At 39.0% G+C, this 72,089-nt stretch overlaps 3 protein-coding genes and 2 long non-coding RNA genes across 5 annotated transcripts in view; 3 read left to right on the forward strand and 2 right to left on the reverse strand.

Moving 5' to 3' along the window:
* The window catches only part of LOC113463573 (DNA-directed RNA polymerase I subunit RPA12-like), a 17,443-nt gene extending 404 nt beyond the window's left edge, over positions 1–17,039 (reverse strand). The window contains exons 1-4 of the mRNA XM_039134035.1: positions 16,764–17,039; positions 13,738–13,778; positions 105–185; positions 1–11 (exon numbers count right to left, since the gene is read on the reverse strand). The exon at positions 1–11 is cut by the window's left edge and continues 46 nt beyond it. Coding sequence (XP_038989963.1) covers positions 1–11; positions 105–185; positions 13,738–13,778; positions 16,764–16,881 — 251 coding nt within the window. The 5' untranslated portion in view covers positions 16,882–17,039. The remainder of the gene's footprint in view (positions 12–104; positions 186–13,737; positions 13,779–16,763) is intronic.
* An 8,767-nt stretch (positions 17,040–25,806) lies between these two features.
* LOC120113234 (ubiquitin-NEDD8-like protein RUB2) lies at positions 25,807–33,732 on the forward strand. The gene is made up of 3 exons (XM_039134036.1): positions 25,807–26,061; positions 30,227–30,486; positions 33,405–33,732. The coding sequence occupies exons 1-3, from the start codon at positions 25,969–25,971 to the stop codon at positions 33,511–33,513; spliced, it is 462 nt and encodes a 153-aa protein (XP_038989964.1). The 5' UTR covers positions 25,807–25,968; the 3' UTR covers positions 33,514–33,732.
* A 1,203-nt stretch (positions 33,733–34,935) lies between these two features.
* Positions 34,936–36,245, reverse strand: LOC103719799 (flavonol sulfotransferase-like). Its single transcript, XM_008809198.3, has one exon. It carries the CDS (start codon positions 36,087–36,089, stop codon positions 35,019–35,021), a length of 1,071 nt encoding a protein of 356 aa, XP_008807420.2. The 5' UTR covers positions 36,090–36,245; the 3' UTR covers positions 34,936–35,018.
* Positions 36,246–51,214: 14,969 nt separating this feature from the next.
* LOC120113350 lies at positions 51,215–51,559 on the forward strand. Its single transcript, XR_005515262.1, has 2 exons — positions 51,215–51,289; positions 51,392–51,559. It is a non-coding gene; the product is annotated as an uncharacterized LOC120113350 (long non-coding RNA).
* An 80-nt stretch (positions 51,560–51,639) lies between these two features.
* On the forward strand, positions 51,640–52,514 carry LOC120113351. Its single transcript, XR_005515263.1, has 2 exons — positions 51,640–51,935; positions 52,045–52,514. It is a non-coding gene; the product is annotated as an uncharacterized LOC120113351 (long non-coding RNA).
* Positions 52,515–72,089: the final 19,575 nt, after the last annotated feature.

A 72,089-nucleotide genomic window follows, 5' to 3' on the forward strand; every position in this document is an offset into this window, starting at 1 on the left:
GATTCATTTACCTGTAATAATATAAAACAAATCAGGAGCTATGTTCAATAAATTTTTAATTGCAAATAGTATCAGTTTTTAGATATAATTTAACATCTACTTACCACTGCTCTTTGTGCCACTTCATCGATGGGAGTGGTTTCAAGAACTACAAAAGGTTCAATCTTTAGCTCCCTTCTGATATCCTGAAAAAGAAATGACAGAAAAAAACATTGGTCATCACAATTAATCTAGGAAAAAGAATTCATCACTTCAAGCAAAAGTGAGAAACAGAATCTACATTAGATTTATTGATCATATATGATTTTCACAGAATATCCCCAATTATCCAAGCATAATCTATGAACATGGCAAACATTATAATGGAGACAATTGCAGAAAAGAAGATTTAATGGTGTCAGGACTCTCAAATACTTGTTTCCTGATTGATTAACAGCCACATGGATTCACAAATCTCATATTGTGTTTCCTGCTAATTGATTTTGCAAGTGAAAGACTTCAGAACATAGAAATGCCCATGAAAAGCCAAGTTACTAAAAGCAGAAGTCTTTACAAAACATTACAATAATATGCTACAGGATGATGACTATATGAAAGGTGTTTGAATACCAATGTCTGATTTTGGGGACAATGCCGTGGTCACAGTAAAGTAAAATTGTTGGCTGCTGACTGTGCACATGCATGAGATAAGAATTGGGTGGTGTCAAATGGCAATGTTTATAAAGGAGAATATTTCAACTATTGGTACCTTTCCTTATAATCAAGTTTGTAACGGCTTAAGATGTCCCAGAAAACAAAACATGGTAACAACAAAACCAAAATGAACCTTGAATATATCATCATAAGCACAATAAACTCAGGAATTTACAAAATATCAGTCATAATCTATCTAAAGATTGAATAGCTAAAATGCAACCCAACATCCCCAAATCCCATAACCCAACATGTCCATTACTCTTTATAATCCTTTTTTTTTTTGAACTAGGGAACCAAACCACATTGTTAACCAGAAAGACAACCCAAGAGGGGGGGTGAATTGGGTTTTAAAATAATTTTGCAATTAAAACGTTTGTGGATGACTAATTAATACTTTTGCAAGATGAATAATTAGTTGCTATGTGCTGTGAGTGAAATGAGAGTGAGAGAGAGACACAAGCAATCACAAACACAATGTTTATAGTGGTTCGGAGCTATCCCTTGCTCCTACGTCCACTCCCCAAGTCTCACTTGGGAATTCACTATAACCCCTTGGATTACAGCCGGTTGTTTTACAAGCTCACAACCCAACTTGTTGTTTTACGAGCTCACAACGAACTCGGTCGGTTTTCCCAGGCTCACCGACTAGAACCACCCCGATTGTTTTTTCCGGGATCACAATCGAACCCTTACACGTTGGTTTTACCCTCGGCTCACCAACCAACCTCTACACTCTTGATTCAATTCCCTGATTGAATCAAGCAAAGACAAGATGGAAAGAACAAAGACAAATAGAAAAACAGAGCTTCTAAAAAGCAGATATACAGCAATATAAACTAGAGAGAAGTTAAGAGCCCTCGAACACGTTTGAGTTGGAGTAGAGTAGGGCTTCTTGAACTGTGAGTCTCCTCTTGAATGTCTGGTCGACTTGAAGGCAGGAGGAGACTTCTTTAAATGCTGGGAAGAGATAGCTGGATGGAGTTAATGGCGCTCTTCCTTCTTTTCTGTTGAAAACCAGTTGGCCGAGATAGGATGCTTGATTTCTTTGAGTGGAATGGTGCTTCTCTGCCTTGCTACAGTCCTCTGTGGCTATTTAAGCCATCCCCCACGGAAACTAGCCGTTAGACACCTTTTTCTGCCCGTTCTGCACACTCTGCACATCCTGACAATATGTCCGTTGGGGTCGGAGTCGACTCGCGCGATCTGGAGTCGACTCGGCTGTAGCGGAAGTCGACTCATGCTTTTCTGGAGTCGGCTCGGCAACTGTTCCGGATTTAAATTAAAGTGACCTCCGCGACTGGGAGTCGACTCGACTTAACCCGGAGTCGACTCGCCAACTTCTGGAGCTGACTTGCCATTTTCGGAGTCGGCTCATCCCATGAAGTCCATGGAGCTAATTTTTCAACTTGGCCCACTCGAGTCGACTCGACAATCCTGAGAGTCGACTCGGTGCTCAGAGCCCGAACTCCCGATCTTCTGTCTTTTGGCTCGTCCAGTCTTGGAGTCGACTCGGACTGTTCCGGAGTCGACTCGGCTCTCAGTTTCCGAAACACAGCCTTCTGCCTTTTTGATGTAGCGCTGCCTTGGAGTCGACTCGAGCTGTCTGGGAGTCGACTCGGCTCTCAGAGACAATAATTCGGTCTTCTGTCTTTTTGGGGTCGCGCTGTCTCGGAGTCGACTCGCGCATTGCGGGAGTCGACTCGGATCTCAGAGTCCGAAAACTGCTCTCTGACTTTTGCCTTGTGTACCACTGAGAGTCGACTCTACGCTTTCTTTGGAGTCGACCTGCCAACCATCGGAGTCGACTTGCGTTCTACAGGAGTCGACTCGAATCTCAGGGTCAAAAATCGCTCTCTGACTTTTCTGTCTGTAACTCCTGGGAGTCGACTCATACTACTCCAGAGTCAACTCTGTAAGCATCGGAGTCGACTCGCGCACTTCAGGAGTCGACTCGCTGACAGGTTTTGAGTTGAATCTTTCTGTTCGTCTGTCTGTTCTCAGTCGGAGTCGACTCGTAATGATCCGGAGTCGACTCGAGCCCGTGCCAGGGATTCTGATACGCTTGGAGTCGACTCGTACTATTCTGGAGTCGACTCGAGTCTCAGACTTTGGCTCAAACTGACTTCTTAACTTATCAAAATATCTTGAACCAAATCTAAAAATACTTAGACAAGATTTTCACTGAAACACTCAATTGAATTCATTAGTAAACAAAAGATATACTCAAATGCTTTGAGCTCATCAAAATCAAATAGGATTTTAATCAATCACTCCACAATCTCCCCCTTTTTGATGATGACAAAACATTGAGTATATGTAAAGTGAATTGCTCAATAAACAAGGAAATACGATCTATAAATGAATTCAAGTGTCTGGTTATTTAATTTATCCAAGCTTGAAAGGTGTGAAACAATAAATTTTGGAGTTAAAGCTCCCCCTTTCATTTGGAATTATATAAACCTTCATATCATGCAATCAATTGTTTAGCTTATATATATTTAATGATTTAGCTTTAAAAATTCAGATTCTCCCCCTCAACATATGCATTCTACTTTGTTTTGATTCTTTGAATTTCCTTTTAATGCATTGAAGTTTTTGAACTTAAGTATTTGGTTTTTAGAGGGAAAATCTGTCAATTTGTTCTTGAGTAGGATTCAACTAATCTCCGAATATCCCTTGAATAGATTCTGAAGATTACTCCATTAGGAGCCCCAACAGAGAGATAATGAGCCTCGAGGTATCAAATCCACTAAGAACAAATTATTGTGTGTTTTAAAAATTTTTTTTTATTGATTTTCATTTATTCCTTTTACATATCTATTACATATTTCTCCCCCTTTTTGTCATCGTATCAAAAAGAAAGTGAATAGAACACACAAGCAAGCAGAGATCAATTGGCACAGTATTGAAATGAATATGTCTACTCATTGTATTGATGTATATATAAATACATTTGTGAATACAATAAGTAAAGCAAAAGATACATGTCAAAATAAAACAAAAGCAGCTAGGGTCTCCTCGAGGATGTGGCTCCTCCTCTTGAGGATGTGGCTCCTCCTCTCAATCTGTTCTGTTCCATGAGGAGAGTGACCCCGTCTGTGACATTCCCAAGCTGGGAGATAATGGCCGAAGTGGCCCTGCTGTGTGTGGTGGAGAGCTCGGTCAGGGTCTCCTGCAGTATGTCCAACTTGGCGATCAGTACATTCGCCAAGCGCTCTGCCCCCTGGGTAGTGGTGCCCATATCCTGTCGGACGTTATCGCGCATCTTCCGAGTAGTGCTCGTGACTTCGCTCATGCTGTGGAACTGGGCTTGGATCAGGAACCTTACATTGTCGATCTCTTCCCGCACATGGGCCGTCATCTTAGCCACGGCGGACAGGGAAGGGACCAACGCTGAAGAAGGTGCAGGAGAAGGAGCAGGCACTGAACCCCGGAGCTCCCTAAGTAGGTCGTCCCGGAGATCTCTAACTATCTCCTGCCGCAACTCCCGGAGCTGCTCAGGAGCGATCCGGACCTCCATGGGCTGAGTAGGTGGAGCTGAGGAGGAGGGTCCGGCTGAGGTGGTGGGAGCAGAAGTGGAGGGAAAGGTAGGATAGTCTGAGTCTGGGTCAGGACTGGGGGAATGTCTGCTGGTATGTGTGGAGGTGGATGATTTCCTAACCCAGGTTCCCTCGACCTTCCGAAACCCCATCCTGTGTAGGGTTCCCGGACGCATGCGATCTGTCCATCGCAATGCGCGAGAGGGTTCCCCCTCAGGAATGGGAATCTCGGCCTCCCTAAACAGAATAGTGAACATCATGCCATAGGGGAGGGTGAGCCTAGGTCTATCTAGTGGCTCACATAGATATCTATACATCATCTTGGGAAAGTTGATTGGGGTGTCCTGGAGGATGTAGAACATAAGAGCTAGGTCTCTCTCAGATACAAAATCGAAGCGGCCAGTCTTCGGGAAGAGGGACCTAGAGATGATACTCAAGAGGAGCCGCATCTCAACTGAAAGTGAGCTGGCGGACACCTCATCTAAGGGGGACTGAGGTGGATGTCCTAGAATGGCCGTAAGGGCCTCAGTCCTATCCTCGGGGTGTGTGGGAGCCACCCCTACTTGTGGAAGATGGAGGACCTGAGCAATGATATCCTTCGAAATGAACAATGGGACACCGGCTACCATGCCCTCGATACCCCCATCGCCCCTATGTACAGTACCGTAGAACTCCCTAACTAGGCCAAGGTATGTGGGGAGATCTAGGGAACAAAAATACTCTAAGCCCTGGGCCCGCAGTCTCTCTCCTATAGTAAAGCCCTCCCGGGAGAGATAGTCGAAATCGACGTATCTCCCGGTGGAGACCGCCTTCCCGGCGCACGGCCTCGAGGGAACCTCCCTCGGCGGGGAACGAGCCAGAGGTTGTGGCCTCGCGGGATCGTTCCGAGCCTTGGAACGCCGCTCGGCACCGGTCGCGGGTTGGGGTCTCTTCCGGACAACGGCTTTACGAGGCATTTTGACCTAGGGAAGAGGAAGGAACCTAAAGAAGCGAGGAAGATGGACGGAAAAAACCTTAAGGTCGGCCGGAGACGCTCTAGGAGTCGGCTCTAGGGCTTGTGAACAGTGGCGGCGGTGAATAGAAGAGTTGAGTAAACGATGAAGTTAGGGTTAAAAAATCGGATCCCGACTGCGAGTCGACTCCACTGAGTTGCGAGTCGACTCAACCTCGAGTCGACTCCAAAATATGCGCGAGTCGACTCTCCTTATGCGCCTATTGACCTCGAGTCGACTCCCGACTGTATGCGAGTCGACTCCCCCTCTGCTGCCATCGATCTCGAGTCGACTCCCGTAAATGTGCGAGTCGACTCCCCCTTACGAGCCGACTCTGAAACTTACTCGAGTCGTCTCGAACTCTGGCACGCACCTAAAATCATGCTATGTTCGTGCCGAATGAGGGAAAATCACTAAGTTATGATCTGATTTGATGATTATTGAAAAGAAGCTCTATATTAACCACAATCTTATCATCAAAATCAATGAACTAGTAGAAAATACCACTAGGATGGATCAATCACTCCTAATCCCCTCCTAAGCACACTAAATCTCTCTTCACTTAAGGGTTTTGTAAAAATGTCAGCTAATTGATCATCAGTGCAAACAAATTGAAGTGTCACATCACCATTCAGTACATGATCTCTTATGAAGTGATGTCTTATCTCAATATGTTTAGTTCTTGAATGCTGAATTGGATTTTTAGTTAGGTTAATGGCACTTGTATTATTACAATTAATGGAAATTTTATCTTGTTTAATGCCATAATCTTCCAATTGTTGTTTGATCCACAAGATTTGAGCACAACAACTCCCGGCTGCAACATATTCAGCTTCAGCAGTAGATAATGCAACCGAGTTTTGTTTCTTGCTAAACCATGAAATTAAGTTTTCTCCTAGGAATTGACATGACCCGCTGGTGCTTTTTCTATCAAGTTTACATCCAGCAAAGTCTGAATCTGTGTATCTTAATTAAGTTCAGGCTAGATTCTTTAGAATACCATAACCCTATATTCTTTGTTCCTATTAGGTATTTAAAGATTCTCTTGACTGCAATTAGATGAAATTCCTTAGGATTAGACTGATATCTAGCACACATGCAAACACTAAACATGATATCAGGTCTACTTGCAGTAAGATACAATAAAGATCCTATCATACCTCTATATAATTTCTGATCTACAGATTTATCTGATTCATCTTGGTCTAATTTGCATAATGAGCTCATGGGGGTGATTGACTTGTTCCCCTCCATATCAAACTTCTTAAGCATCTCCTTGATGTACTTAGCTTGATTGATGAAGATGCCTTCTTCAGATTGTTTGATTTGAAGCCCGAGAAAATAATTCAGCTCTCCCATCATGCTCATTTCAAATTCACTCTGCATCAAGTCAGCAAATTCTTCGCAGAGGCGATTGTTAGTAGCACCGAAAATAATATCATCAACATAAATCTGTACTAACAACATATCTTTGTTTTTCTTCTTTAGAAACAATATTGTATCTACATTACCCCTAGAGAATTCATGATCTAGTAGAAATTTGCTAAGTCTTTCATACCACGCTCTAGGTGCTTGTTTCAAACCATAAAGTGCTTTGCTCAATTTATATACATGATTAGGGTATTGATGATTTTCAAAACCAGGAGGTTGTTCTACATATACCTCCTCATTAATATACCCATTTAAGAATGCACTTTTTACATCCATTTGAAATAATTTGAAGTCCTTAGAGCATGCAAATGCTAGTAAAAGTCTAATTGCCTCAAGTCTAGCTACAGGAGCAAAGGTTTCATCAAAATCTATACCTTCTTCTTGATTATAACCCTTTGCTACTAGTCTAGCCTTATTCCTTATTACAATTCCATTTTCATCATGTTTATTTTTATAAATCCATTTGGTACCTATAATTGAATATTCAGTAGGTCTTTCAACTAGATTCCATACTTTGTTTCTAGTAAATTGGTTTAATTCTTCTTGCATTGCATTTATCCAATTTACATCTTTTTCAGCTTCTTCTATGTGTTTGGGCTCAAAATGTGAAACGAAAGCTAGATGATTGTTTAAGTTCCTAAGAGATGCTCTAGTCCTAACAGGTTGAGATGGATCATCTAGAATTAATTCCTTAGGATGCCCGTGAGCAAACCTCCAAGCCTTAGTCAGCCCATGATCCATAATAGCCTCTTGGCTTGATGATGCATTTCCAATTAATTTTTGATTATCATCTTGTAATGTCATCTCATCTATCTTCTCTTCAAGAATTTCACTATCATCATCAAAATTAACTCTCTTGCTAGAAGAGATATCACTAAAATCATCAAAAACAACATGTATGGATTCTTCTATAACTAGGATTCTTTTATTAAAGATTCTATAGGCTTTACTAGTTGTGGAGTACCCCAAGAATATACCCTCATCAGATTTAGAGTCAAATTTTCCTAGATTATCTTTCCCATTATTATGAACAAAACACCTACATCCAAAAATATGAAAATAGTTCACTTTTGGTTTTCTGTTTTTCCAAAGTTCATAAGGTGTTTTCTTTATGATGGGTCTTAATAAAACTCTATTTAATATATGACAAGAAGTATTGACAGCTTCTCCCCAAAAGTACTTAGGGAGGTTACTTTCACACAACATAGTTCTAGCCATTTCCTCTAGAGTTCTATTTTTCCTCTCCACAACTCCATTTTGTTGTGGTGTCCTAGGTGCAGAAAAATTGTGTGTTATTCCCTTTTTACTACAAAACTCATCAAATAAATGATTTTCAAATTCGGTACCATGGTCACTTCTAATAGCTATTACAGAAGTATCTCTAGCATTTGTTACTTCTTTATGAAATTTCTTGAAAATTGAAAATGCTTGATCCTTATGGCCTAAGAACATGACCCAAGTATATCTAGAATAATCATCTACGATAACTAGACCATATTTATTTCCACCTAGACTTGTGGTTCTAGTTGGTCCGAATAGGTCCATGTGTAGCAGTTCTAGAGGTCTAGAGGTAGAGACACAATTTATAGATTTAAGGGAGTTCCTTGATTGTTTGCCAAATTGACATGCTTCACATATTTTATTCTTTTCAAACTTTAATTTTGGCAAACCTATCACAGAATCTCTTTTAACTAGTTTAGATATGGTGTCCATGCTTGCATGACCTAGCTTACGGTGCCATAACCAACTAGCATCATTATCCTTAGTTTCATTAACAACTAAACATGGGTTGTGTTTGGCTAGATCCTCAAGGTCTACAACATACACATTTTCACGTCTTATTCCTTTAAAAACTAAACTATTGTCATTTGGGTTTGTTATGATGCATAGTGATGGTTTAAACATAACATTATAACCTCTATCACATAATTGACTAATGCTTAATAAATTATGCTTAAGACCATCAACATATCGAACATTATCAATAAAAGTTGAAGGGGTAATTCGTACTTTACCTATACCAATGATGTAACCTTGGTTATTGTCTCCAAAAGTCACAACACCTCCCTTCTTAGCTTCAAAGGTGAAGAATTGATCCTTGTCACCCGTCATGTGTCTTGAGCAGCCACTATCCAAGTACCAACAATTTTTGTTGGCTGCAAGACACTCCTACACAAGCAAATCATATAGTTTTAGGTACCCAAGTTTTCTTGGATCCTTCATGGTTAGTAGGGTTGGTTCCTTTTGGAACCCAAATTCTTTTAATTTTTCTTTTAGTTTTTCCTTTCCTATAATTACACACATTTGCTTTATGTCCTAAAGTTCCACAACAAAAGCAGGTTATTTTCTCAGTTTTACTTTCCCCTGCTTTAACAAAGAAGTTACTAAGAAGTTTTTGCTTATGTTTAGGTTTATACCCTAAACCCGCTCTATTGAATACCGCTCGTTGACTATTAAGTATCATATTCAATTTTTCAGAACTATATGAAAATTTTTCAACCAAGGGTTTGTATTTTTCAAGTTCTTTAGTTAGTGTTTGTTTTTCTGCTTTTAGATCATTTAGTTCTTTTGTGAGACTCTCATTTATATGTTTATTGTTTTTGGGTTCTAATGTTTCTTTGTTCAGCCTTTCATTTTCTTTAGTTAAGGTATTATTCTTTTGTATCAAGATTTGGTTGCTTGTTTTAAGTTCTGCATTTTCTTTGATAAGAACATCTTTATCCTTAACTAATGAATCATACTTACGGAGATGAGTTTGGTTAGTTACTTTTAGTTCTTTGTTTTTAACGTTTATTGTTTTGTATTCATCCATTAATTCATTAAAAGCATCATATAATTCATCGAAAGTAAAATCTAAATGTGGTGCGGATGTTACCTCATTTTCATTGGCCATGAAGCAGAAATTGGCCTTTTCTTCTTGTTCCTCATCCGATGATGATGATGATGCGTCGGAGTCCGATAGGGTGGTGACAAGGGCTTTCTTCTTCTTGTACTTGCTCCCCTTCTTCAGTAAAGGACACTCAGCTCTGATGTGTCCCGGCTTCTTGCACTCATAACATCCAATCCCCTCATTTCCCCTTTCCTTACCTTTATCCTTGCGATAGAAATTTGAGGGGCCTCTCCTTTGATGAGAGGATTTCTTTTGGTTGATGAATCTTCTGAACTTATGTACGAGAAGAGCCTCATCATCCTCTCCCTCATGATCTTCTTCTTCACTGCTGCTACTGCAAGAGAAGTCTTTGTTAGATGATGTAGATTTAAGAGCTATTACCTTTTTCTTATGGGTGGATTCTTCTTCGCTGTGTTGCTTCATTGTTAGCTCGTGCGTCATTAGGGATCCAAGAAGCTCCTCAAGAGGAAGCTTATTCAAATCCTTTGCTTCTTGGATTGCCGTCACTTTGGCTTCCCATGACCTTGGTAGGCAGCGAAGAATCTTCCTGACAAGATCACTGTTAGTATAGTTTTTGCCAAGGCTTTTTAGGCCATTGACAATGTCAGTAAAGCATGTGATTGTTTCATTAGAATCCATCTTAAATAGTTCATACTTATGAACCAATATATTTATTTTGGATTCTTTGACTTGATTCGTGCCCTCATGGGTCACTTCAAGTCTATCCCAAATCTCTTTTGCAGAATTGCAAGTAGAGACCCTATTGAATTCATTCCTATCTAATGCACAGTAAAGCACATTCATTGCTTTGGCATTGAGTTGTGCCTTCCTAAAGTCATGGTCATCCCAATCCTTTTCAAGTTTAGGTACAGTGACACCCTCTACATAGATGGAAGGGATGTATGGTCCATTCAATATAATGGTCCACATCTCATAGTCTTGGGCTTGGATAAATATTCTCATCCTAGCCTTCCAATATGAGTAGTCGGATCCATTAAAGAATGGGGGTCTTTGGGTGGACTGACCCTCAATGTGGGAAGATCCAAATGGGGTTGTCATTTCGATCTTTTACCCTTAGGGTAGAAGAGTTTAGGCTCTGATACCACTTGTTGCCCAGAAAGACAACCCAAGAGGGGGGGTGAATTGGGTTTTAAAATAATTTTGCAATTAAAACGTTTGTGGATGACTAATTAATACTTTGCAAGATGAATAATTAGTTGCTATGTGCTGTGAGTGAAATGCGAGTGAGAGAGAGAGACACAAGCAATCACAAACACAATGTTTATAGTGGTTCGGAGCTATCCCTTGCTCCTACGTCCACTCCCCAAGTCTCACTTGGGAATTCACTATAACCCCTTGGATTACAGCCGGTTGTTTTACAAGCTCACAACCCAACTTGTTGTTTTACGAGCTCACAACGAACTCGGTCGGTTTTCCCAGGCTCACCGACTAGAACCACCCCGATTGTTTTCCCGGGATCACAATCGAACCCTTACACGTTGGTTTTACCCTCGGCTCACCAACCAACCTCTACACTCTTGATTCAATCCCCTGATTGAATCAAGCAAAGACAAGATGGAAAGAACAAAGACAAATAGAAAAACAGAGCTTCTAAAAAGCAGATATACAGCAATATAAACTAGAGAGAAGTTAAGAGCCCTCGAACACGTTTGAGTTGGAGTAGAGTAGGGCTTCTTGAACTGTGAGTCTCCTCTTGAATGTCTGGTCGACTTGAAGGCAGGAGGAGACTTCTTTAAATGCTGGGAAGAGGTAGCTGGATGGAGTTAATGGCGCTCTTCCTTCTTTTCTGTTGAAAACCAGTTGGCCGAGATAGGATGCTTGATTTCTTTGAGTGGAATGGTGCTTCTCTGCCTTGCTACAGTCCTCTGTGGCTATTTAAGCCATCCCCCACGGAAACTAGCCGTTAGACACCTTTTTCTGCCCGTTCTGCACACTCTGCACATCCTGACAATATGTCCGTTGGGGTCGGAGTCGACTCGCGCGATCTGGAGTCGACTCGGCTGTAGCGGGAGTCGACTCATGCTTTTCTGGAGTCGGCTCGGCAACTGTTCCGGATTTGAATTAAAGTGACCTCCGCGACTGGGAGTCGACTCGACTTAACCCGGAGTCGACTCGCCAACTTCTGGAGCTGACTTGCCATTTTCGGAGTCGGCTCATCCCATGAAGTCCATGGAGCTAATTTTTCAACTTGGCCCACTCGAGTCGACTCGACAATCCTGGGAGTCGACTCGGCGCTCAGAGCCCGAACTCCCGATCTTCTGTCTTTTGGCTCGTCCAGTCTTGGAGTCAACTCGGACTGTTCCGGAGTCGACTCGGCTCTCAGTTTCCGAAACACAGCCTTCTGCCTTTTTGATGTAGCGCTGCCTTGGAGTCGACTCGAGCTGTCTGGGAGTCGACTCGGCTCTCAGAGACAATAATTCGGTCTTCTGTCTTTTTGGGGTCGCGCTGTCTCGGAGTCGACTCGCGCATTGCGGGAGTCGACTCGGATCTCAGAGTCCGAAAACTGCTCTCTGACTTTTGCCTTGTGTACCACTGAGAGTCGACTCTACGCTTTCTTTGGAGTCGACCTGCCAACCATCGGAGTCGACATGCGTTCTACAGGAGTCGACTCGAATCTCAGGGTCGAAAATCGCTCTCTGACTTTTCTGTCTGTAACTCCTGGGAGTCGACTCATACTACTCCAGAGTCGACTCTGTAAGCATCGGAGTCGACTCGCGCACTTCAGGAGTCGACTCGCTGACAGGTTTTGAGTTGAGTCTTTCTGTTCGTCTGTCTGTTCTCAGTCGGAGTCGACTCGTAATGATCCGGAGTCGACTCGAGCCCGTGCCAGGGATTCTGATACGCTTGGAGTCGACTCGTACTATTCTGGAGTCGACTCGAGTCTCAGACTTTGGCTCAAACTGACTTCTTAACTTATCAAAATATCTTGAACCAAATTTAGAAATACTTAGACAAGATTTTCACTGAAACACTCAATTGAATTCATTAGTAAACAAAAGATATACTCAAATGCTTTGAGTTCATCAAAATCAAATAGGGTTTTAATCAATCACTCCACACACATGGAAACAATTAGAATTATCAATTATGCTGGGTGTGGGAGCTGATTGGTTCTCAAATGATTTATCACAGGTGGCCCATTGCGTCTGAGGGCTAAACCCAAGCTTGATTTTGGGTTGACCCAGAACCAAACCAACTTTAAGAAAACCCCACCAAACCCATTTATTGCAGGTGGATTCATGCAGGTTGGCAGGTGCAGATCAGATTTTGCCCCCCCTATGTCTCAACCATTTAGAAATGTAGTTTGAAGTTTCCAATTCTAGAGGAATCTAAATGGGCAGTTCTTCATCACCAGAGTTTAAATTATGCAACCGATAAGTAATCCTCATGCCAAATGGTCTTCTAGAATTCTAGGGTAGACCCGTCCCTTGCCCAATTGCTTTGGCTAGGACCTTGACACCATATCAAAGAACTAAAACTACGATTAGTTTTTAACAAGTTCCCACACTCTGATGGACTCACAAGTTCATCAGTAAGGTGAACTTGGTATAGATGGAATAAAGGCATATATTTAGTTGCTGTTGGTCACAGATGTTTCAGAGGAGGGGAAAGATTTGTGTTTGAGGGCAAATGCATACATGAAGTGATTGGGACCTTGAGAACAAGTAGAAACAGAATGGACCCATTCACATCATACCCACAACCATGTCGAGTTGCTGGTAATGGGTACGGATAGGCAAACTGAACGGTCACGGACGCACAACTCTTCTACACCGTTTCATGCCAAATAGCAGATCTGTATATAAAAATTCTAGAATAATTACAAAACATGATTTCTACCAAAATAATGAAGCCGAGACAAGTTATTTCAAGAAGGCTATAAGAGAGTAGGTAGCAAAATCTGCAAGTCCGTGCAGAAGAAAATTTCATTAAACATACCATGAATGTGCAATGTTAGGCTTTCATTAAATTTGTCTTTACACATTTCTTATATAATATTATTGGTTAATGACACTCAAACGTCTTATCCAAGCTTCAGTAGATTAATGATGATTACTCAACACAGTCTCCATGAGTGTGTCATGTCCTTGCTGATGGATAAATGTCAACTAGATGAGATGGTGACAAAAAATTAGGAAATCCATTGGCATATGCTTGTAACACATACCTCAGCTGTGATAGTGTACCGTGTCTCTCTTCCTTCAATCTCTGGGAAAACAATCTTCAAATTAGATTTGTATATCAATGGTCACAGAAAAAGATATCCTTTTAAGTTGTCATGACATATGACTAACAAATGTAGCAAAGGAGTTGAGAAAACTATACCCAAAAAAAAGATGGAAAAAATATATTGGTAGCAGAAAAAACATGAGAACAGATTGTGAACTCAACAAACAATAAGAAGAGCAATATGAAAGCCAGTAACAGAAAGTAGTCTTCATGAAGGAAATAAATACATAATGAAGAATTAATACAAGTAAATACCAAAGAATAATTGCATATTTCTCCTTGACATAAAATGCAACCAGCTAGTGATCACTTTATCCAGATAATCAGAAGATACTAGTTTGTTTTTAAACATTTCAATCTTTCTACTTGTTATACATGCATCAATAATATAAATATTTATAAAGATCCTATAACTAGCGAAGATAAGAATCTTAATTGATAAAAAAAAAATGAAGGTTTTTGGTACATAAATTTGAGATTCTCTTTAACAGTTGAGGCAAGAAATATATTTCCCTTCCCAACATGAACAGCATAAAGAAAGGCATTGACTTGGATCATTTGTGGTGGATCGCCATCACAAACTGAATCAATAAATCCTACTGCCAGCAAGTTTTTGTTAAACTATTGGGCTCCATATTATGGAAACCTACTGAATTGCATGGCAGACCAAACAGCTCTAATAACACTTTTTAGAAAAAGAGAGCAGAGTTGTTTTTACCTTTTTTGAGTATGTGTGTGTGCATGCCCATGTAAGTGCACATCTGTGTTTGTGGAGAACACATTATTACTCTGGACGAAGAAATAAAATCTGATCTTCAACTTTGAAAAAAGGACAAAACCCCATCTCTGGACACAGTAAACATGTGTTGCCGCTTGCCAAAATAAGGTGCATGCGAGCATACAATACAACATAAAAGCAGCTACAACCTCAACTCCAAATGCTGGGGTCAAAAGTTAATGAGAAAGCAAATACACTGCTCAAATGGTCATCAGTTAGCAAATTGTCTTTAGATACTGTTCATCACCTTTTAGCAATGCTGTACTGCAAGTTGGGTGCCTAAAATTACTTGCTGCTTTACAATCTTTTTTGTTTTTCTTTTTTTGTTCTGATAATATGAACTGATCTTTCACTAATTGCTGAAGTCCTTCAAAAAATCAAAATAAAACGAGATGGAGTATGAACTTGTCTTTAACTATGAATCTTACAAGCCTTAATATTGTGATTTCTAATTAGAGAAGATTTAGACAGCACGATAAATATCTTTTTAAAATCCAGATATCATTTCTTTGAAAAAGAAAATCTAAACACATTCGATTCAGATTTATGCATAGTTAAGTGTTTATGATTGACCAGATAGTGTGCTGTTCAATTACTATTTGACTACATACAGAAAGAGAAAAATGATAAACATAAGAAACCTTGATGATTTGCAAGATGCTTTTTACTGTAAAGGAAGAGATGCTTTTCATAGCGTAACAAACAAAACCAGAAAAAGGACTGAAAGGAAGCCAGACATGTTTGTGAGCAAGTTTACATAGTAGAATTCTCACGTATATAAATAAATACTCGGACAATAGTTGATGTGCTATCTGCAGGCTTATACTCATACTGTGTAGATGTTTCTGAAATTTTTTTTGAAAGACAAGGTTCTATACACCTTCCCCAGCTGGTGATGCCTTGCTCGTACGGTGCACATCCACTCTAACATTTTCTCATCAAGTTTCATGGTATATAAACCTGAGACATCCTAGGACAACTGTGGAGATTCAAAAGAAATGAATGCATCACATGAGGCATGACCATATTTCTGCAATTTATGAATTAGTAAAGCTTCAGGTTCATGATTGTATTTATTGGACTTGCTCATCTGCCACTAAAAGGTCATGAAATTTGTCAAACACATAACTTGACCAGGTTTAGTGAGAAAGTTCCTCATAGGACTATCATTGCATGGTCTAAATCTCCAAATGTTTTATAGCTTGGGATATAGTGATAATAATAAGTTTTCATTAAAAAAAAACACTCTGCCAGAGCCAGTTGTAGACCTAGAACCAGTAAAAGGTGGGTTATTTAGGGCCATTGCCCTTTCCCTTATGATCTTCAGCAATTTCTTATACTTTCATTTCTTTCCAATCTGCCCTATTAATTCTTCTGGGCATGGTATAATTGCTATTCTTTACTTGTCTCATTCATTTTTAAGCATCCCTGATGTCTTCAAATAAGTTCGTTTGTAATCTACTCAGAGTCTGCAACCAAAATGTACCAAAATATGCATTGCATCCTATATTCTAGTCTTGGATTTGTTGCGACTACTTCTATGATATTCTTTCTTCGTCATTGGCCTTCCATTCATCATGTTCAACTTCGATATCCATATAAAGAGTCATGAATGTGGGGTTTCCTATTAAGGGATTTTGACTTTAACCAAACTCTGAAGCTTCAGAGTCGAGATTCTCCAAAATGTTACCTTCTTCATCTCTTTTCCACTTCAATATATTCTGCTCCACAGCATATATAATAAAATAGTTTGAAGGTGCCTCCATCACCTTCAAGCTAAGTAGGAGGAACTTTCAAAATGGCACCTCTGATGCAGCACTAACCTTTTACAAATATCCAAATTAAACATCAAAACAGTAGACATATTACGGGTTCATTGAATGCCAGATTAGACACCGTTCAAGCAACAAAATAAGTTGTCAATCTAGCCACAAGCAGATAACACACTAGAATAACAAAATTTTCCAGTCTTCGATAACCCAATCATGGAAGACTACTGCTATATCCGCTTCAACAAAGAACAGTTATTAGCCCAATTAAGAACAAAATCATGCCTTCCAAAACTAGTAATCGAAGGCTCCATAGAGGAGCTACATATACACATATGGAGCATCCAGTAACAGGAAAATTGGATCAGAAATACCGACAAATTCACGCATTGGCTTGAGGCATCGGGGTGGTAGTACCTTTAGCGGCGCGCTTGAAGCCACAAAGAGGGCAGTTCGCGAAGTCGAGCGAGTCGAAGGATAGGAGGGTCCCGCACATTCCGCAGAACAAGAAGTCGCGAGCGTGGAAGAACGCCATCCTCGGTCTTCCCTAGTGCCCGTCCTAGCCTCGCCTGAGGGCTTGCGGAGGTCGGCGGCGCCGGGCAGCGAGCTCGTGCGCGAACGGGTTTTGGGGGTTTTGGAGGACAGGTTTTGGTTGCGCGATATAATATTTCCCAGGGTGCAGCCTAATGTTTTGAAACCTGGTCCAGCCTGGACCGATTTTAGGCAAAACTAGGAAGAATTTTTCAGCGCTAGTTGGTCAAGCCTGAAAGTTGAGACCCAATTGGCTTTCAGTTCAAGCTTGGGCTAGCAAAAAGTCTGCAGACTAGCCTGATATGCACCACAACTAATGATTTATAATATTATAATCAGTATTTATAGATTTATTTATGTCTTATATATATGTGTATGAATTATATAATCAAAATAGATATTAGAAATCCATCAAAAGTTGATCTCTCCTTCTTCGTCTTCTAAATCTTTCTAAGAGTCTGATTGAGTAATCCGGCAAGATTGGACTAGATTTCTTGCTGAATTTGCGAACTGGAAAGCTTATTTGAGCGCGACTCATATCAACTCACCTCTCTAGCCCAATCTTGTAAAAGGAAAAAAAAACCTCTATGGATTTTTTCTCTTAAGAAGGGATTCTTGACCCGGGCTAATATTTTTAATTAGACTGCATGCTAAACATGAGTCGAACAAGTACTATATTAGCTCATCTTCCTCTTCAGCATAGTATGTTCTATAAGGGATTTCTATAAGAATACTCAAACAAGTCCTATATTAGCTCATCTTCCTCTTCAGCATGGTATGTTGCTCCACCTCCTTTCCTTCACTCGCTCCCACTAGCACCACCGTCTTAATGCTCCAAACCATGTCTTAAAAATCTTGCCTGTCAAGCCATCAATAACTTGGTATTGTCATTGACAATGTCTTGCATTCAAGATGTTAGAAAGACTAGTTACAGTTGCTTAATGTCATCATGTTGTTGGCTATGTCAAGGGTAATATTCGTTACATTTAAAAGTTAATAGTCTTACGCACAAGTTCACATTTCATTTGGAATATTATAAATATTATAGAAATTTATAGATACTAGTAATGTACAATTTAAATGCTAGAAAATAATCCAACATGGATGAGGTTTGGGATCTAGGTTGTGTTTGAAGAACAAACCAAACAACATAAATTTTGAAGGTCAAAAAAATAATAATATTAATTAAATTAATAAATAATAAATATAAAAATAAATAAGTAAATAAATAAATAAATAAATAGAGTTGCGATATACAATTGTACTCATCACAAATAAGTCTAGCTTATGCATAAGCATAAAATGACAAATTTTAAACCTATGGTCTCTAGCTATCTAAAGAATACTTAAAAACAAAGAAAATTGAACTCATTCCTTATGAGAGGCATCAAAATATATTATCTCAACGATATTCCTTATTGATTATGATGATCAATTAAATTTTTCATGGCATTAATCTCATTAAATTAAAAAAAATTTTAAAATAATTGGAGTTTATAATTACTTTATCTATTTAAGAATATTTTCTCTTCTCTTTTATGAACTAATTGGACTCTCCATCCAATCCGACTTAAACCATATTTAATACCCGTGAATGATATCATTTTTCTTTCTCCACATCCTCCCCCTCCCCTCTCTCTCCAAAACTAGATTTTGAGCTCTCAAGTCCTAACCCACCATCCCTCTCTCTCTCTCCACATTCTCACCTCGAACTAATGAGACTCTTCTCCTCATTTGATACACTTTAACCCATGCCCTCTCTCTCCTTTCCTCCCTATGCCTCTCCCTCTCCTTCACATGTCCTAATGCTCTCTTTATCCTCCAATTCCCTCCATTCTCCCTTCCTCCTTCCCTTATCCCTACTAATCCACAATCTCAACATATCTTTTATTTTAATATTTTTCAATTAGTTTTAATTTATTATTTATTTTTAGTTTGTTCCTATATTTTTTACTTTTTTATTACATAGCTTTGGTTTAGTTTTATTTATAATTTATTTTGGAATTTCATCTATATCTTTTCATGATTGCTCCAAAATTTTATATTTTACGTGTTTTACTTTTAGTTTTATTAATATAATTGCATTTTTATTATTTGGCTTTTATGTTTACTTTTATTTTTTACTGTTTAGTATGTCATATTGTATCTTCTTTTTTATATCATTTGCAAATTGCTCCAATCTTATGTTATGTTTCATTTGAGTTAATACTTCTAAGTTTTTAGTTGTATTCTACTTTATTTTTCTAAATTTTAATAATCATTTTCACATGTAGCTTATGCTTACAATTTATCATTTATAATATAAATGCCGATAGCAACTTTAGTGATTCTAAGTATTATATAATTACTTAATATTTTTAGTTATTTTATTTCCTATTTAACTTATTACTCTAACTTTAATTCACTCTCATTGTTTCTAAAATTTTAATTATGCACTTTTGGTTTGTATTTTATTAACTGGCCCTGTATATTTTTTTGTTTTATTTGTATTTTCTTCGTATTTTTAGTTCGACCATGTAAATTTGTATTCTATGATTTTATTATTATAATTTTTATATTTTAATAATTAGTTTCAAAATTTAACATATTTTACTATGCATTTCATGATTTCCTATTTATACTATATTTGGCAAGTGATCTATTTTTTTTACTCTTTTATATTTTTTTATTTTAGTTGTGTTGTAAATTTTTATTTCATTTTAATTTATTTTTTTTAATCCTATTGTTGTGTTTAATTTTGTATTTCTCAATTTATCTTTTTCCTTACTGCTGCTTCTTACATTCCAACCAAAAGCTAAATTAATAAAACGTTATAAATAATCTAATATCATATTAATAAAATAATAATTATTATTTTTGTTAAATGTGAATTATATGTGCCAATTTGCTTAGTATCTTGAAATCCATATTAGCATTTGATGGAGCCCGGGGGGACTGTTGGAGGGTGGAGTTGATTAGGGAGGCTTTTGGGGAGCAGTTCGCAGAAATGATCCTGGCCCTACCTGTCCTTGCCCGGGAGGGGCCGGATAGACTAGTCTGGATGCCGACAGGATGATCGCAGGTGCGAGCTAGGGATATTTATATGTTGTTGAGCTGAGAGCCAACCCGGCAGATAAAGAAAGGATGGATTTGGAAGATACGGATTCACCCGCATGGGGCGCTCTTCATCTGAAAGGTGGCATGGGGTTGCCTACCGAACAGGAGCTTGCCAGTACGGCGAGGGGTGAGGATCACTTAGTGTTGTGAGGAGTGTACGGAGACCGAGGAGACGATTGATCATGTTCTTTTGCAGTGTCCCAGAGCTGGGGGATTTGGAGCAGGTCACCTTCTTTACTGCCCCATTCAGTCGAATTTAGGGCTGGAAGTGGGCTCGGGCCGGGCCGCTCGCGGGCTGGGCTATGGGCTAGGCTCAATGCATTTCAGGCCGAGCTCGGGCTGAATGATTAAGCCCATTTCTATTTCGGGCCGGGCTCGGATATTTCATTGGCCCGGTCGGGGCCCGTCCAAGCCCGAACCCACTTCCAGCCCGAATCGCGGGCTAGTCTGTCGAATGCCCGAATGGCCCGAATCGCGGCTAAACGCCTAAACCCAGTTGCCAACAGCCAACTTGCCCGAGGGATTTGCAGAGGCGCAGAGGCGGAGCGGACGAGCGGTGGAGGCGACGAGGCGTGGAGCTAGGGTTTCTCCACTTGTTGGCTCGTCGCCGGTCGTCGTCATCGACCGTCCAAGCTCGGCGAAGTGGTGAAGAGGAGTTCCGACCATCCTATCGTTGGCAAAGCTAGGTTTTGAGATACGATTACGAATGATCTTCTTCCTTTTGGTTGGGATTTGCAGAGGCGCAGAGCGGACAAGCGGCAGAGGCGTGGAGCTAGGGTTTCTCCGCTTCTCCTTGTCGGCTCGTCGCCGGTCGCCAATCGTCGTCATCGACCATCCAAGCTCGGCGAAGTGGTGAAACCCTAGATCTGAGGGCTTGTCGACCATCCAAGCTCGTCGACCGTACTCGACCGTTCTCACCCCCATCGCGATTTGAGGGCTTTCGGATGGTGGTGTTGTGTTAGTCTAGCATAGTATAAGGATTAAATTTGGTTGAACTACTGAAACTGACCAAAACTAAGTTTCAGACTTTCAACTGAAACTTCAATCTTGCATGCAATGTTTGTACAGTAGAATCTTAACTATCTTTCTATTCTATCCACTTAACTGCAAGCATGATCTTTTGGAATTTATATGGTTAATGATCCACACATCTAGGTGTTCCTCATCCCTGACTAAGTATGATCTGAGGGGGAAAGCCCTCAAATCTGGGAATTACATAATTCTTTTTAGAGATCAAAAGCCCTCAATTCATCCCATAGTATAATTCTTTTCTGGGAATTACATACTTCATCCCATAGTATAATTCTTTCAATTCTATCCACTTAACTGCAAGCATGATCTGAGGGCTTTCACCCCTATGTAGAATTATAGAGTTGCACCATTGTCAGTGAAATGCAAGCACAATATTATGCTTCTGAAACATGCCTAACCAATGCTATAAAGCTTGCCAAAGCATGTTCATTTTACCAATTACCTTTGCCCATAGAAGAGACTAGAACTTCAGGCCATTAATTTTGTTATTAAGTAAATGACTTTTCTCCCAATGGATAAACATATCATAAATCCAACAAACACCCTCTTTGATGGATGAAACCATGAAAGCAACATGATACATGTCTCACTTTCTCTTTTTCCCCTTTTTTAATGTTTCATGTTAATTTTAGGGTTCATCTGTTGATTTTTAGAAGAAAGCAGGGGTGTTTTTTTTATCACGACTCAAAATTTTCTTGCATTGTCATATTCATTATCTTTATTAGTTTTGGTATTCCTATTGCTGTTTAGGGTTATTCTAGCTTATTGTTGTGTGCATTAACAGTAGTTCTGTGTTTTCTTACTGGGTATTTTTATTGAAACATGACCATAAGATTATTTTCTGTATTTTCGTACATATCTGAGGCTATAACTGGAAAGATTTGAGCTCTTTCTTAAATAGGTTAAATTTAATGATATTTATTTTGTTATAGGTTAAATTTGTGATATTTATTTTTTTATTTGGGCAGATTATTTTTACTAATGTCTCATTCTAAAATGGGTGAAAATGAGAATGTTGAAGATTTAAGGGATGAGGATGATAGAAATGAAGATACTGTTGAAAATGATTGTGACAAGAATTCTAGAAAAAGATCTTGGGTATGGAATCACTTTATCGAGGAAAAAAATTCTAAAGGGTCAATAGCTAAGTGCAAATATTGTAAAAAAGTTTTAAGTGGGAGCACTAAAGGAGGAACGAGTCATCTAAAATGCCATCTAGAAAATATTTGTAAGAAGTATCAAAAGAATCCGACTAATCAGTTGCTCTTACTACCAAGTTCAAAAGATCGGATAAAGTCTTTCAAATTCAATTAAGAAGAGAGTAGAAAAATTCTTGCAAAATTTATCATATGTGTTGAGCTTCCATTTCGTATTATTGAGCACACTGTTTTTCTGAATTTTATGAGATCTCTTCAGCCATTATTCAAAATTATGGGTCGTAAGACTGTAAAACATGATTGTATGGCTTTATATCAAGAAGAGAGGAAAAAATTGCATGATGTATTCAAGAACCTAAGTTCTCGGGTTAGTTTCACTACTGATATTTAGACATCAAATCAGAAAATTGGTTACATTTCTTTCACAGTACATTATATTAATTCTGATTTTATTCTACATAAGAAGATTATTAGTTTCAAGAAACTCCCATACCCTCACACTAGCTTTGCAATTGAAGATGCTATACGAAAATGTCTTGTTGAATGGAAATTGGATTGTATAATATGTGCTATTACTTTAGATAATTGCAGCACAAATGATGCTGTAATGAGAAGGCTACGAGATCACTTTTGTTATGCAATATTGTTTAGTGGGGCGTACAGTCATATTAGATGTTGTGCACATATATTAAATATTATGGTTCAGAATGGAATGAAAATCATTCATGAAACTATTGAATGTATAAGAGAAATTGTTAGATATGTCTCTACATCCCCATCTTGAATGCAAGCATTTAATGAAATTGTACAACATATGAGACTTCCTGCTAGAAAAGGACTCACTTTGGATGTTCCTACAAGGTGGAATTCTACTTATGAAATGTTGCATAATGCACTTGGTTATAAAAATGCTCTTATTAGATATGCAACTAAGCATTCATGTGTATGCCCCACCAATGATGAATGGAAAAAGGCTTCTATAATTCTTAAATTCTTAGAAGCCTTTCTTGATGCCACTAAAGTATTTTCTGGTTGTAAGTATCCCACATCCAATTTATACCTAAATGAAGTTTGGGGAATTAGGGCTTTGTTGACGGATGAAAGTATCGATACTAATGAAACAATGAAGCAATTAACAAATGAGATGCTAAAGAAGTTTAACAAATATTGGTCTCAGTGCAATAGTTTGTTGATAATTGCTTCTATTTTGGATCCCAGATCAAAATTGATATTTGTAGAATTTTGTTATCAAAAGATATTTGAGTTGGAGGAGTGCAAGAAAAAGATTGATGATACTCGTGCTTGTCTTTTTAAATTGTATAATGAGTATGTAGATGCAACAAGAATGCAGCCCTCTATGAGTTCAAGTGAGCGAATATCTAATTTTGGTGGACAAGGTGATATAAGTTCAGTTTCTTCCAAAAAAAAATTGGTATGGATTTTGCTCAATTTAGAAGTCAGAGTTCTTCAAAACGCCCTAAGAGATCCGAGCTAGATAGTTATTTGGATGATGATGTGCTTCCTGATTTGGAGAATAAGGAGTTTGACATCTTGGCTTGGTGGAAGAGCAATGCAGCAGTCTATCCTATACTATCAAGAATGGCTCGAGATGTTCTAGCTATTCCAGTCTCCACTGTTTCATCTAAGTCGGCATTCAGCAATGGTGGTAGAGTTGTGGATCAGTATCGAAGCTCTTTGAGCCCATTTACCATAGAAGCCTTAGTTTGTACCCAAGATTGGCTTCGTGAACAATATGATGAAGGTATATAAATCTTTTAAATTTATCAAATATTTTTTATTTGCTTATTGTACTTATAATTTAAATATTTATGATTGATTTGTGTATTAACAGTTGCAAATTGCTCGAGTTCTGTAACGTTGAATGTAGATGACGACACCCTAGAGTGGGCAATTTGGGAGAACTGAATGGCGATACCCTTATCAAATCTAGTTCATACCTAAAGTATTAAGTATCAAATATGTTTGTTGATGGAGTATTTTCATGTGGATCATGGTTATTTGTTGCAAAATTTTATGAGAGTTGTATGTTTTTGAACTGCAGGCCTGAAGCCGACTTCAGAGGGTTTCTCTATTACATGGATATGATGAATATATTATTGTGCAGGGAACAACGACTTCAAGCCGTTGATTTTTTTTATCCTCCTGTTTTTGATGGAATCCTTTTGTTTGGTTGCAGTTGTATCGTTGCAGTTGGTTGCATGGAATGAATTTTTTTCAAGTTGTCTTCAAACCATTAGATGCTCTTTAGAATTGTTGGACTGGTTTGAGCAGATTGGTCGTGCCAAGATAAAGTTAGGAAATTCATTCATTTGGCAGGAAGCCTCTGAATTGTGTATTTTGTTAATGATCTGTCTGATTGCCTACTTGGTCCATCTCATATTTGATTTAAGCTGAGTAGGTTGTTGCTTGTGGACAGAATCTTCATCTTGGTTTTTTTCTTTTTTATCTCCTGTTGTTTGCTTGTGGACATTTTTGCTTGTATGTTTTTATGTACTTGTATTTGCACATACACCTCTGTGAAATTGTCCTCTGTGCAGTTGATCTGTCATTTATAACTGCTACAAAATTGATTGTTTAATCATGTAAACTGGGTCGGGATCGGGCCAGGCTCGTGATCGGGCTGGCCAAATCAGGCTCGGGCCAAGTTTCTGTAAAACTGTTCGGGCCTCGGCCCGGCCCGAAGCCTGGAAAATAATTTCGGGCCGGGCTTGGGTAGGGGTGTGGCCCGACCCGGCCCGGCCCACTTCCAGCCCTAGTCGAGTTGACACAGGATTTGATTTATTAGCTGAGAGTCTCCATGCGGAGGCTTGGTACTGTTAAGGTCGGAATTTGGTGGGCATATTTGGCTTATTCTATTTAGTTGGACAGGAATGCTGGCTTATTTGAGGGCAGGCGGTTGCCCCCACGGATGGTGGTGGACAGAGCCATGCTTTATGCGAGGGAGGTTACTACAGCTGCCATTAGGTTCTCTTCTTAGATGGTCAGGGACACCCGGGGTACTCTCTCCGCTATCACAGCGCCCAGGTTCGCCCTAATTTCTTAGGTACCCCCACCCCTTGGTCATCTCAAAGTGAACTTCGATGATAGTATGTCGGTGGATGGGATATCAGAAGGAGTTGGCTTTGTCATCAGAGATCATCTAGGTAGGTTGATAGCAGCTGGTGGCCGCCGCACACCGGGACTTACTGCAGTCGAGGCAGAGCTGTGGGCAGCTTGAGAGGGGATATCCTATGCGAGGCGGGTACTTGGTGCTGAGCATACATGCGTTAAGGGAAACTCCTCTGCGGTGATCGATTGAATTCGGAGAGTGGACAAATACGGTGATGGTCATCTTCTCATTCGTGATACTCGTAGATTGGCTCAGGAGCCGAGCGATTTCTAAACTTTACATGTTTTACGGAAGACGAACAGTACAGCAGACTGAGTTGCCTTATTTATTGCTCGGTAGTTCGGAAAGATCATATGGATATCTGTAAGAGATATTCTTCTTATCTTGTACTCTTTACTTTGTTTTGATACGGCTGGATGTACTCAAGAGCTATATAAAATATTGTTTTCATCAAAAATAAAATAAAATAAAATATTAGCATCTGTTAAATTTAAAGCCTCACGCCCGCAAGCGCAGCCAGGCTAACGAATCTGCCCGAATTAAATTCTGCGTTTCTTCCACGCCATTTCTTTTCCTATCGAGCAAATAACCCGAAGAGCATCGGAGTCGCGGCGAGAAGGCAGAGCGGGGGCGGAGAGAAGAAGAAGAAGAAGAAAAAAAAGAGAAGGAGAGAAAGATGCAGATATTCGTGAAGACGCTGACGGGGAAGACGATAACTCTCGAGGTCGAGAGCAGCGACACCATCGACAACGTCAAAGCCAAGATCCAGGTCTTTCTCTTTTTCTAATCCCATCCACCCCTTTGGATTTTTCTTTCTTGCGTTGATTTCTTTTCTTTTTTGTTTTTTCTTCTGGATTTCTGTGAACTAAATGTCTTTTTCTTTTTTCTTTGGTTGTAATCATGGAGTTGGAATCAAGGTTTCTGCTCGCATTTCACGGTCTGAAGTAACGATTTCGAGAGTTCACTGCTATTAATTTTTTTTCCCCTTTGCGCAGAGATGTTTCGTATAGTTATTGTTTTTTTTCCCCCTTTGTTCACTGGAATTAAGTTGCTTCAATTTCTATTTATTTGTTTATTCATTCTTTATTTATCCTGTTCTTCCCTTACCGTGCTGTTATTCTACTGTCTGGAATATTGATGGGATACGGTGATGACGCGGAGAATCCATTGATTCTAGGGTTTTGGAATCTTTCCAATTATTGTTTTGTGGGAACCTTGCCCGAATATATCACTTTCCTTGATAATTTGTCTGCTAAAATTATTTATTTTAGTTGCTGATTTTTTCTACTCTTTTTTTCTGGTGGGGGGGTAGTTGTTTACTTCATTGATTATTCTGGATTTTACGCGGAAGCAATCCTTTTAATGCAGCTGAAGTAATCAAGAGTACCCCAATGCATTTGGAATCCCCAGAGAAAGGTCTCATGTGGCATCTTTATATGGTAGCTCTTGCAACCCTCTAGGGGGAAGGGTGGGTAAGTCATGGTTGGTAGCATCTTTTTTTTTTTTTGTTAGTTCTAGGGTGGCAGATGGAATAACTTACGGGTTGCTGGCATTTAGGGTCATTGGTTATAGCATAGGAGGTGGTCCATCGTGATGTCGTGCTTAATTTTTCAGGAAGGCCTCAGCGTCCAATGTTGATAATGGTCTTGGCATCAAAGTCTTTTTAAAACATGGTGCCTGGATCTATCAGTGGTTCATGTGAGACTGTTGTTAAGAGTTTGTGGGGTTTATTATGTGCTTGATATGTTGAAAGGGATGCTCATACATGTCCAATATATAATATAATTTATTTGATTTTTTAACAGCAAGGCTGATTTCTTGGTTGTTCGAATGGATCAAGTTTTAAAATGAAATAAAGAAAGGCAGTGCAACTTGGTTCAATGGTGCATGCTGGTCTGATTGTTAAATCATTGCCTGTAATCTAAAATGAGCAATTTCCATGATTTATTTTGTTAGTTTTAGGTTATTGTGAATTAGCTTTTTGTCATGAAGATGTCTTCATTCAATATCATCTCTTTCATTCTTTTTAACCTTCATTTTATAATGCAGTGTTTAAATGCAAAGTACGATGTACTTGTAGCAGAAGATTTCGTTGATACCTACTTTTTTATTTAGTTGTTTTAAAGTATTTAAGGCAGCAGATGAAAGGTCTGTGGGCTGCCAGTGCCAAGACACTAGGTGGCCCCTAAGGTTAAGGCAGAAAACAAATATAAAGTCAAAAAAGTAAAAGGTGAAAAGATAGTTATAGTTCAAAACATGAACCTAACATAGCAAATCAGATATTCTAATTCAATGGGAAGTATCAACTTGGCAGCATTCAATGCTAATTCATAAGCTGATCTCATCCTCCAAGCTCATGCATCATGCGAAAAATTAAGGTCAGTACCTAGGTGGCCATTGCAGGTACTTTTGAATTGTTTTATTCTCATTTGCTATAGCATTCCATTGAGGTGCTTCAAGACTTGTGAGTAGTCATTGTGGAATCCCATTCTACTTAAAACTGTATGCGTTTATAGAAGATAATTTTAGTGTAAATGGACCACACAGGTCTTGAATTTGAATGATAACCATATCACAAGAACTACTCCATGATGATGGCTGGTGGCCGGCATAAATATTTGTTTTACTGCAATACCATATACTAGAAGCTTGGATTAAACTAGAGATTACTATAGAGAACATTTCATTTTTATCCTTAACTAATGGCTTAGTGGGTCGGCATGCTATCAAGCTTGTTTTCATATATCTTAGGCGATTTTGCGGAACATAATCCACTTCAATTTATGTCTATAAAAGAGGGGCATATTTTTTTTTTCCAGAAACAGTCTGCTCTGGATTCCGGACCTTGGTGAATGATTATGCCCCAACTGTCAAATGAAATGCAAACATTTATCTTAGTTGATACGTATATATTTCTAATGGATGTACACATAATACAAGTCACTACACACTTAACAATGTTCTTATAAATACTTATTGGGGCATGGGTATAATGGTCTATTAAAATTTGAAATTATTTGTTTCTGCCAAAAAAATCTGATCCTTTTTTTGTAAATTCAATAGTTTAGTTGATTGTTCTGCAAAATTATCCATATCATACTACTATTAGAAAGGGAAAATTAATTTAGAAAGACTGATTTCCTTTACTAAATTGGTAAGATAACGCAAAGACATTAGAAGTATATAAGGACGGCAATGAAAATACAAAAAAAAAAAATTAAATAATAGTGAGATTTGCTAAAATGCTGACTTGTAGAATAATTTGGCACTCGTAAGATGCACAATAGTATGGCTCCTTTAAGGGACCTTCCTTTGACTTATGGGTCACCTAAAATGCAGTGGGAGTATTCTTGTTAGTTTTGTATTTTTTTTTGGTAATAAATATGGGTCCTATTTGTCATCTGTAAGGTCCACATATTTATCTTGCTTGGTGGCAGGAGTATTATCATTATATAAGGTTAAAGATTTAAAGGTGATTTCTTTATTTATTTTTGAATGATAAAAAGCCTAAAACCCATGCAATGCATGGTTTACTTGATGAAAAAAGAAAGATATTTTAATATTCAAAAGGTTAAAGATAAGATACGCTGTATAAAAATTCAAAAGTTACAAAGAAAGAGAAAGAGTACTTTGGAGTATATCAACATATTCTAAAAACTAAAAAAAATCTCTGCAATCCTGTGAAAAATTGTCTACTTGATGTGTGGGATTAAATCCATGAATATTGAATAAATACAAAGCTACAAAACTATATAATCTACAGAATGTTAAATGCTTTAGTTGTTATAGGAATTTATGAGTCATAATTGCATTTTGTTTTGTTGGAAAAATGTCTATGTATTAGAAAAAAAAACACATATGCGATAGCAATAAAAACAGGAAAAAAGACTAATTTAACAAATCTATTTAACCTTACTAAATAATAGTGGATCATATTGGAATTCCATTTTCTTATCTATTAACAATTGTTGTTTGAGTTTGGAGCCAACCTTCTTAAGTATATCTGAATGTGCGAGGTTATCAAGACTCCATAATGTGTATTTATATTCACTAAAATGATAGTGGATAAATCAACTTATATTGTAAATGCTGGAAATACGAACAGCATATGGTAACTTACCAAGCAGAGGATCAAAAAGAGAGGGAGGGGTATAGAAGAAGCGAGCAGAAATTTGACACACTGTAATCATGGACATATTTATCAAATAATGAAATCTGATATAGAAAATTAAACATTTGCTTGTGAACATGTATACCCTCAAGCTATACCTTTTTTTCTATTGAAATTTAAAATGATGTTAATCACACAATCCTATTCCTGTATGCACACTACTTAAACACGCTGTCCCATGTTTAGCTAGGGTCAATTATCACCATCCTCCTGTTCCATAGTTGTAGGCAAAACCCATCGATTAAAATGTGAAAAATATGTCAACTAAAGAAAGTATTCCTTGAAGAGAGAGAGATGGAGAGAGAGAATGAAACTAGAGAAAAATTTGCTGTTTGAATAACTGGATATGAGAATTAGAGACCTGAAATCCAATATTATGGTTTGACGAATCATGTGGCACCCATGATTGCTAATAGATGATGAAGACTTCATATATGTGGAGAGCAAGAGGCGTGAAAATTATGGAATCCAAATCCTGTCGAAACCTTTTTCAAAGAGAGAGTCCCATACACAGAGTCATGACGTGGTTTCATATATGATTTTCTAGGTTTTTTGATGAGTTGTGGGATTTTCTAGAAACCTATCTATAATATATATGTATGGATACATATACATACATACATATATATGTATCTATATATATGTACACACACACACACAATGAACATGGCGGATCATGTTGATTTAAGTGATGCTTTTGAAAATCATAAAGGTATATGGTTTTCCTTTTATCAATTCAAATGTGATACCTGTTGATTTACAGGATAAGGAGGGGATACCCTTGGATCAGCAGAGGTTAATTTTTGCTGGGAAACAGTTGGAAGATGGTCGAACCCTAGCTGATTACAATATTCAGAAAGAGTCGACTCTTCACCTGGTTTTGAGGCTTAGGGGTGGAACAATGATTAAGGTGAAAACCCTTACTGGGAAGGAAATTGAAATTGACATTGAACCCACTGACACTATTGATAGGATCAAGGAGAGGGTTGAGGAGAAGGAAGGCATTCCACCTGTACAGCAAAGGTATCCTTGTTTTAACACTTCGTTCTTGTAATTGATATTTTATTATGAAAGTTCTCTCTGATTGATATTCCATTGTGTTGTCGTACGCCTCAGTTTTCCATTCACCTTGCACTTTATTCTAATCTGCAGTAGGTCTAAATTCAATTTGCATTTATTACGGCAGTTATTGCAATTCATTTATTCTAAATTCAATGCGCATTTATAAATTTTATTAGGCAGTAGGTATCCCTGTGATTTATGCTCCATGTTCTGTAATAGTTCATTCTTGTTTTTCACAATATTTTGTTTTCTTTCCTCCACTATGACAGTTTCCATTGTTCTTGGTTTTCATAATGTTCTGTTCTTTCCTCAGCATTATTATGAATAAACCATGTCTATCATATATAAATAACAACTCACATGAGCGCCTGGAAGGAGAAAAACTGCCCTGTTTCAACTTCACATTTGTTAAGACCCTTCTCATTTAATTGTTTAGAAAAAGAAGCATTGTGTGTCTTATCAACTTTGCACTATGTTGTTTGACTTTTATATTTTTAAGTTGAGCTGTAATTGTCTAGATTAAGAATGTCAATTTTTGTCACTTGAGATTGATCTTTGACGTTGAAACTTGCAGTTGGCTGTTGCCCTTCATAGGGTTTGTTCGTGATCAAGGATTCATAAAACAAACATGAAATTGTCAGAAAAATGCTTTATGGTTTGTATGAATAGTGAAGATAATTTTTGCTTGTTGAGTTATTCCTAAAACCAGTTCAAATAAGTTGTAAGTATGATTATGAATACCAACTCCTTCATGGATTCATAGGTTTTAGGCCTCCAAAACATATTGTTTTTGATTTCTAGTTATTTTTAGAGTTGTAGATCAATATGACCAATAAGGATCTTTGATTTGGATGGCCTATCATTATTTTTGAAATTATTAAATCTAAGGTCGGCAAAATCAGTATCGGGAACCATACGGTACAATACCGATTCAGGACAATATGGTCAAGTATAATATGGTATGCACCTTGTGTCGAGATAGACTCTCAACACTTCTTTCTCACTCCTAACCATGGTACAACTTGAAACTAAGCAGTATGGGGTGATTGTAAGGTGCTATGGGATGGTTCTACTTGGTTCGAATCGGTACGAACCGGTTCGGCTCATATACCAAACCAAACCTAGGTACTGTATTGGTATCTTACTGGTACAATGCGGTGTTACAGGCCGGTACACAGACCTTGGTTAAATCTTTTATGAGATAATTGACATTTAGAGTGTGGTTCAACTGTTTACTATCTGATTAGAAAATCTGTAGTTGGATGGAAGTGGCCAGGATTTTGGTTTGCAAACTATTTTAGAAGTCTTATCCATGTGAAGTTCTTAGTCTCTTGATCCATGTGATGTGCACAAGGGAGTATGAGAAAATACCCCCCTCTTTTTCATTTTGAGGATGTAATGAAGGCTCGTTCGGTCTTTTTCAATTTATAGAAGGGATTATGATGGTTAGGTCTCTATTTTAGGATCCAGTTCTAGAGCAGTCATTTTTTCTTAGCAAATCAAGCATATTCAAGGGGTTGTTGTCATTAGCTAGCAAAGTACTATTTTTAACTCTTTCTTTTTAACAATGGCATATTGTTTTGGTTGGTGACAGAGGAATAGTGAATCCTCTCGAGGGAGTTCTTGTTGTTTGAGGGAAATGACTAACAATTATCATGGGTTAGTAGATGGCAAAAACCACTATGTCCATTTTCGAGAACATTCAAGCATGGATGTGATTTGCTAAAAGAGAAGTACTTTTTTGGGGTTGAATCCCAGAATTGCAACCCAAAATGAAAAGATGTCATGGATATTCCTTGAATGTCATGGATATTCCTTGAACTTATGTCTTTAAGCTTGGCGAGATTTAGATTTATTCCCTGGGAAAAGAAAATGGATTATAGGGTGGTTTGTTGTGTCCTCTCTCTCTCTCTTTCTCTCTCTCTCTCTCTGTCTCTCTCTGTCTTTGTGGGGGTGGTGGGGGTTACCAAAATTGTAGATTTCATGAATGATTTCTTGTGGTGCTTTGTTCTTATGAGGAAGCAAAGTTTCACCTTGTTTGGGATTACTGATGGAGTTGTAACTGTCAACCGCTCCATAATGTTGTAGGAAACCTCAGTATGTACCTATTTTTATGTGGATGTTAAAATTGTCAAAGTGTAATTATTGGATGCAAAAGATATATTGCCATGTCATTCTCTAATTTTCCCCTCCTTAATTGTTTAAGGCATTAGCTTTCTTATTTTTTCTATGCAATGGCACTCTTGGCAATATGCATCTTGCGCTCGCCGCCCTTATTTCCATGCTTTATGAAATTTTACATGGAAATAACTTGTGGAGAATTACCCTCCTCTTTATATCCTTCTATAAAAAAATCTTCTTCTGCCATGTGCACCATTGTATGAAACCACCCTAACCCTGCGTTAAACCTTCACTTTCAACCTGCAGATACGCAAGTTCATTATTTTAGAAGTAGCCCTTTGTTTGAAGGTTGTAATTTATTCTTGTATGCTGGCATAAACTATTCAATTAAGATTGTTATTCCACAAACTTTTGTGCTGATGGTAGTAGTTTGATTATATTTGATGAAGCAATGATTCCTTCTTTTGTTTTTTTGTTTATTTAGCAGGCAAAGTTATCTTTTCTCTCTGGGTCTCAGAAAGAGGCTCATGTTTCCCTTACATGAATAAAATTGCTGCTAAACTTTATATGTTGCAGGGTGTTCTCTTCATGTAGTTTGAGAGGCTCATGCCAAACCCATCTTTCACCAGTTCATTATATTTGGCTTGGCATTTCACCTGTTTATTAGCAGTATCTTACCTTTTTTAGTTCTTGCCTGCATCTTTAATCGGTTACAAGCTCCACAAGAGTTTTATTTTTTTGTTTTAATCCCTGTTCAGGCTGATATACGCAGGCAAGCAGTTAGCTGATGACAGGACTGCCAAGGAGTATAACATTGAGGGCGGTTCTGTCCTTCATCTTGTTCTTGCGCTGAGGGGTGGTCGCTAGTAGTATCAGCTTCTGTGCAAACCATGTACCGAGAGGAAAGCAATGATTCCCTTATATTTTGACGAGCTCTTCTTGCAAAAGATATTTGAGCACTAGATTTGCATTGCTTTCTCTCCAAAGGCACTAGTTATTTCAAGTAGTTACTTGAAATAAGATGGAAGACGTTTCTGTTTGTGCAATATAAATTTGTGGATTAGCGTTTAAATATTAAACCATTTCTGAAAATATCTAATTATCTATATATTGTTAATGGGGAGGATATGGTAGAAGAAGAGGAGTTTAATGGTCGAGGGAAATATTGGGAGCATCCAATCTTAAAAAATTAGGAGAAAATCACCTTTGAGGAGGGATCTAGTATCCTATTTGCTGGCTTGTTTGATCCCGTTGTTTTCTTTCTTTTGTGTCTCTCTTCTTCTTCTTGCCTCCAGCCACTCTCTTCTTCTTCTTGCCTCCAACCATTTCCAAAACATTAGCTACAGTTAAATTATCCCTACATCTCAAAAAAAAATAGGCCTGAAATTTATTGTACTTTAATTCTGAATTTGGGAACTTATGTGGTTGTAACCGTGATAAAGGAAACTATACAAGTGCACTGGGGGAACATCTTACCCATCAGTATTGCTACATGCTGCAGTTGTTGCAGCCGCCTACCGCTCCAATCCCTGGATAAGAGAAATGAGTAACCTCTTTTTGTATAGAGAAAGATCCTATCTATTTTTTTTTTTCGAGAAATAAAAATGAAAGGATTTATTCTAACATTATTTATGAAACTTTTCAAATGATTCCCTCAGGAATATCATGAGCTCGTGATTTGCTTTTGAAGATTGCAAATTAATGATACGCTAGCTGCGATTTTTAAGTCTATGCAAGGTTGTTGGCTTTTTTTTTTTTTTTTTTAATAACCACCATTTCCTTCATTTTATTATCTATTCTTGGTTAATTATTTTCCTTAGAGACAATTAGCTTGTAGATAGGTGCAATTGGATAGCATTGTCTTTAAGGAGATGGTTGAATGTTTAGGGCATAGGGCGGAGATGGTTGAATGTTTAGGGCATAGGGCGGAACGTTGGTGGTGGACAAATGGCAACTTGGGTGACTTATAAAAAGAAAATAAAAATATATATATCAAAGATAAACCTACATTTTTTTCTTAAAAAAGTGAAATTTATAATTTTTCATGTAAAAATGTTAGGGAGAGAGAGAGAGCTGGCTAAGGAGAGAATACTGTGTGCATGTTTGGAAGGTGAATTGCTTCCAAAATGCCCCATGCCCAGATGTGTCTCAAACCAAACATATAGAATGAAGCCTTGTAACAATAAGATTTTGCTAATCGACAATATTAACCAGCTGAGAATACTAATTTCTCACCAATACGAAAACTAGTAACCATATAACTGGTGCAAAATAAAGGATGGACAAATTTATTTATTTATTCGGCTACACCAAAGCACTGCAGAAACTACATGATCTTAAAACATTTTGGATCATGGATAATCCTTCATGACCTACGAACTCAGCTGCTGGTGGTGGCTGCTGTCAGAGTCCCCAACACCGCCAAAGGTCAGACTGGTTCCTCTCAACTTTTCTTGAATGATCCCGTCCAACCTAAGAGCCATCTCAAGACTCATATGATTCCTCCAGTCTCCCACCTCTCCTTTCCTAAAATAGGATTCATTATCAAATTTGACGTTCGGCAGTACGAATTTACTCCTCTTATTTACCTCCAGGTTCTTCAGTTTCTCAAAGCTACATAACCTTACAATCTCCTCGACCACACCTTCCTTCTCTTCGTCAGTGGAGAAGGGGCATCCCATGAACTTCGCCAACCTCTTCACGTTCCCTGCCGGGTCCGCCAGCATCTCCTCATAGTTTAAGAACAGCACCTTCTCAGGCCTCCGCAAGCTCTCTTCCCAGTACTCAAGAACGTGATCCCATATTGGCCCATACGAGCAAACACCCTCACAAAACAACTCAAAAGCCTTACCGAATGGTATTGGCTCCAGCCCGTTGGATCTCCTCAACCTATTAAAGAAGAACCAGTCCGAAACAAACACATCCTTTGCATCCCGGAAAACATATATTATTCGACAGTCAGAAGCCTTGATAGAGTCTGGTAACAGTGAGTAAGGAGCGTGGGACTGGAGGATCCTAGGGGAAGGCGTGTCTTTAATTTTGGAGGCAAAGTCGATATCAATCAAGGGGATGCAGTCATGAGGGTTGTGGCTGAGGAGAGGATGGTCGGCAAACTGGTACCGATTTCGGTTTATGGTGGCAAAAGCTAGTGCTTTTAACCAGGTAGTGCCGGACTTTGGGTAGCTCATGAGGAAGAGGTCGCTGTGGCAAGCCTTGAAGTGTTGTTGGAGGGCGATGATGCCTGGGAGTATGTATTCGGCGATCCAAAAACCTTGGTATTTTCGGAGGAGATAAGGTTCCCATCCTTTGTCTAAGGGAAGGGTTGAGATGAGGTCACTGTACTCCGAAATTCCTTGTGCAAGAGTTGGATCTGCCTCCCTCTTATCTTCTTGCACCTTTGGCGGAAGGGAGCCGTCGTGGGAGAGAGACGGAAATGTGGCCATGAGATGAAAGAAGCTATTGGCACGGTACGTTGCTTCAATGCGTTGCAGAGAGTGCAAGCATTCGTTGTTCTTATAGAAAATCCTATCATTGGAAAAGACACTCAAAGAAAGTACGTGTTACATGACATATAATATAAATATATTAATTGGGTAATGAATGGGATGTAACGATCGGAGGGCTGGGTTTCCTCCTATCTCCATTAATTTGTTTTGCATCCTTGGCAGCCAGCGCCCGAGATTGATAACCTCGAGCAACCTGCCGTTTTTGGCCGAGCAACCATCTTTATCTTGCTCGGCCTAACGGAAAGAAATTTTCTCCTTTCCTTATCCTCCTTTCCTATTTATTTATTTATTTGTTCATTCACTTATTTATCCTTTTCTTCCCTTCTGTTTTTTGTCAATATCTTTTTAAAACATGGTGCCTGACACTAGGTTGTGGTTGATGAATTGATACCCATAGTTTGCACCGGCCAGATGTCGAGTCTTTATCTTTTATATAGTTTGTTCAATTTGATTTTTTTGATTTTTAGTTTCTAATCTTTGTATGATCACCTTTGATAAATGAGCATGAGAGAGGTAGGTGGGAAAAATTTCAATGTTCACAATGTTTCTCAAGCCACTTTTACCATACACAAGGGGATCCATCATCTTGGATGGATGATCGTTCATTGAACATTAGTATCTAGAAGTTAGACCAAAGCTGCAAGGATGGATATGCTTTTAAGGATTTGTTAAGGTAATAATTGACCTTTTTCAGGAGAAAAAGATTCCATTCATTCAAATCTTGTGGCATTACAAAATACCAATGGGTCGATATTAAATGCATCTTAAATTTTTAGAATAATTTTTTTTTTTGGATCATTTAGGTTTTGGGGCAAGACTAGTGTACGTTGAGGGTAAAATGAAACAGTTTCAATTAACATGCCAAATCAACCTGATATTTGGTCTGAGTATCGTAATTGCAAGTTTCATAATTAAAGTTCGATTTTTATTTGGTTCAGCCAAAATGATTTGGGATATGTTGGTTTTGGTTGAATGTCCTAAATCTTTTGCTGTCCAAAATAGTTTAATTTTGTGACCTAATAGGTGAATGAGGTGAAGATGTGCAAAGGTCTATGTCCATTGAAAGTTTCACCTATTGAATTTCACTCGGGTAGATGGGTGAGTACGAGGAAGTAGAAATTAAGCACATAAGTCACTAAAACAGTAGTAGTTAACTAGCCATAAGCTTTTTGCCGCCTGGTTAAATATCATTATTGAAGATTTAAGTACTTATATGGACATCAATTCTTATAGGATACTTTGATACTTGTAGATAGTCATTTGACTCAAAAGGCGAGAATCCTATAATCCTAGGAGCCTAATTCTATTCCTTTACTAATTCTATTCCTCTAGATCAGCAATAAACAATAATAAAAAAGAAATCATATATATAGAGGTCAAAGAAGCATTTTCCAAGGTAGTTAAGTCACAACTGTCTTTAACCAAGGGATTAGGGTTCATAAGGATATTTCATCTCCATACGTATTTCTTATTATTGAACCATATTTACTTTTAGCATAACAAATTAATAATGTTTACATTTAGCATAACAAATACAATGATTTTAATTTGTAGTCATATATGTGATTGATGTTGGAGATGACCATTTTTATATGCTGCACTACTTGGGCACTCATGTCTAGCTCCTAGAATCGGTATCATGTTTGTTTGCAAATTGTTTATACTTTAGACATTTGAATCCCAATCAATTCTTTTAATTGCACCTTTTAGGAATCACTAGAGAGTTGGAGTCCAATATCCGATTACTAAAGTGAGCTTTCGTTCTTCTTAGCGATTAGTAAAATTATAGGTCAGTGCATTAAAATAGCTTCGTGAAAAATTATTTTTTCTATAATTTTTAGGTCAATTGGGAAGTTTAAATGAGAAAGAGCTTATAATGCACATGTGGTTCATGTACACGTGACATCCATGTCTTTGGTCCTCATAATGGAATTTAGAGATGCCCATACTAGTATCAATAATTGGTTAAATGTGTTGGAAATTAGAGGAAAGCTTTCAGAGGAGAATGCTAGGTACAATGCGAGAGCATGAATGATAAGGGGCATGCTTGATTAAGATATCATACTTACAATGTGTTTGCATGTATGTTTTTAGAAGTGGTGGTTCACATGAGACTATTGTTATTTTGTGTTTGATATATAGAAAGGAAAGCTCGTACAAAGTCCAATATGTAATCTAATTTATTTGATTTTTTGAACAATGAGGCTAATTTCTAGGTTGTTTGAGTGGATCAAGCTGTAAAGTGAAATAAAAAAAAGACTCTGAACCTATTTGAGACAGTTAAGTCAATTTTTCAAAAAACTCTCCTAAAACTCTCTCTCTCTCGACATATTTTTGAAAGAGAAATTTGCAAAAAGTGGTTTGTTTTCAGATCCTTTTTTGATAAGTAAGTTTCCATCCTTATTAAATATCTAGGAATCTTTCATAATAATATTAGAATAAGTAGAAGAACTATTTGTTTCCATAGTAAAATAATCTTTCTTATCTCCTCCTCGCCCTTCAAGACTTCCATCATCCTGTTTTTTATCACTTTTTGTATTCAAAACTTTTAAAGAAAAACATCTAGGTGACGCAAAATCAGATGTCTTAGATATTCTATTAATAGTCTCGGGAAACTTATTTACTTGCCCCTTCGATCCCATTGGTTTCTTTCTTGTCTTTCTTCTTCTTCTTTCTTCCAACAATTTCTAAACATTAGTCATGGATAAGTTATCCCTACATATATCTAAACAGGCCTGAAATTTATTATACTCTAATCCTGGATTAGGGAACTTACATGGTTGAATTGTGACAGTGGTAAAGAAAACTGTACAGTTGCACTATAGGAATACCCTACTCATCAGTATTGCTGCATGCTACAGTTCTTGTAGCTGCCTACCACTCCAATGCTTAGATAAGAGAAGTGGGTAACCTATTTTTTTGAAAGAGATGGGTGAGACTTTTCTTGTTGGCATTTGGTGGAATGGAATGGCGTGACTAAAATGCTTGGAGACAAGTCTCTAATATGGTTGGAAAGTACCAACAAAAGGGTGTCAAGGAGAGAAAAATGGAATGTCATACTTATAAAAGTTTAGACCTTGCAGGCATAGCACACCTAAAGCTGGTTTTCGTAGGCACTCATAATTTTTCTGCAGCCATGAGAAGAGACTGAGAGACCCATGTTTTTTGCCATGTGGATTTGCATGCAATTCGAGAAAGGTTTTCTGTCCCATCTTCCTCAAGTTTGCTGTAGCTGATATATTACGCCTTTTGTTTCTTTTCACCTACTTCGAAAAATCTGAAAAGTGCAACCGAGGGGTCAAACGTGTCAACTAAATATACAAAATTTGTGCTACTAAGTAGTCAAATTTCCAAATATAGAGGCTATATTCTTATCCGTTGGTGATCTTTTTTTCACAAATTGGTGATTCAGTTTTCAAAGGAGGAGAATATAACTTTTTTCTTTTTAATTTTTTTAATTTTCAGTTGGCGATTTAGTTTTTCAAAAAGGAGAATATAACATTAGGAGGGGCGTAGATATTATTGGAAAGAGGCTATCTTTAAAATAGAAGTGATATAAACGACCTTTATTAAATTATTGCAACTGTACCCACTACCTCGGGCCAAGCCCAAGCTAGTTTCATGAGTGCCTACAAAAATTCAAAAAGCTACGATTTCTACTTGAAGTGATATTATGCCAGTTTCACAACGACAAGAAGATGTAGAGAGAAACAGAGGAGTGAGACCTTTTTTGCTGGCATTTGGTGGAATGGAATGGCATGGCTAAAGAGCTTGGAGACAGGTCCCTAATATGGTTGGAAAGTACCAATAAAAGGGTGTCAAGGGGAGAAAAAAGGAATGCCATACTTATAAAAATTCAGACCTTGCTGGCATAGCACACCTAAAACTGGATTTTGTAGGCACTCATAAATTTTTTGCAGCCGTGAGAAGAGACTAAGAGACCCATGTTTTCTGTCACACGGATTTGCACACCGCTCGAGAGAGCTTTTCTCTCCCCTCCCCCTTAAGTTTTCTATAGCTGATATATTACACCTGTTATTTTTTTCACCTACTTCGAAAAATCTAAAGAGTGAAACTGAGGGGTAAAACCTGTCAACTAAAATCCAAAATTTGTGCTACTCAGGTCAAATTTCCAAACACAGAGGTTATATTCTTCTCCATTGGTGATTTTTTTTACCAATCGGTGATTCAATGTTTAAAGGAGGAGAATATAACTTTTTTTCTTTTTATTTTTTAAATTTTCAGGTGGTGATTCAGCTTTTAAAGAAGAAGAATATAACATCAGGAGGGGCAGAGATATTATTGGAAAGAGACAATATCTTTAAAATAGAAGTGATATAAATGATATTTATTAAATTATTGCAACTGTACCCACTACCTCGAGCCAAGCCCATGCCAGTTTCATGAGTGTTGGATATCCCTCGCACGCCGCAGAAAATTACAGAAAAATTCTGCGGGCAGCGGAAGACATGCGCGAGGTCTCGTTCATCGCATGAACATATTTTAAAACCGTCGTTCGTAGATAAATTAGGATTAAAAACTTTTACGTGATTAAGAAGATCAGATCTTCACCTTGCGCGGGTAGATGATCACCGCAATGTGATGATCGTGGTATTTGTTGAAGGTTCGCTTGAAGCCACACATGCGTCCGGCCTCTACAGGTATCCACACGAAGCAGAGGACCGATCAAAGCTCTCGAATCTTCCCGAGATGCTAGCTCCCTTGCAGAGATGTCTTTTGATGGCTGAAAACCTCCCTTTGAATCAAATATTGATTGCCTTGAGGAGGAGGAAGAAGAAGGATGGATTCAAGGAAGAAAACAAAAGCCTTTGCAACCTTTTCTTTTCCCTTTGACTTGAAACCAAAAAGGGTGAATAAAAGGATGCATGCCTCCCTATATTTTTCATTGTCTCACGGCTGAAAAATAGATTGGAGAGGTGCTGTTCACCGCTCTTAAGGAAAGGAGAGGAATCCCATGTACTTCCAAGGAGGGAGGTTCAAAAGGGGGCCCGCATGCCCTCCTTTTGAATCATCTTAAACGTGAGACCCTTATTTTCATGTTGGCGGCTGAAACCCAAGGAAAGGGGAAAAGAGAGGCTGTTCACGACTCAAGGAAGAAAAGAATAAGGCTCACGGCAGCCCCTTCTTTTTCCTATTTAAGATTAGGATTGGAGCTCCTAAAAATTAGGAGCTCCATCCTTATCCTTTTGGAGCCAAGAGGAGGTACGCCCCTCCTCTTTTCTTTGTGATTTCAGCCAAGGGAGGGGCGTAGCCCCTCCCTCTTCTCCCTTTCTATCTCACGCCCCACTTAATCAAATTAAGTTTGGGGGTGGGGTCAATTACAAGATGGGTCTAATCTTATTCCAAATAGGATTAAGTGAACCCATTTCCTTTCCCTTCAAATCCTAATCTAATTAGGATTTAATTGAACCATGACTCTATTGAACTCTTCAATCCTAATCCAATTAGGAGTCATTTATCTTATTAGATTAAAATTAATTAGGACTTAAGAAATTCTAATCTAATTAGGACATATTAAATTTCAGTCCTAATCTAATTAGGACTCTAGAAATCCTACTCCAAGTAGGACTCTAATTTAATTTGAAATCCTAATCCAATTAGGATTCTTAGAATCCTACTCCAAGTAGGACTCGTGTCTAATATGATCAAGTCTAATTAATTAAATTCAATTAATTAAATTAAATTACAATCAAATTGTAATTATTCCTTCTTCAAGTTGCTAATTATCAATCAAATTGATAATTATAAATTATTTGTGATTCCTAATCACAATTCAACCATCGTATCGGTCAGTACCTCTAATGTGTGTGACCCCATAGGTTCTATTATGTCTAGTAGTGAGATATATTGCGATCTCTATCACAATATCATTGAAAACTCCTTTCAATAGGTTGGAACGATTCCAACTCAACTTACCAGGGATCATCGATCATCAAGATAGTCCTTGTGACTCACCATCCACCAGTGACACCTAGCAGCATGTAGTGGCAACCCAGCAGAATAGAATGATGAACCTCTAGGTGCAGTTATCGTATGATACAATCCTTCTATCATGGATCCTTACAGAATGGAGGTCATGGATAACTCGTCAAACCCCGTCGTCTGTCATATGTCTAGATTTATTTGACTTAAGTTCGAGAGTGGAAAACTCTTTCTCCACTGTTCATACAACCCCGGTCGAGGTCTTACGAACTCAGTCTTATAAATCACATAGGATCACTCCTTATCTACCAAGGTCGATAGATTCCATGTAGGTGCATATCCTACTCCTACAGTGAACCTACTGCAGCCAATCTACACCACAAGGATCCATATGGCTAGAGACCATGTATACGTGCAGTCAAACTACAGCAACCTCACTGTGAATAGCCGAAGCACCGCAGATCAAAGAACCAGTCACACTACTGCAACATCAAGTAAGTCACTGATGAGTGGATAGACATCCAAGTGACTACTTGCTTTGATCACGCTCAGTACTCTTGTTCTCTAACAAGCACTTGCATAATTGCTCCAGTGCCCCTACACTATGGACTCAAGACTCGTCCATCAAAAAAAGCAATCTGTGCACTAATCTCAGCGGATCGATCACCGTCCTCGTGATGATCCATCGATCAAGAGCAATTCAGGAATTAATCACCAATGACACATGCCTCAAATTCTCAACTCTTGAGAATATGTGTCATCATCTTATTAATTCCTTAGGCGATTCATGGACATATAAGAACATGAATGATAAGAATGCCCAACTTAATAAATTCATAATTAGGTCAAGTACAAATTTATGTCCCAGAATATAATAATGCGTCAGCCAAATTGGCTTCTAGGGCATACTTCTAACAATGAGTGCCTATGAAAATTCAGAAAGCTAGGGCTTATCCCTGAAGTGATATTATGCCAGTTTCACAACGACAAGAAGATGTAGAGAGAAAGAGAGGATTGAGACTTTTCTTGTTGGCATTTGGTGGAATGGAATGGCATGACTAAAGAGCTTGGAGACATGTCTCTAATATTGTGGGAAAGTACCAACAAAAAGGTGTCAAGGGGAGAAAAAAGGAATGCTATACTTATAAAAGTTCAGACCTTGCAGGCATAGCACGCCTAAAGCTGGTTTTCATAGGCACTCATGAATTTTTCGCAGCCATGAAAAGAGACTGAGAGATCCATGTTTTCTGTCACACAGATTTGCACGCAGCTCGAGAGAGTTTTTCTCTCCTCTTCCCCTCAAATTTTCTGTAGCTGATATATTACGCCTGTAGTTTTTTGCACCTACTTCAAAAAATATGAAGAATGAAACCGAGGGGTAAAACCTGTCAACTAAATATCCAAAATTTGTGCTACTAAGTGGTCAAATTTCCAAATACAGAGGTTATATTTTTCTCTGTTGGTGATTTTTTTTTACCAATTGGTGATTCAATGTTGAAAGGAGGAGAATATAACTTTTTTTTCCTATTTATTTTTTTAATTTTCAGTTGGTGATTCAGTTTTTAAAGAAGAAGTATATAACATTAGGAGGGGTAGAGATATTATTGGAAAGAGGCATAGCATCTATAAAATAGAAGTGATATAAATGACATTCATTAAATTATTGCAACTCTACCCACTACCTTGAGCCAAGCCCATACCAGTTTCATGAGTACCTATGAAAAATTTAGAAAGCTACAGCTTCTCCCTGAAGTGTATTATGCTAGTTTCGTAGTGACAAGAAGATGTAGAGAGAAAGAGAGGAGTGAGACTTTTTGTTGGGATCCCCACACGCCGCAGAAAAATCAGAAATGCAGCGGAAGAGGCATGCGTGGATTCGTTCATCGTATGAACGTATTTTAAAACCGACATTCGTAGATAGATTAGGATTAAAACTTTTTCATAAGATTAGGAAGATCAGATCTTCAACTTGTGCGGGTAGATAATCACCACAAACTGATGATCGTGGTATTTGTTAAAAGGTTCGCTTGAAGCCGCACACACGTCCAGCCTCTAGGGCATCCACATGAGGTAGAGGACCAATCCAAACGCCTAAATCTCTCTGGGGTGCTAGCTCCCTTATAGATGGCTGAAATCCTCTCTCCTTTGCAGCAACCAACACTTTGATTGCTCTCTCTTGAGGAAGAAGAAGAGGAGAGGGAAGAATAAAAGGAAGCAACCAACACTTTGTTAAAAGGTAGATGATCACCATAAACTGATGATCGGATATTTTTGTTAAAAGGTTCGCTTGAAGCCGCACACGCGTTCGGCCTCTATGGATATCCATACGAGGTAGAGGACCAATCCAAACGCCTAAATCTCTCTGGGGTGCTAACTGTCTTACAGAGATTTATTTTGATGGCTGAAATCCTCTCTCCTTTGCAGCAACCAACACTTTGATTGCTCTCTCTTGAGGAAGAAGAAGATGAGAGGGAAGAATAAAAAGAAGCACACGCTTGCTGCTTTTTTGATGGCTGAAATTCTCTCTCCTTTGCAGCAACCAACACTTTGATTGCTCTCTCTTGAGGAGGAAGAAGAGGAGAGGGAAGAATAAAAGGAAGCACACGCTTGCTGCCTTTTTTATTTTTGTGGAAAAAGGAAGGGGAGAAGGGCCACACGCTACCCTTATTTTTCCTTGGTTTCTTGCGGCTCCAAGAGGAAAGATGAGAGGATCTCACGGCTAAAAAGAAGAGAGACTTTCTCTCTTTTCCTTTTCGGCTCAAAAGGGATTAGAATCACTTAGGAGGCCGCCCCATCCCTCCTTTTGTTTAACATGTGGAGCTCCTAAAATTTAGGAGCTCCATCTTTATCTCCAAGGACGGGCGTACACCCTTCCTCTTGTTTGCGTGAATCCTAATCCTCTAAGGAGGATTAGGTGGCCAATAGTCCTAATCTAATTAGGTTTCTTCTAAATCATGACTCAATCATGACTCAATTGAACTCTTCAATCCTAATCCAATTGGGAATCATCTTTATTTATTAGATCAAAATTAATTGGACTCTAGGAATTCTAATCCAATTAGGACTCATATAATTTTAGTCCTAATCCAATTAGGACTTTAGGAATTCTAATCCAATTAGAATTCTAATAATTTGAAGTCCTAATCTAATTAGGACTCTAGGAGTCCTACTCCAATTAGGACTCTAGGTGTCCTACTCCAAGTAGGACTCTTATTTAATAAGATCAAGCCTAATTAATTAAGTTCAATTGATTCAATTAAATTGCAATCCAATTATAATTATTCCTTCTTTAACTCACTAACTCTTAGTGGGTTAAACCAATTATCAATCAAATTGACAATTATAAACTATTGTGATTCCAAATCATAATTCAACCATCGGATCGGTCAATACCTCTAATGTATGTGACCCCATAGGTTCTATTCTGTCTGGTAGTGAGATATATTGCGATCTCTATCGCAATATCATTGAAAACTCCTTTCAATGAGTTGGAACAATTCCAACTCATCCCATCAGGGATCATCGACCATCAAGATAGTTCCTGTGAGTCTTACCATCTACCAGTGACACCTAGCAGCATATAGTGGCAATCCAGCAGAATGGAATAATGAACCTCTAGGTACAGTTATCGTATGATACAGTCCTTCTATCGTGTATTCCTATAGGATAGAGGTCATGGATAACTCGTCAAACCTCATCGTCTATCATATGTCAAGATTTATTCGACTTAAGTTCAAGAGTGGAAAACTCCATTTCCATTGTACATACTGCCCCGGCCGAGGTCTTACGAACTAAGTCTTATAAATCACATAGAAGCACTCCTTATCTACCAAGATCGATAGATTCCATATAGGTGCATACTTACTCCTACAGTGAACCTACTGCAGCCAATCTACACCACAAGGACCCATATGGTTAGAGACTATGTATATGTGCAATCAAACTATAGCAATCTCACTATGAATAGTCGAAGCACCATAGGTCAAAGGACCAGTCACACTACTGCAACATCAAGCAAGTCACTAACGAGTGGATAGACATCCAAGTGACTTCTTATTTTGGTCACGCTCAGTACCCTTGTTTTCTAACAAGCACCTGCACTATCACTTCAGTGTCCCTACAATGTGAACTTGAGACTGGTCTACCCTAAAAAAAAGTGATCTATGCACTAATCTCATCGGATCAATTACCGTCCTTGTGATGATCCATTGATCAGAAGCATTTAGAAATTAATCACCAATGATGCATGGCTCAAATTCTCAACTCTTGAGAATATGCATCATCATCTTATTAATTTTTTGGACGATTCATAGACACATACACAATATGAATGAAAAAGATACCCATTTATTATTCAATAAGAAAGTCAAGTACAAAACTATATTCCAGAATTAATAATGTGTCAGCCAGATTGACTTCTAGGGCATACATCTAACACTTTTCTAGTTGCCATTTGGTAGAACGGAATGGCGTGACTAAAGAGCTTGGAGACAGGTCTCTAATATGGTTAGAAAGTACCAACAAAAGTGTGTCAAGGGGAGAAAAAAAGGAATGTCATACGTATAAAATTTCAGACCTTGCAGGCATAGCATGCCTAAAGTTAGTTTTCGTAGGCACTTATGAATTTTTCGTAGCTGTGAGAAGAGACTGAGAGACCCATATTTTCTGTCACACAGATTTGCATGCAGCTCGAGAGAGCTTTTCTCTCCCCTCCCCCTCATGTTTTCTGTAGTTGATATATTACATCTGCTGTTTCTTTTGACCTACTTCAAAAAATCTGAAGAGTGAAACCAAGGGGTAAAACTTGTCAACTAAATATCTAAAATTTGTGCTACTGAGTGGTCAAATTTTTAAATACAAAGGTTATATTCTTCTCCATTGGTGATTTTTTTTTTTACAAATTGGTGATTCAGTTTTCAAAGGAGGAGAATATAACTTTTTTTCTTTTTATTTTTTGAATTTTCAATTGGTGATTCAGTTTTGAAAGAAGGAGAAAATAACATTAGGAGGTGCAGAGATATTATTGGAAAGAGGCATAGTATCTTTAAAATAGAAGTCATATAAATGACATTTATTAAATTATTGCAACTATACCCACTACGTCGATCCAAGCCTGTTGCCCAAGGTGACAACCCAAGAAGGGGGATGAATTGGGTTTTCTAAAAATTATGTTTCTAAATTAACTTTGAATTGAATGTAACGGAATGATAAGGTGTTATCTTACTTAAGCTCTAGGCAATCATAAGTAAAGCAATAGAGAATTAGCTAGAGCAAGTACACTATGCAAGTATGAAAGTAAAACAAGATGCACAAGGAAAACACTACAAATACAAGCATGTATAGTGGTTCGGTGCACTCCAAGCACCTACATTCACTCTCCAAGCGTCTCTTTGGGAATTCACTATAATCCCACCGATTACAGTCTAGTTGTTTTACAAGCTCACAACCAACTTGTTGTTTTTACGAGATCACAACGAACTCGATCGGTTTTTACAGGCTCACCGGCTAGAACCAAACCGATTATTTTTTCGGGCTCACAATCCAATCCAGTTGGTTTTCTTCGGCTCACCAACCAAAATCTATACTATTTGTTTTTCGGGCTCACAAACAACCCAGTTGGTTTTTCCAAGGCTCACCAACCAAAACCTTTGCAACATTTGTTTTGTTAGATGTATGCGCTAGAAGCCAATCTGGGCGACACATTCACTACCAGAAAACACGCGTATAGTGACGGAAAATTAGTGACAGACCGTTATCAGTCACTATTTGTGACTGATTAGTGACCGCCAGAAATTTGGTCACCGTGGTGTAAACTTAGTGACCGATTAGTGACAAACCGGTCACAGAATGCGCGGGTAGGATGGGCGCCAAAACTTAGTAACCATCATAGTGACGGGGTATCTGTCAGCAAAATGATAACCGAAATTGCAACCCCTCAGTGACAAATTCAGCTGTCACAAATATCGTAACCCAAGTATTTATAAATTTTTAAAAGATTATTTTTGGCGGTGACAGGTTATTGACAAAAAATTCCGTCACCAAATTTAATTTTTAATTCCAAAAATATTAAAAATATTATTTTTGAGTAAATCTAAATTTAAAAAAAAGATAAAAGAAGGAAAATTCAAAATGAAACTAAGTGTGCCCGCCGTTCCGCCCAAATTTCTTCGATAACCTAAATTCCAATCGCTTTCCAGAAAACTCAAATTTCTTCTTCTCATTTTCAAATCTCATGGTATTGGCCATGACCCATTTGCACCCCTATTGCAACTTTTCTGCAATGGGATTGGATTTTGGAAGAAGGTCTGGAATTTTTTTACCATGCTTTATAGTTCAAAAATATTTTTTCCTGCAAGTTCTGTCCAATCAGCCTTATAGATAAAAAATAGTTTGATATGAAATTTGGCTTGCAGACCGACTTAGTCCAATCAGCCTTATAGATAAAAAATAGTTTAATATGAAATTTGGCTTGCAGTCCCATCCCGATTTGGAGCTGTGAGCCTGTGACTCGAAGCACTTCCCTGGTCTCGATTAAAAGATTGGTGTGGTTAGGGGTTTGGCATCGCAGCTTCCCATCTCCTCTCCTCTCCTCCACCTCCGGCCTCTCCTCTCCGGCTCCCCCTTGCCGACCATTTTTGCCTCCCCGTCGACGGCGACCACGGTTACATCACGCCTCCCGATCGCGGCTACATCACCTCGTCGATGCCCCCCTCCTTCTTGCTCGTCGGCTAGGATTTTCAGAACCCACAACTGGTCTTCCCGAAGGTAAACCCTAACCTACCGAGGGTTTCATTATCTCTTTGCTCGGCGCCTGTGTTCATCTCCTTCTCACCCGGGACGAGATCATCGTGGCTACGTCACCCCGTCGACGCCCCCCTCTTTCTTGCTCATCGGCTAGGGTTTTCAGAATCCACAACTGGTTCTTCCCGGAGGTAAACCTAACCCCATTTCCTTTTACCCCATGATAACAAAATAAAAGAAACGAAGAAGAGGAAGAGGAAGGGGGAAGGAACCTACCGAGGGTCTCCCCCTGTGGATCCGGCGTCGCGCTTGATCGCCATGCCTTTCGATTATATACATGATCCTATGTTTGCATCTCTTTGTGTTCATCTTCATCCAGTCATTATATACATGATCCAAGATTCCAGATGTGGATGTAAATGTATACATTTTAATCTCCATTCTGAGATGCTGTGGTGAAGCAGGGTTTCTGAGATGCTATGGTGAAGCAGGGTTTGTTTCCCTTAATTCCCTGTTGATGTTTCCTTTTAGCAGACGAAGTTTTTGATTAATAGTGTCTGCTAAGTTTGGAACCACAATATCTCATGTTGTGACATGGAGCAGCAACTATTTCTTTTTTTTTTTCTTCCTTTTTTTCTTTTTGAGAAATATGAAGCAGCCAGGATTTAGAGAATATATGTTCTTGATTTAACGAGTATATGGGCACAAAAATAATGGTTGCACAAGACGTATTTACCACACAATATTGAAAAGGACTTGATGCATCATCCTATGTGGGGGTTCTTCTAAATGACAAGAATCGAAACTCATTAGATAAACCTCTTGTCAAGAAACTGCAAGCCATTTGTTCCTTCATTTTAGTCTTATAAGGCAGCTTAATTTGCCACTTCTATTAAAGACTTTTTCGTATGAGAGCAAGACGTTCTTCCCTTGTTTGTGTGGAAAAAGCATCAGACAAAAATACTTCCTGCTGATAGAGAGAGAGAGAGAGAGAGAGCCACAGGGTACGTTGAATCTATCTTTCAGAAAGATCTGGCACGGATAAATTGCAAAACATCACAAACAGATCTCACTCTTTGGCGCATGTTTTAACTTCAGCTGAAAAACTGATGAAATCATGAACTAAAGGCTTGTGTTTCCAGCTGCCAAGGATTATAGTAGTACTTTGTTTCAAGAGTTTCAACATGAGATATTGTGGTTCCAATGGTCCGATACTATTAGCTCTCAATGATTAATCTCTATTTTTTATTGTTCATGTGAAAATATTAAGGGAAGAGTTGTGTATCATTGGTGCAATATTTTTTGCTCCTAAATCTGAATCTACAGTAACCTCTAATTTAATGTAATATAATTGAATATATTTTATTTACTTGGACCTTTGTAGGAAATCTAATCTTTGTGTATTGTGATAGATTTGAGCTTTCCTATGAATATCATTCGTCAAGCACCAAACTTGGGCCCATTAGAGATCTAATACTTAAAAAAGAGTATCAATTATTGATTCTTCATCAACTTGCAAAATTTATTTTCATGATTGTTGAATAGTAATTCAAAGCATGCCAGTCATGCTTCTTATGACATTGGTTTACATGTTTGAAAATTTTCTCAAAACATTAACTTGACTCTGTAAAGTTCATGAATTTTAATTTCTTTGTCATGTTATTCATTTCTACAATCAATGTTCATCTGCAAGAAAAAATGAAAAGTGGTGAAAGTGGTGTTGCTTCATGGTTGTGACTTATTTCCAGTGTGCAATCAAGAAGCTGGTCAAAAAGCTTGCTAAGAAGTACCATGCTTTCCTAGTATCAGAGGCGATCATGTATATTGACATTTGTTCTATGTGAAGCAGATAGTATTCCATATGTAAATTTGGATGATTTGACTTGTATTCCTTGTCTTTGTAAAGATTAAATGCTTTTTGAATATTGCTGGTATTAGATGAATGAATAGATAACTTGTAAAGATTAATTCCTTATAAATTATAATTGTGCAGACATGAGAAAGAGCAAAGGGAAAGCAACAGGTCCACTGATTGTTCTTTACTTTGATTGGATTTGTTGACATTTACATTGTAAAATAACTACAACTTTTTATTGTTGTGCAGCTATGGCCAAGAAAAAAGAAAAACCAAGAGGTAATGGAAAAGCAGCTTTAATATTGGCTGCTACTCAAGTTCCTCCTCAGCCTCCTAGGTTGCCTGAGCGTGTCAAGGAATGTCATGATGATGATGATTACATTCCTGATGGGGACATGATTGAAGAGGTGGATACAAATGAAGAAATAAATGATGAAGAAATGAATGGTGCAGTGCAAAATCATGAGGATACAATGAATGAGGATCAGATGAGTGATGAACTTGGGATTGATCCAAGATAGAACAATGGCCGAGAACCAACCCTTAAAGCCCCTGTTGATGCAAATGGAAAAGTGATTGTTAGGTGCACAAGAGGAATGTATGAAAATATCACTTTTTTCTATCACTAATTTGAATTTATGTGTTTGTTGCATTTAAAGTATTTAATTTATTTTCTAATTAATATTTTTTTAAATTGCAGGTTTCTTGATTATGAGGTCAGTCACAAAGCTGTTGCTATCATGCGCCAATTTTTCAATGGTCCGTGGTTGTCATGGAGGGAGGTCCCTACACATGCTAAAGTTGGAATGTGGAACAAATTTGAGGTGATGTAATTAATTTATATTTCTTATCATTAACTTTTGCCCTTGTTACACATGCCAATTAGTAAGTCTGATTGCTTGCGACCTATATATTGTTAGGAGATACAGACAATTCTTCCAAGACAATTGCATCATGTGCATCAAGTTTGGGACAAGCATTGTCAGCGACGGTTGACAACCTCATTAGGGAGGGTCAGAAGCCAAAAGCTTCTGGAAGCAAAAGGAGATTTAAATAAAGCCCGTGATAAACCCCCTAATTGGATCTCTTGAGAAAATTGGAATAAGCTAATTGACATTTGGATCTTCCCAAAATGGAAGAAGAAATCAGAAGCCAACAAAAATAATAGAAACACCATGAAGAATGGTAGCATCTCTAAACACTGTGGAGGATCAATCACATTTATCAATCATGACGAACGACTGGTACATATCTTAATTCAATTAGATTTCTATAATAATTTTTATATTATTGTTCAATCATCTCAAATCAGCCCATTATATGTTAATGAATTTTTTCTTTTCTCTTTTGTAGAAATTAAAGTTAGGTAGGGAGCCAACAATAGTTGAATCTTTTAATCGGACGCATAAGACAAAGCAAGGCATGGAGGATATGTAGATAAGAGAAGTAAAGCTGTCATGGTAAGTATAATTTTTTTATGATTCATAAATATTATTGAGCTTGCTCATGTTTATCTCTTGTTTGATCCACCATAATGTTTTTCTCTTCTTTTAAATCAACTGACAGGCAAAGTATTCAGCTGAATACTCCAAAAAATATGGTGATGCCTCCACCTCAGATGCTCCTCCACGTGATTATGACTTGTGGTTTGAGGCAACTGGTGTCCCAACTCATGGCCATGTCTATGGCTTTACTCCCCTAGAGGATCTCATTGGAATTATTGGGCAATTATCATCCTCTTCCACCTCTACAAGTCAAGCTCTAGAGCTGTACACTCATGAAGACCTTCTACGTATTCTTGAGCAGGAAAAGAAAAAATGGCAAGAGGAGGTTCTTCAAAAGATGAGAGAAGAGATTGGCTTTGGACCAAGGCATGCAGATCGGGGGAGTAATGGTGATTCTGGTTCTACTGATCATGCTTCATTATGATTGTTTTTGCCTTAGATGATAGGTCTTTGCATTCCTAGGAAGAATGAAATCTCTGTTGATCTCTATGACATATTTTTAGACTTTGATTTTGATGGATTTAGGACATGTTGATGCCAATTTTGAATGACATTTTAAATGACTTTTGCGTAATGTTGAATGCCTTTGCTATTAATGATATTATTATTATTATTATGAGCCAATCAATGTACCAAATGTACCAGGTTATTAGATTGTGATCAGTGACCAAATTTTGGTTACTAAATTGTTTACCAAGTATTGTGACGAGCAGTCATAAACTTAGTGACAGGATTTTGGTTAATAAAAATTAATTTTGCTCAGCGCATTTGTAACAAATTAGTGACGGTAAACTTATCACTAGGTCAGTGACGGGATTAATGACAAATGTAGTGACAAAATGTGTGACCATGTCTGTGACGACTAAATCTGTCACTGAAGATTGTGACAGATCAGTGACCAAACTTGTGACCGCATTCTGTGACAAAATCAGTGACCAAGTTACCCTTGTCACTAACTCCGCAACTAGATAGTGACGGAAAATACGTAATTTCTTAAATATTTAATTTTTGAATTTGTAACGGCTTAGTGACGGCGGTTCCATCACGGAGGTTAGTAACGGGAATCGCCGCCATCACTGAGAATTTAGTGACGCGTGTTTTTGTAACCAATTCAGTAACGGGAGCTCTGGTCACAAATTTCGTATTAGTAACCGGAAATACGGTATAGTAATGGGAATCTCCGTCACTATACGCGTGTTTTCTGGTAGTGATTATTAATTCTGAAACATAAATTTATACTTAACTTTATTATTATTGAATAATAAATGGGCATCTTTTCATTCATATTGTTTATATGTCTATGAATCGTCCAAGGAATTAATAAAATGATGATACATATTCTCAAGAGTTGAGAATTTGAGCCATGTATCATTGGTGATTAATTTCTAAATGCTCCTGATCAATGGATCATCACGAGGACGGTGATCGATCCGATCAGTGCACAGATCGCTTTTCTTATGGATGGACGAGACTTGAGTCCACAGTGTAGGGACACTGAAGTGATAGTGCAAGTGTTTGTTACAGAACAAGGGTACTGAGCGTGACCAAGACAAGAAGTCACTTGGATGTCTATCCACTCGTCAGTGACTTGCATGATGTTGCAGTAGTGTGACTGATCCTTTGACCTGCAGTGCTTCGGCTATTCATAGTGAGGTTATTGTAGTTTGACTGCACATATACATGGTCTCCAGTCATATGGGTTCTTGTTGTGTAGATTGGCTGCAGTAGGTTCACTGTAGGAGTAGGGTATGCACTTACATGGAATCTATTGACCTTGATAGTGTTGTCAGCGCCAATGCCGGAACCCACTCCCACCGGCACCACCACCAACATCGGACAAGTAAAGAGAGAATAAACGGATAAGCACTCTCTCGCTCCCTTGACACTGGACTCAAAGATCACCTCTTCGCTCCGCTACGAAGGGCAAAAGATTACCCCTGGTATCAATAGGGTAAAACACTTGAGCACCGCAGTGGATTATCAAACCAAAGAAAGAAGAAGGAAGAAAATAGCAAAGCAAACACAAAGATGTAATGAGGTTCGGCTACAAGTAGCCTACGTCCTCCACCGCTCCAAATCTCAATTAGGATGAACTGATTACAGAGATAGCACACATCCGAACGATCAGAAACGATCGCTCTACAAGAGATTCATACAGAATTCCCTTTGCACAAGAAGTAGGATCCCAATCCTCTTCTTCTCTAGAACTCTAGCCTCACAAAATAAGAGTCTCTCTCAAGATAAATTGGAATCACATCCCCTAGGGCTCTCATGAGTCCTATATATAGTCTCAAGACCTTCAGATGATCATAGCCATCGAAACGCCACCAAAAATACCAAAGGAAACTCGTCTGTATGATTTTCCGCGAGCTCGAGTCGACTCGACTGTAGTTCGAGTCGACTCGGGCACATCTAGACAAATCCTAGTATAACTGGCACGATCTCGGGTCGACTCGACTGTAGCTCGAGTCGACTCGACGATGCTTCGAGTCGACTCGACCAACCTTCGAGTCAACTCTTACAGTCCAGACAGAAACATGGTTTTTCTCAGTCTTCTGGCTTTTCTCCTTCCGGGTCGACTCGACGGGCCTCAAGTCGACTCGACTGTTCCCGAGTCGACTCGACTGTAGCTCGAGTCGACTCTGACAGTCCGCCAGATAGAACTATGCAGAATTGATTCTCCTTCAATTCTCTTCATCACCAATGGTCTCCACATACCCCAACAATCTCCCACTTGGAGATCTTGGGTATATCGTCTTGTTGTTTGGCTCTTCTTTGTGCTCCCACTGAAACTGAATCATCCTAGTGAGATAGGTACGATGCCTCCTCAACATCTTCAAGCATGAAGACCAGCAAAAGCTGAACAACTCCTCAGCTTCTCCACCGTTGTTCGTCCTTTCCTGTCCACCTAAAAATATGCTAGACAGATCGTTGTTAGAACCGACGAACAAAAGTTAAATTAAATTTCTACTCTTACCTTTCCTACTCGAAGAATAGTGGTTGTAAGAGGTCGATCCACAGGGAGGCGATTGGAGTTGCATAAAAATTAGAACATTCACTCGGATTCAAAATCAATTTTTGAATGATAAAAGAAAAACATTATTTTGAGGATGTTGATGGATTCTCTAGTCTACCGGAGAATTTTTTTTAATTGAAATTAACTAAAAGACAGGTATTTAAATTCGAAAAGCATTTATTTAATTAATCAAATAAGAGTTTTGGCATAAATTAAAATGGATGAAAACAAGAAGCTTGAAGTGAACACAAATTGCATAAAGGAAGATTTAATGTATTGCATAAAAAGAAAAATTAAAAGATTTCATAAAAAGAAAATAGAAATTAACTCGAATCTAGAACAGGGATTGCATGAAAGAAAATGACAATAATGGATTGCATAAAAGGATAATTACAAAAATAAAATGAGAATTGGAACTTAATGCTTCCTCCCTTCAACAAAATAAGACATAAAAACAAAGAAAGAAAAACAAAACAAAACAACTCCTCTTTCTTCTCTCCCCCTAATTTTTTTATTCTTCTCTTCTTCAAAACAGAGTGTGCTCTGTTTTTTTCTGGGCGTCCATCCCCCATCATACAGCCGATGGCCTTGCCTCCCTTAAATAGGTCGCCCACCCCCCTGATTGCATGGAGAGGGGGGTACGCATGCTCGTGTGCGGGATCGCAGGGAGGAGGATGCCGCGCTAGATGATTTTTGATACGGTGAAAGAGGTGGACGCGGGATCTTTGGCATGATGCTGGAGGGCAGATCGCGGAGGAGGGGCTACATCGCAGGATCTTTGGATCGGTATTGCTGCTGGGGACTCTCGAATCTGGAAGGGGGACGCGTGATTGCTGGGGCGCCGGGTTGATTGCAGATGGCCGGATCAATGGAGCTGGCCGCTGGGATTCCGGGAGGTTGACGTGCGGACAGAAGGAAATGGCTGCAATTGGGGGCTGATTTGGAGGCTTGGATGCAGTGAGATGCTGGGGTTCTAATCGCGTAAGGAAGGAGACGCGGAAGAGACGCTGGGATGGAGCTGTGATCGCGTTGGGTCGAGCGGAAGAAGCCGGGAGGAGCGTGGATCCGGGCGCTGGATCTCGCTTGACTGAATATTGGTCATGTGCCAGTTTCTGCAATGGAATTGGATTTTGGAAGAAGGTCTGGGACTTTCTTTGCCCTCGTGAGAGGGGAGCTGCGAGACACCAAGTTCCGTCCAATTAGTCATAAAAAAATAGTGTGATATGAATTTTGGCTTGTAGACGGACGGACTTAATTCGTCACGGGTCATCTATTCTGACTGGAGGTCAATTGCAAGTCTTTCAAGTCATGGGTCACCCAGCACCTCATAGTTATGATATGGTCAAATTAGATTTGCCCAAAATTCTTTCCCAAAAGCACAAAGAAATTGAACCCGATTCGGACCCGAACCCGACTCAGACCCGAACCCGACTCAGACCCGACTCGATTCAGACCCGACTCGATCTTCAACCGGGTCGGATTTGGGAAGGGATCCTTCTGAAGTCAAATTTGTACTCAATGTGCATTTTATCTCTAATTTATGATAATCGGTGTCAAACCCAAATATAATATTAATTTAGTGATTTTATTATTATCGGTTAGCAATAACACTAATTTTAGTGATATATAGGTCGCACTTTTGTGCTCTTATCACACCCCCAACTAGCTTATTGCTAGTCTCTAGCAATTAACAAGCAAACGATAAAAGGAGGGCACAAAAAGATGTAGTCTAACTTATGACTTTTTCCTTCTTCTTTTTTTTTTTTAATAAATTGAAGCTAAATACACAAACTAATATATGTACCCATTTTCGTAGGGAGTCACGATTGCACTTAGCACGTGCAACAAGCCTTTAAACCCCTAGGTTACCCTAGTGGACAAGTGTTGTCTCGTGAGGGTTTGCAGTGAAGTTACCCACAAACTTCATCAGTCAGGAATTTCCAATTTTTAACTCAAAATTTGAACAAGTATTACTGTATGAACTTAGAATTGTAAGGACAATAAAGACTTATTGCTATCATATTTAAGCAGACTCTAACTCAAGTTCCATTACTCCCCATCTATCTGCTAACAAGTCAAAAATGTAGTGAGGTGTAAGATAGTATCATATAAATGAGTGGCTTTTACTTACTTCCAACATGAACACTGTAATTTCGAGACTTTCTAGAGTTAAATGGTAATGAACACCCCATATTTATTTATTTATTTTTTTATATCAGACTGAATGCTAAGAAGAATGACTTATGCAATATCTAGCCTTATTAAGCTTTCTAGCTGACCCATGTAGCGAGTGTTAGGCCAATGACTCCCGATCCAGATGGCTCAGGGCACTAGGTGTGGAGACACCCCAACAGGCTTAATAACTCAAGTTAACTAGGCTTCAAGGCCAAATTAGTCACTCAGAGTTTAATCTCAATCATGCTCACCTTTTTACGCGAACACTCGCTGCTTGCCAGGCAAGAGGCCCGGTTACTCAGTGAGAAGACTTAAAATAAACTCATTATTTTTATTTTATTTTATCTTTCTTTTTTTTTTTCTTTTTTTTTCTTTTTTTTGATTAGGGTGTTCATCACACATATAACTTTAAATTATCCCGAAGATTAAAAGTATTCATATTAGTTGCAAGTATACATACCCCACTATTCATGTGCTTATGTGTTGGTGTTAAATCATCTTGTAACATGTTAGCAGAAGATAGGTAGGACGAAAACTCAAGCTAGAACTGCTATCATATTCCTTAACTCAAAGCTATTGTCAAAGCAATTCCTAGTTTGTACAGCCAAAAAGGTTAGAGTTTGAGTTAAAAATTTGAACTCCCTTTTTTTTAAAATTTTAATTTTAATTTTTTTTTTTGCATAAAAAAATCAAAAATATTCTCACCCCCATACCTAAATCTAATATTGTCCTCAATGTTAAAGAAAATTTAAAGCAGTAATAGGACAGAGGAGAAGTTACCTGATATGGATGGATAAAGTGACAATTAGGGCCAAAAACCCCCAAACCTGCATGTTAGTTATTTTTTTATTTAATTATTTTGTTTTATTATTATTATTATTATTTTATATATATTACATATTGGGTTGCCTCCCAAGAGCGCTAAGTTTTATGTCTTCAGCCGGACAAAATGTAAATCCTCCTTTTTTTTCAACCATTATCTAAGAATGATTTTGGAAGAGTCCGATGAAGAACAGTCGGCTGATGATGATCTATGCTCATAAGGAGAACAGAACTAAGGGACGCATGCTTGACCCCTTCCTCGGAATGGGCAAGGTAAGCTTCTAAAGGGTCCTTATTATAAGTTTGTAAGAAAGTCTCTTGAACCAAACTTTCAATCATGTCAACTTCATTGATTTCTTCATCGTCTAGTGGTTGTTTACTTATGTTGAAGACATTAAGCTCGACTTTCATGTTGCCAAAAGATAACTTCAGCATCCCTTTTCGACAATTAATCACAGCATTTGCTGTGGCTAAGAAAGGTCTCCCTAAAATTATAGGTGTGTGAATGTCTGGATGTATTACAGGTTCGGTCTCAAGGATAACGAAGTCCACAGGATAGTAAAACTCGTTTACCTTCACTATTACATCCTCTACAATCCCCTTGGGGTACTTCACCGTCCTATCTGCTAAGAAAAGGGTAATATTTGTAGGCTCTAATTTCCCCAAACCTAACTTTTGGTACACATAGTAGAAAAGTAGGTTCACACTGGCTCCTAAATCTAATAGAGCTCTCTGGATGATCGTCTCTCCTATTTTTATTTCAATGGTTGGGCAACCAGGGTCTTTAAATTTCGGAGCAATCTGTTGTTGAATGAGAGATGAGGCTTGTGCAGCCATAACAGCTTGCCTAGGAATACTGGTTTTTCTTTTGACCGTGGTGAGATCTTTCAAGAATTTTGTATAGGAGGGAATTTGTCTTATGGCATCGAGAAAAGGTATATTTATCCGAACAGTTTTAAAGACTTCCATGATTTCATCAAAGTTAGATTGTTTTTTGGAGTCCTGAAGTCTACTGGGAAAGGGAACCTTAGGTTTGTATGTTTCTATGGGTTTTTCCTTTTTGTCTGATTTATCCTGTTCTTGACCTCTCTTCTGAATTGGGTTCTTATCGGATTTATTTTTATTTTCTTTTTCATGTTCAGGAAGTTGGACTTTATTGTCCACTTGCTTGCCAGACCTTAAAGTGGTAATTGCCTGGACTTCATAGGTCGGATTTCCATTGATTTGATACTGACCTCTTTGATCTTGAGTTTGTTGTCTACTAGGGTTAGGCACTAGTTGACTAGGTAGTTCACCTTTCTTTCTATCCCCTAGAGAGTTTGCTATTTGGCTTAGACTAACCTCAAGTTTTGCAATTGCTTGCGCATGGAATTGGTTAGTCTGGGCTTGGGCTGTATTGGTCTGTTGTTGTTGCTCGATAAAATCTTGTTGTTGTTTCATCATATTAGCCATCATGGTTTCTAATGGTGAAGATTGCTGTGGGATAGGAGCATTATAGGGAGGTACAGATGGAACCAAAGATTGGTTCATTTGTGGTGGCCCTATCCTGAAAAAGTTGTTCTGAAAACTTGGTGGACCACCTTGATGCTGAATAGGTTCATTTTGCTTGTATGAGAAATTTGGGTGGAACCTATTATCAGGGTGGTAAACTGGGCTGAACGAGTTGGGAGTGGGCTTCTTAAAGGCACTATATGAATTTAGAGCATTTGCTTGCTCGGCCTTTATGTTAGGCAGACTAGGGCAGCACTCCACTAGATGTTTAGGACTGTTACACAAAACACACAAACTATATGACTCGTGATCCACTTTCATGACGGGATTTGACTCTTTGTATGAACTCGAACTAGTGGAAACAGTGAAAGCATCAAACTTTTTACTCAAGTTGTTCATTCCAGCCACCAGATTGGACATGACATTTTTGAGTTCTGGGTCTGCTTTCATTTCATAATTACCTGGTTTTCTAGACCCAAACTCATCTCTAATTACTTCCTCACCATAGCTACTCCAATTTTGGGCATTTTCAGCTAAGTCAACAAGAAATTCATAGGCTTGATCCGGGGTTTGGTTCATGAACCTACCTTTGTGCATGGACTCGATCATGTTTCTATGTGCCGGAGGTAGTCCTTTATAAAAGAAATATACTAGATCAGCCTTGTCAAGCCCATGGTGCGGGCACTTGACCAAAAGATCATGGAATCTTTTCCAAAGTTGGAAAAATTCCTCCTCAGATTTTTCTCTAAAAGTTCTGATGGCATCCTTAATTTTTTCAGTTTTTACCATGGGATAGAACTTAGCCATGAACTTCCTAGATAGTTGTTCCCATGATGTGATGGAATTTGAAGCAAGGGAATACAGCCATGCAGCAGCACGATCCTCTAAAGTCATGGGAAACAACCTTAATTTAATACCCTCTTCATCTAAGTTTTGATTTCTAAACGTTTGATAGATTGTCAAAAATTTGTTTAGATGAATATAGGGTTGTTCACTCTCGAACCCATGAAACTTGGGTAACATGTTTATTGTTGCAGCCCGAATTTCAAATTGGGCTGCATTATTTATTGGCAATACTATACATGTAGGTGGACTAGCAGATGCAGGAGCGAATAATTCATTCAGGGTTCTAATATGTTCACCCATTGTAGAGATCGACGGTTGGTTTACAGTTCGCAGGTTATGATGAAAAGTTCTGTCAATCTCAGGATCAAATGAGGTTAACTTATCCCTTAATGACCTTCTACCATGCATACATTTTCCACAACTTAATTAGACTCAATTTTTTAAACGAAATCCTAAAAGATAAGAAGAAGGGCTAAACCAAGATGACCACAATCAACACCACACAACAATTTGACCCTATTAGTCTTAGAGCTAAGTGAGGTTTAGTAGCTTCTTAAATCTAGTTGCACAGAGACTTATCTGGTTAAAAAAAGTTCCTGAAATTCTCTCTAGATTAGACAGCTCCTAATCTCCCTTTCAGATTAAGCTTGAGCTTACCAGTTAAGTGATCCAGTAACCAGTGACCAGAAAAGTTCCGGGGTGTGCGGTGGTGCCAGAAGGGATACACCGATACCACAATACCCGTAACAGTTCTCACTGTTGTAAAACTTTTCTAGACATCACCAATTACTAAATCCTCACTGGAGTGGCTTTCAGCCGCTTCTTTCCAAGAGCCTAATTGAGCTCGAAAATCCTAAGGCCAACGTCTAATTTGATTTTAATTTAATTTGGCTTAGGATAAGTATGCAAGGTGGTGATTTTTGGGCTAAGGACAGGTAATGACTTCCCGACCTTATCTTTTTAATGGGTTTTGCCCTTAATTACTTTATGCAAATGCTTAATACTAAATGCAGCAAATAATCAATATTTTTTTAAAGTTTATGCAATGTCATTAGGTTGTATTGATTAAATGAGCAAGCAATTTTTTTTTTTACTTTTAATTTTTTTTAAAAAAAAAAAATTTTTTTAGCAATAACTTGAATGTAAACTAAACACAATCCTTATGCGTCAGTCAATCTCCGAATGCCCGTTGAATAAGCTCTGGAGATTACTCCGTGAGGAGCCCCAATAGAGGTATGATCACCTCGGGGGATTGCACCCTATCAATTACTAGCAAAAATAATATATTTTTTTTAATTTTTTTAATTAATTTTTTAACCTTTTTTTTAATTTAAATTTCAAATTTCAAATCACAGAATTCAAATTTTGAATTTAAATTTTTGAATTTTTTTTTTGAATTTTGGAAATTTTTTCAATTTTTTTCTATCTTTTTTTTGAATTTTAATTTTTTTATCTTTTTTTTGAGAAAAAATAACTTTAAATTTCGAATTTCAAGTTTCAGATTTTAATAACTTCGAAATTTTAACTAGAAATTATCAAAATAAGGAAAATTGATAAAAATAAAAATAAAAACTTACTACCGGAGTGCGTTCACTTCGGACATCCAAAATTTGATTTGATCTTCGTGATCGTTCTTGCTTCTCGATTTGCCTCTCCGGCAACGGCGCCAAAATTCTGTTCGTCCTTTTCTGTCCACCTAAAAATATGCTAGACAGATCGTTGTTAGAACCGACGAACAAAAGTTAAATTAAATTTCTACTCTTACCTTTCCTACTCGAAGAATAGTGGTTGTAAGAGGTCGATCCACAGGGAGGCGATTGGAGTTGCATAAAAATTAGAACATTCACTCGGATTGAAAATCAATTTTTGAATGATAAAAGAAAAATATTATTTTGAGGATGTTGATGGATTCTCTAGTCTACCGGAGAATATTTTTTTAATTGAAATTAACTAAAAGACAGGTATTTAAATTCGAAAAGTATTTATTTAATTAATCAAATAAGAGTTTTGGCATAAATTAAAATGGATGAAAACAAGAAGCTTGAAGTGAACACAAATTGCATAAAGGAAGATTTAATGTATTGCATAAAAAGAAAAATTAAAAGATTTCATAAAAAAAAAAAAGAAATTAACTCGAATCTAGAACAGGGATTGTATGAAAGAAAATGACAATAATGGATTGCATAAAAGGATAATTACAAAAATAAAATGAGAATTGGAACTTAATGCTTCCTCCCTTCAACAAAATAAGACATAAAAACAAAGAAAGAAAAACAAAACAAAACAACTCCTCTTTCTTCTCTCCCCCTAATTTTTTATTCTTCTCTTCTTCAAAACAGAGTGTGCTCTGTTTTTTTCTGGGCGTCCATCCCCCATCATACAGCCGATGGCCTTCCTCCCTTAAATAGGTCGCCCACCCCCCTGATTGCGTGGAGAGGGGGGGGTACGCATGCTCGTGTGCGGGATCGCAGGGAGGAGGATGCCGCGCTAGATGATTTTTGAAACGGTAAAAGAGGTGGACGCGGGATCTTTGGCATGATGCTGGAGGGCAGATCGCGGAGGAGGGGCTGCATCGCGGGATCTTTGGATCGGTATTGCTGCTGGGGACTCTCGAACCCGGAAGGGGGACGCGTGATTGCTGGGGCGCTGGGTTGATTGCAGATGGCCGGATCAATGGAGCTGGCCGCTGGGATTCCGGGAGGTTGACGTGCGGACAGAAGGAAATGGCTGCAATTGGGGGCTGATTTGGAGGCTTGGATGCAGTGAGATGCTGGGGTTCTGATCGCGTAAGGAAGGAGACGCGGAAGAGATGCTGGGATGGAGCTGTGATCGCGTTGGGTCGAGCGGAAGAAGCCGGGAGGAGCGTGGATCCGGGCGCTGGATCTCGCTTGACTGAATATTGGTCATGTGCCAGTTTCTGCAATGGAATTGGATTTTGGAAGAAGGTCTAGGACTTTCTTTGCCCTCGTGAGAGGGGAGCTGCGAGACACCAAGTTCCGTCCAATTAGTCATATAGATAAAAAAATAGTGTGATATGAATTTTGGCTTGTAGACGGACGGACTTAATTCGTCACGGGTCATCTGTTCTGACTGGAGGTCAATTGCAAGTCTTTCAAGTCATGGGTCACCCAGCACCTCATAGTTATGATATGGTCAAATTAGATTTGCCCAAAATTCTTTCCCAAAAGCACAAAGAAATTGGACCCGATTCGGACCGAACCCGACTCAGACCCGAACCCGACTCAGACCCGACTCGATCTTCAATCGGGTCGGATTTGGGAAGGGATCCTTCTGAAGTCAAATTTGTACTCAATGTGCATTTTATCTCTAATTTATGATAATCGGTGTCAAACCCAAATATAATATTAATTTAGTGATTTTATTATTATCGGTTAGCAATAACACTAATTTTAGTGATATATAGGTCGCACTTTTGTGCTCTTATCAACCGTGAGGACCTTCGTCAACATATCTGCAAGATTCTGACTTGTATGAATTTTCTCCAACTTGACGAGTCCCTGCTCGAGCAATGACCTCACGAAGTGGTACCGTATGTCAATATGCTTCGTCCTCGAATGGAAAGCTGAATTCTTCGCCAGATGAATTGCACTTTGACTATCTGAATATAACATGCAATCCTTCTGCTCCTTTCCAAGCTCCTTCATCAAGCCCTGAAGTCATATTAGTTCCTTGCACGCCTCTGTGGCTGCCACATACTCCGCCTCCGTAGTCGACAATGCAACAACTGGTTGCAACCTTGAAATCCAACTGACGGCTCCACTGTCCAAGGTGAACAAGTACCCTGTCGTGCTCCTCCTGCCGTCCAAGTCCCCTGCCATGTCTGAGTCCACAAAGCCCTATAACCGGATCTCAGAACCTCCATAACACAATGACATGTGCTCCGTGCCTCTCAGATACCTCAGTATCCATTTGACCGCGCGCCAATGCTCCAAGCCTGGGCAGCTCATAAAGCGACTCACAACTCCCACTGCTTGAGCAATGTCTGGTCTCGTACACACCATAGCGTACATCAAGCTTCCCACCGCCGATGCATACGGGATTTTTGACATATTGAGCTCCTCCACCCGCGTCTTCGGACTTTGCCCTTTTGAAAGCTTTAAGTGGGCACCCAGCGGTGTGCCAACAGGTTTGGCACCCTCCATGCAGAATCTCCTGAGTACTCGGCTGATGTACTCCGCCTGAGATAGTCTGAGGATATGTTTAGACCTATCTCTGCTGATCTGCATCCCAAGGATATGTTTCGCTGCTCCTAGATCCTTCATTGCAAATTTTCTTGACAGCTTCAGCTTCAATTTTGCAATCTCATGCATGCTAGCTCCTGCAACTAACATGTCATCAACATACAATAGCAAGATAATGTAAGATGTGCCGAAGTCCCAAAAGTAGCAACAGTGATCCTCCTGACATCTCCTGTATCCTATCTCAAGCATGTAACTATCGAACTTGAGATACCATTGCCTGGGCGCCTGTTTCAAACCATAGAGGCTTTTCTTCAATTTGCAAACCAAGTCATCCGTGCCAGCTGCAATATATCCTTCCGGCTACTGCATATATATCTCCTCATCGAGATCTCCATGGAGAAAAGCCGTCTTCACATCAAGCTGCTCTAAGTGAAGATCCTATACTGCCACCATGCTCAGCACCGCCCGAATAGAACTCATCTTGACTACAGGAGAAAAGATCTCCGTGAAGTCGATACCTGCTCTCTGCTGAAATCCTTTTACAACCAGCCTGGCCTTGTACCGCTTCTTCCTATCCTGCTCTTCCTTCAGCCTATAAACCCATTTGTTTGACAGTGCTTTATTCCCCTTGGGCAGATTTACCAAATTCCACGTTTGATTCTGCTCCAATGACTCCATCTCATCATCCATGGCCAACTCCCACTCCTCCCTGGTATCAACCTCCAATACTTCCGTGAAGCATTCAGGTTCGCCATTATCTGTGAGCAGCAAATAACTAAGAGTCCCATCATACCTTTGAGGAGGCTTTCCATAAGTACTACGAGTGGACCTTCTTAGTTGTGAAGAGGGTGCCAATGCTTCAGGTTCTTGCTCTGACTGAGTCTTCTGACCAGAATTTATAGACTCCTCTTCAGGATCCACAAAACACGGCTCAACAGGTTTTGTTTCTGATTCAGTGCTCTGCTGCATTTTCTCATTAAATACCACATCATTACTACGAATAATCTTCCTGTGTTCGGGATCCCAAAACTGATACCCAAACTGTTGACCTTTGTATCCAACGAAAATGCACTTCTTTGATTTGGCGTCTAGTTTGCTTCTTTGACTGGAATCAACATGGACATAACTGGTACAACCGAATACTCGTAAGTGCGCCAAATCAATCTTCTCAGTGTCCATGCTTCCTCAGAAATTCTAAATTCAAGTTTCTTTGATGGCCTTCTGTTGATCAAGTAGGCAGTAGTGTTAACTGCTTCCGCCCAAAACCGCTGTGGCAATCCAGCATGTATCCTCATACTCCTGGCACGCTCATTAATTGTTCTGTTCATCCTTTCAGCAACTTCATTTTGTTGTGGTGTCCCTGGAACTGTCCTCTGCCTGACGATTCCAGCCTTTGCACAATGGTCCTCAAACTCCCTGCGACAATACTCACCACCGTTGTCCGATCTCAGGCATTTCAACCTCCTTCCTGTCTCGAGTTCTACCATCGCCTGCCATCTCCTGAAGACCCCAAATACCTCTGACTTATGCTTCAAGAAGAACACCTAAAGCTTTCTGGTAGCATCATCAATAAAAGTAACAAAGTACTGAGATCCACCAATGGAAGAAACCGGTGCAGGCCCCCACACGTCCGTGTGCACGAGATCTAACTTTTCTTGCTTCCGAGTTTACCTTCTTTGTTGAATGTTGAATGAAACACGCTTCTGCTTTCCGAGAACACAATCCTCACAGAAGTCCATCTCAACACTCCTGAGACCCTGCAGCTTTCCCAACTGGTGCATCACCTCCAGTTCCTGATAACTTATGTGCCTAAGTCTGCAATGCCATAACTTGGCGTCCACATCTGCCGCAGCAACTCCAATAGAGTTCTCCGTGCCGTTAGCGATATAAAGTGTCCCAACCTTCTTGCCACTAGCCACCGTCAACGAACCCCTGGATATCTTCCACTGATCAGCTGTGAAAGTAGTCTTGTACCCCTGGCTCACCAACTGTCCAACAGAAATCAGATTCCTCTGCAGTTGAGGCACGTGCCGTACGTCCTCAAGCTCAAGTGAAGATCCAGAAATCAACTTCACTTCCGCGCTTCCCCTTCCTTGTATGGTGCAAGGCTCTCCATCCCCTAGGTAGACTTTGCCGAAGTCTCCCTTCTCATATCCTCCAAGAAGCTTCCGTTGGGATGTAGCATGGAAAGATGCGCCCGAGTCTATCACCCAAGACTCGTCACAGGTAGATAAAGATAGAACGAGGGCATCCATGTCACCGTCTTCAGCAAGATTTGCCAGATCCTTTCTGACTCCTTCGGTGTGGTTGCCTTGCTTCCCTTTAGGAAATTTGCAGTCCCTCCTAAAGTGCCCCGTCTTTCCGCAGTTCCAGCACTTCGCTCTCCTGTTCTGAGGTGCTAGAGACCTGCTGGATCTCGACTTCGAGTCGCTTCGAAATCGACCATCCTTCTTTTGTCTTCCCCGGTCAGAGGTGTTTAGTGCACTTCCAGACGACTCCGTAGCTCCAGAAGATTTCCTTCTTGCTTCTTCACTTAGAAGCACTCCCACAACGTCATCAAAGATCAACTTCCCCATCGCCGAAGAGTTGCTCACCGCCATCACCAGGCCCTCCCAGCTATCAGGCAATCCGGAGAGGATTAACAATGCCCGAATCTCATCGTCAAAACTAATCTCCACTGACTCCAACTGGGCTGTGAGTCCATTGAACTCGTTGAGGTATTCTGCTACGCTGCCGCTATTTTTCATACGAAGATTAAACAACCTCTTTATGAGAAATACCTTGTTTGATGCTGAGGGTTTCTCATACATTCGCGACAATGTTGCCATTAAATCCATCGTCGTCTTCTCGTTTTTGATGTTGAATGCCACTTGGGATGCAAGTGACAATCTAATGGTGTCGAGCGTCTTCCGATCGAGGATCTCCCAGTCTTCATCGGGCATCTTCTCTGGTTTCTTCGCTCTACCTCCAAGAGGTAAATAGAGATCCTTCTGGTAAAGGTAATCGTCTATTTGCATCTTCCAAAACCCGAAGTTCGTGCCATTGAACTTCTCAATTCGCAACTTTCCTTCATCCGCCATCGCAGAATACCAAAAGCTCTGATACCACTTGTTGTCAACGCCAATGCCGGAACCCACTCACACCGGCACCACCACCAATGTCGGACAAGCAAAGAGAGAATATACGGATAAGCACTCTCTCGCTCCCTCAATATCGGACTCAAGGATCACCTCTTCGCTCCGCTACGAAGGGCAAATATTACCCCTGGTATCAATAGGGTAAAACACTTGAGCACCACAGCAGATTATCAAACCAAAGAAAGAAAAAGGAAGAAAATAGCAAAGCAAACACAAAGATGTAACGAGGTACTGCTACAAGTAGCCTACGTCCTCCACCGCTCCAAATCTCAATTAGGATGAACTGATTACAGAGATAGCACACACCCGAACGATCACAAGCGATCGCTCTACAAGAGATTCACACAGAATTTTCTTTGCACAAGAAGTAGGATCCCAATCCTCTTCTTCTCTAGAACCCTAGCCTCACAAAATAAGAGTCTCTCTCAAGATATATTGGAATCACATCCCCTAGGGCTCTCATGAGTCCTATATATAGTCTCAAGACCTTCAGATGATCATAGCCGTCGAAACGCCACCAAAAACACCAAAGGAAACTCGTCCGTATGATTTCCCGCGAGCTCGACTCGACTCGACTGTAGTTCGAGTCGACTCGGGCACGTTTGGACAAATCCTAGTATAACTGGCACGATCTCGGGTCGACTCGACTGTAGCTCGAGTTGACTCGACGATGCTTCGAGTCGACTCGACCAACCTTCGGGTCGACTCTTACAGTCCAGACAGAAACATGGTTTTTTTCAGTCTTCTAGCTTTTCTCCTTCCGGATCGACTCGACGGGCCTCGAGTCGACTCGATTGTTCCCGAGTCGACTCGACTGTAGCTCGAGTCGACTCTGACAGTCCGCCAGACAGAACTATGAAGAATTGATTCTCTTTCAATTCTCTTCATCACCAATGGTCTCCACATACCCCAACAGATAGAAGAGGAGTGATCCTATGTGATTTATAAAACTGAGTTCTAAGACCTTAGCCAGGGCATAATATAAAGTGGAGAAAGAGTTTTTCACTATCGAACTCAAGTCGAATAAATCTAGACATATGACAGACAACGGGGTTTGACGAGTTATCCATGACCTCCGGTCTGTAGGGATCCACGATAGAAGGACTGTATCATACGATAACTGTACCTAGAGGTTCATAATTCTATTCTGCTGGGTAGCTACTACATACTGCTAGGTGTCACTGGTGGATGGTGAGACTCACAGGGATCATCACGATGGTCGATAATCCCTGGTGAGTTGAGTTGGAATTGTTTCAACCCATTGAAAGGAGTTTTCAATGACATTGTGATAGAGATTGCAATATATCTCACTATCAGTCAGAATAAAACCTATGGGATCACACACATTAGAAGTATTGACCGATCCGATGGTTGAATTGTGATTAAGAATCACATATGATCAATTAGATTGATAAATTGAAAACCCGCTAAGAGTTAGTGGTTAGGAGAAGGAATAATTGCAATCGGATTGTAATTTAATTTAATTAATTGGATTTAATTAATTGGACTTGATCATGAGTCCTACTTGGAGTGGGATTCATGAAGTCCAAATTGGATTAGAATTTCAAATTAAATTAAAGTCCTACTTGGAATAGAATTTCTAAAGTTCTAATTGTCTTAGGGCTGAAATTTGAACAAGTCCTGATTAGATTAGGATTTTCTCAAGTCCTAATTAATTTTAATTTTAATCTAATTAATTAAATGACTCCTAATTGGATTAGGATTGAAGAGTTCAATAGAGTCATGGTTCAATTGAATCCTAAATAGATTAGGATTTGGAATGAAAGGAAATGGGTGCACCTATTTCTATTTGGAATAGAATTGAACCCGTGCATTGGACCCAAACCAAATAGCCACTTAATATGATTAAGTGGCTAATTAAAAGGGATAAGAGGGAGGGGTATGTGGAGAGAAAAGGAGGGGCGTACGCCCCTCCTAACTAGCCAAAAGAAGAGATAAAGATGAGTTCCTAGAAAATAGGAACTCATCCTTATCTCTTAAGGAATTAAAAAGGAGGAGGGATTTCGACCCCTTCTCTCATGTTTTTCCTTGGCTTTCATGGCGGCAAACCTCCCCTCCCATTCCTCCTTTCAGCTGCAAGAACAAGGGAAGAAAACAAAGGGTGGCATGGCCTCCTTCCTCCTCTTCTATTGGTTCTAGCACAAGGAAAAGAAAAGGTTGCGAAGAGCCTTGTTTTCTTCTTCCTAGATCCCTCCTTCTTCTTCCTCCTCTCAAGCCAATCGAAGGTTGATTCAAAGAAGAGGACTTCCGCCATCAATAGCCTTCTATGCAAGGAAGCTAGCACCTCGGGGAGATCCAAAGGCTTCGATCGACTCATTACTTCGTGTGGATACCTGTAGAGGCCGGACGCGTTTGCGGCTTCCACTGAACTTTCATCAAATACCACGTAAATCAGATTTGCGGAGACCATCTACCCGCACAAGGTGAAGATCTGATCTTCTTAATCATGATTTTAAAATGATTTAATAAGAATTTAATCCTGATCTATCTACAAAAGGTTTTAAAATACGTTCATGCGATGAACGGGATATGCACATGTCTTTCCGCTGCGCATCTGAAAATTTTTTAAATTTTTAGCGGCATGTGACAGATCCTAACAGTGGTATCAGAGCCATGGTTATGTAGATTAAGATTAGGATTAAATTTTTAAAGATATTTTAGATCTGAAATTTAAGGGATTATGTTTGCTGAAATTTATGTATGCAGAATTTTCAGCTTGCTGATTTTTCTGCATACTAATTTTTAGATGCTTAGATTAATGATTCTAATACTTTGATAATGTGATTACAAATATTTAGAGTCAAATCTAGCATGATCAGCAAGTAATGAGATGGAATAATCAATTAAATTACAGATCTGAAAATAATTTTTATGCACGTGATGCGTATGGTGATGATCATGGATGGACCATTTGAATGTGCTGAAATATTCTGCGATGTTCTGTGATGTATATAATTTTAATTTTTCAGATGCCTGCGTGCATCTTAAATTCATGTATTAGAGACCTGCGTGTCTCATGAAAAAGGGTTGTAATTTTATTTTTATTTTTATTAATTTTTAAAAAAAATTGGGATGTAATCTGTGATGTGTGTTGCACGTCGATGGTTGATCGATATGTACATCAACAAGCTCAACATGCGCAGATCGAGATCAAGGGTTGATTGAAGATAGATCAAGAAGTTGATCATAATTGGACCTAAGGGATCATGATCAAGTCAAGAGTTGAAGACGATCTAACCAATTGACGTGCATGTGCTTGTAAAATGACCCCATCCTGGATCCATGATCATCACCATTTAATTTTATTTTTGATAAATGCCTGGATGTTTAATGTTTATTTCTATGAGGGTAGATTTATATTTGCATGAGATGTGAATACGCGATCGAGTGAGACCGAATTATAAACCTCCCTAATCAGTCGATGGTGAACCAACATGAGTTAGTCATATTTGATTAATTGATCTAATTGGTGTCTAGGCAAGCCTAAAAGGTGGTTACTTAATTAGGACCTTACTCTCTGAGTAAGGGGAGCCTCCCACCTGCTTACCTGGCCAATTGTTCGATTATCTCTTATGAAGAACTCAAGTTGCAAACACTAAGACATGATTATGCAATATTAAGTCCATAGGTCTTCCACCGTAGTAGAGCTGCTAAGGTCTTTCCGGTGTTGATTTGTCTCGGCTGGACACAATGGGCAAGTTGCATCGGAAGACTGGACCTCTCTATTAGACATGAGATGTTGTGGGGTAAAGGTGGGGTTGGGCACCAATAACTATTAGGTGAGGACCCAATGACGACTTTATTTCTGCGGTTATATGGTGGGTCTGACTTAACTAAGTAATAGGGCCAATAACTGTTAGGTGAGGTCTTCATGACTTAGAGACCAAGTACCACTACAATTTGCTTAAGAAGCATTGTACAATAGTTGTACACTCATCCATTTATATGTTATCAATAATTGTTAGGTGAGGCGGCATATAAATCGGTGAGATCGCAATACCCACTAGAAATCCTAGTCGCGTAGGATTTTTATTTCTCCATCAGGGGAGTATGAAGGATTCGAGAAAATAGTGGGAGCATATTTGTTTTAAAAGTTCCTAGAATAAATTAAGTTCAAGTACAAAGTCTAACTAGAATCTTTACTCTCTACAGATCACAATGTCAGCTTTAAATCCTTTGACCC

Source organism: Phoenix dactylifera, chromosome 15, assembly GCF_009389715.1.
Source record: "Phoenix dactylifera cultivar Barhee BC4 chromosome 15, palm_55x_up_171113_PBpolish2nd_filt_p, whole genome shotgun sequence".
NCBI classification, from domain to species: domain Eukaryota; kingdom Viridiplantae; phylum Streptophyta; class Magnoliopsida; order Arecales; family Arecaceae; genus Phoenix; species Phoenix dactylifera.

Coding starts and splice junctions, on each gene's coding strand:
- LOC120113234 (XM_039134036.1), top strand. CDS start 25,969: ATGCAGATATTCGTGAAGACGCTGACGGGGAAGACGATAACTCTCGAG. Junction 26,062..30,226: donor ACGTCAAAGCCAAGATCCAG/GTCTTTCTCTTT, acceptor GTTGATTTACAG/GATAAGGAGGGGATACCCTT. Junction 30,487..33,404: donor ATTCCACCTGTACAGCAAAG/GTATCCTTGTTT, acceptor ATCCCTGTTCAG/GCTGATATACGCAGGCAAGC.
- LOC103719799 (XM_008809198.3), bottom strand. CDS start 36,089: ATGGCCACATTTCCGTCTCTCTCCCACGACGGCTCCCTTCCGCCAAAG.